Source organism: Eubalaena glacialis, chromosome 19 (assembly GCF_028564815.1).
Source record: "Eubalaena glacialis isolate mEubGla1 chromosome 19, mEubGla1.1.hap2.+ XY, whole genome shotgun sequence".
NCBI lineage: Eukaryota > Metazoa > Chordata > Mammalia > Artiodactyla > Balaenidae > Eubalaena > Eubalaena glacialis.
The window spans coordinates 30,608,497-30,680,585 of record NC_083734.1 but is presented as its reverse complement, the minus strand read 5'-3'; positions in this window follow the sequence as shown (position 1 = coordinate 30,680,585).

Sequence of the window (72,089 nt, the reverse complement as noted above, 5' to 3'; positions counted from 1 at the left end):
AATAAAGAACTATTAATGATTTCTGAGTAGAAAGGAAGGAAATTAATACTTATTATCTGCTAAGTGCCAATCAATGTGTTTTCAGAACTGACACCTTTTGTAATGTTCTTTTGTAACCAACTCTGCTCTTCTGACTTTAAGGTCAAAAGTCTTTCAGGGCTTCCCCTTATGGCTTTAGGGCATCTGAAGTTTCAAAGGCACCAAAGCCCCACTGTTTTATTTTCTTCTATGGCCGCAGCTTGCACTGCCCTAGTGAAAATCAATTATTTCATATTTAGACCTTCTTAACTAATCAGAGGCTGTTACACTCCAATAGGCTGAGACAGTACTTGCTAAAGTGTGACTCCAGACCACTGCCACCAGCAGTGGGTGTTTGAGATAATGATTGATAAGTGTCACTCTAGCCACACTAATGCAAAATCTCTAAAAACCAAGGATCTATATCTTCACAAACACTTAGCTAATCCTCGAGTACTATTAAGTGGAGAATAAATGATTTGGAGGTTCATATAAGCACAATTCATTAAGGACAAGATCTTCAGTGAGATGTCTAAGGAGTCCCTTACTAAATATGCTCTGAAAAGTGGGATGCTCAGACCCATGGCCAACCCTCATGTCATTTACCTTTATAATCACAGTGTTTCAAGTTCATATATATATATATATTCCCAAGTATTCCATTCCCTTAAACTAATCAATTGAATAATAATTGTTTAATTTCTATTCAGCAGTGATTGGTTCAACTCACATCACATAATGGCTATTTGTAACTATAAAGGACAGACCTGTACTCTAATACTTATATCACTTATTTTATTTATTGGATCAACAAACCTATTAGGTTTCTTACCACATTTGTTTACACCTATCACACAACTTTCAATAAATTTAGGAATACTTACATACATATATATATATTCACATATTTGTTGTGACTTGTAGAGAACAAATCCACAATGTCATCTCAAGCCACAAGTTTTTCTTGTAAACAAGACTGGCAATTTTACCTTCTGTTATCACTCTTGAACCCTGATGCTGTTCTATGAAAACAAGTGATAGGTATACATTCCCCAAGACTCGAGCACAGAAGCCTCTGACTATTAGAGTGATGGACAGGGCCTGGGAGTAGTATCCTAGGGAGGCGGACAAAATGCTCTCCCAGTGTAAACAACAGGGCAGAGAGAGGAGAAAATAACCAAAGAGGGAATTCAAGAAATGTGATACCTCATTCCTTGGGAAAAGGAGGAAGTCAGGATGACCTTTGAGTCAGATGAGGCTTTCTTCTGTTTACTACATGCATAGGTTATCTTTTCCCATCCTTCTATTTTCAACTGATGTGTGTCTTTGGATCTAAAGGGAGGCTCTTGTAAGCAGCATATAGTTGGATCATGTTTTTTATTTTTTACTTAATTTTACTAATCTTTGCCTTTAATTGGTAAACTTAATCCCTTCACATTTAAAGTGATTATTGAGAATAAAAGACACATTTTTGCCATTGTGTTTTTACATATATATACATATATGTATATATATACATATATATATATCTTTTACATATATAATATACATATATGTGTGTATATATATATATATCTTTTCGGTTCCTCAATTCCTCCAGTACTGTCTTCTTTTATGTTTGATTTTTTTCTAGTTACCATTTTGATTCCCTTTTCATTTCCCTTTCTGTATATTTTTAATTAGTTTCTTAATGGTTACCAAGGAGATTACATTTAAAATCCTAAATTTATAGCAATCCAGTTTGAATTGATAACAGTTTAGCTTCAATAGCATACAATTAATCCTGCATCTATTTAACTTCATTCTCTTTTATGGAGTAACTGTCACAAATTATATCTTTATACATTGTGTGCCCAGTAACAAAGATTTATAAATATTGTTTTATGCATTTGTCTTTTAAATCATATAGGAAACAAAAGAGGAGTTCCACACCAAAATACAGTAATATGGGACTTTACATTTATCTGTGTAGTTATCTTTACTAATGATCCTTATTTCTGTCTATGGCTTCAAGTTACCATCTACTGAAGAACTCCTTTTAGCATTTTCTTTTCTTTTCCTTTAGCACTTATAGGACAAGTCTACAAGCAGTGAACTTCCTTAGTTTTTGTTGTTATGGTTACTGATAATAAGAGGCTGTTATCTTTTTTAGGATCCTATATATGTAAAAAGTCACTTTGTTCTTGTTGCTTTCAAGATTCTCTGTCTTTTTATAGTTTGATTATAACATGTCTCAGTATAGATCTCTTTTTCAAGTTTATTCTGCTTGGAGTTTGTTGAGATACTTGAATGTGTAGATTCATGTTTTTCATCAAATTTGAGATGTTTTTAGCCATCATTTCTTTGATTTTTTCTTTTTTTCCTAGGACTCCAATAACATGTATGCTGGTCAGCTTGATAGTGCCCTGTAAGTCCCTTAGGTTCTGTTCTCCTTTCTTCATTATTTTCTCTTTCTGTTCATCACAATGCTGATTCATTCTTGTTCCAGTTTGATTCTACTATTACACCCCCTACTGGATTTTTACTTCAGGTATTGCACTTTTCAGCTCCAGAATTTCTACTTAGTTTCTATCTCTTTATTGATATTCCCTACTTATTCATACACCATTTTCCTGATTTCTTTTAGTTCTTTGGTCATGGTTTTCTTCAGCTCTTTGAGCATATTTAAGACAGCTAATTTAAAGTCTTTGTCTATTAAATCCAATATCTGGGCTTCTTCATTGATGGTTTTTGTCAATTTCTTTCTTATTTGCCTGTGAATGAGCCATGCTTTCCTGTTGCTTTGTATACTTTGTAATTTTTTGTTGAGAACTGGACATTTTAAATATTATAATGTGGTAAACCAGGAAATCAAATTCTCCTCCCTCTCCAGTAATTGCTGTTGTTGCTTAATGAAGACCTCAGCCATCCCTTTGTTTATTGATTTCTTCCAAACTATTTTTGCAGGACTATATTCCTTGCCATGTGTGACCATTGAAGTCTCTGTTCTGTTATCTACACAGTCAGCCAGTGACCTGACAGAAACTTCCTTAAATGTCAATAATAAAGTAAGAAAAAAATATTTTATATCTCTAAGTACCCTCAACTGACAGTGTTGGGAAGCTACTTCTGTCTGTGAGAATTCAAACAATCGTCAGGTCCTGTGCTAGCCCCTCAGCAATCTGTTAGGTTGATCAAAACCTTAATTTTTGGAGGGCAAGGGCACTATCACCCACCCTGGCACCAGGAAGCAACTCCACAGTTGTGTACCACCATCCTCAGAGCTATCTGCTATAGTCACTACTTTTATAGTCACTATATAAAATACCAAAATTTACCAGCCTCTTTCTTCACTAGGCACTACCCTGACTGCTGCAAGAATCTGACTCAACTCTGAAATAATTGATTCTGACAGTTTTTGCCAACTCAATAATTGTTTTAGTGGGAAGACCAAATCCTGGAACTTCCTACTCCACCATCTTCCATGACATCACCATGTCTTGAATTTTTGAGCATTAAATGCTTTATCTATTCAAATAGAAGAAAGAAGGAAAGGAAGGAAACCAAAGGAAGGGAGGAAAAAAGGAAGAGAAGGATTTTTCATTGTTCACTATAGCTTTCAATGTGAGTGAGTGCCTTAGCGTAACTTAACCAAGTGTTTATTTCAGCATCCCAGACATTACAAGGTAAGTGCAGAATTCTCGAATCAAATCTCACAAAAATGAGAAAATGCTGACACCTGAGCTACAGAACAAAAGGTGACTGACCTGGGTGCTTGGATTACTTTGTTAGAATTTCTGCCACATGGACATTTGCTGTCCATCAGCGTCACATTGAAAAAATAATGCAATTGCTGGAACAGTTTTATTGTTATAATTATATATTCATTTGCTTTTTTCTGGAATGACTTTGCTTTCTCACACTGTTCACTATGATATAATTTACAGCACTGATTTTCTATCAGCTTCATTAGGTATTCTGGCCCTTTTGCTTAAAGGACATTTTTTCTTAGGCTGTGTGACTATACGGTCCTAATGGACTGATGTTGGTGAGGGGCTTTGCGATTGCATCCTCTTTTTCATATCCCCTGCCTTTGTAGTTGATTTTTTAAAGTCAAAAGAAAAAATAAACTCCCCAAGCCCAAAACAATTAATACAGAGATCTAATTACCTGATACCTTAAAATATGTATGGTATTTGTGGGGGGAAGGAAAAAAACCTTCAAAACTGTTCTAAGGAAAACAGCTTCAAATTGCATTTATTAAGCAATATGCTGAGCCCAGAAGGAGATTTCCTCCTACAGAGGTACAGACACCTGTGAGACATATGGTTAGGCAGGCTGCAGAATGCACAGTTCTTCAAAGGAAGTTCTGACCTACTTTGTTTCTGCCTTGTCTTGTACTGGTTCTTGCTGCTGTGGCTTTCTGAGTCAAGTGGAATCAGTTATTGCCGCATTTTTTGGTGGCCAGTCAGCCCACTCATGAAGCACAAGGCAGAAGCTTGTGATCTCCTGCCAATAATTAGGAGTATTATTATAAGCATTTCATTGGGAGTTGGAGGAGATTTCTGTTTTCATTACTTCAGTGTCTGCCTCCTATAGATAAATGACTTTATTTAAGAATGGTGAGCAGTGTAACATTTCAAAATATCTATCAAGGACATCATTTTAAGTAGTAGATAGTGATTTCTAAATATACACCTGAGAGATCTCATAGGAAGCTACTTATTAATAAGAACCTCAGGGAACATTTTCTGCCATAACCTAATGAAGTTGATCATAAAGAAGCTGCCCCCAAATCAGGAACCTCATTGTTTGTCACATGCAATATACATTGTGCCCCACTATTAGCTAATTCCATGTATAGACTTCCAGTTTACCTAGAATATGAAGCTAAAGGGAGAGTAGAGAAGTCTAAGACTCAACTGCACAATAAGAGAAAATTTAAAAGACCAGCTTGATCCTGAAAAAAATGCAGAAAGGCCATACAAAGCTTAAAAAGGCTTTTCTGCATTCTGTTTCTCTCTGCCTTAGTCTTAGCTCCGTATTCTTTGATTTAATGAGAATATTTGGTTTCATTCATTGGTTCATTCATTCATGCAATCATTCTGTGGAACTATCTACCCAACGTCCAGGGAATTTGTAGCTCTTCTCATCTTCCTCTTGCATGCCCATCCACTAGTCAGTAGGTATGACTTTTAATTAAATGTCCAATATGATTTAAAACATAACCTGAACTGATAATTGAAGCAATTGCTTTAGGCAAATTCAAGCTCTTTTTTGGATGACAATGTTTTATCTCTTAGGAATCCCCCTTCCCTTTGCTTCTTTCCCAAAAGAGTCATCTATTTATATATGTTGTAGAATCCTAGTTGACCCTTTTTGCATCATTGGAGGGAGGGACTTTCTGGTTTAGGCCAGTGTTTGAGTTTGATATCCTCTAGTCTCTGAGGCACTGTCCCTTACTCACATGGTTTCTGCTTGTCCCAATACCTTTGTGAGATAAAGTCTATTTTTTATCTATTCTCTGATGCATCAAAGCATTTTTGCCATGCATCCCTAGCTAACCTCTCCTGACCCTGGCTCTTTGGATACTATGGATCAAAGTCCTACTTTGACTTCCAATTGTTTCTGCCTAGAGAAATCTCTTCTTCAGCTTTCACTACATAGTATTCTTTGCCATGAATACTATACTCTTCTGTCAAGCTCCTTGGCTACTTTGGAGTCCTATATAGGATTTAGGGAAGCAAGGGGCTGCCAGGGAAACAAGCACCTCAGTATTCCTCCTTTCCTGGAAACATTATACTTTCAAGTAAACTTTGCAGTGACAAAGCCATTGCAAGGTACACTTTTACTTCAGTCCTAAATGGGGAGTGGGCTAGAGTTCTTTGCTGCCAGATAAGAGAGGAGATAAGATAAGAGAGGAGAAACTGGAAGAAATTTCTGTGGCTTCCCCTGCTTCCCTCTCTCCAGCTCTTTCTTTCCTTTCCCACACCAATTAGCCAGAAAAGGGCCTGAATTTCTTCTTCCTCCTCCTGTCTGGACCTAACCTGTAAAAATTTTGAACCAGGTCCCCAAATCTGACCCTTGATAAAAAAAGGAAACTAGCAATACTCCAAGCAATCCTTTCTAAACACAGAAACCTGGTTCACAAGATTAGTTGGAAATTTTGTTTTAAATGTCAATGAATAGGAGTTTCATTTCTGATAATGGTAAAATAACTTGTAGCAGACCAAATCTTCCACAAAGAACAACGAGACCATCTGGATTCAAAAAACAAACAAACCAAAACCAAAACCAAAACAAACAAAAAAAAAACCAAGAAAATCTTTTGATGACTTCAAGGAGATAGCCAGGATTTAAGGGAGCAAAATCATGGATAAATGGGAAACTCATTGCAGTAACCTGACATTCTATGGCCTTTTCCCTTAAAACATTCACCAATTCCTGATTTGAGAGAGACTGGAAAGTCATGCAGAAAGAGAATTTGAAGAGGTTGAGATTATGTGCAGAACTTTTGGCAATTCCATGGGACCTAGATAAAAACTGGATTTCAGGGCTAATAATAACAAAAACTTAAGAGCCAACATTCCATGGAGAAGAAAAGTGTAGAGAAGTGAGCCAGGCAGTCTGAACTGATTTTCTTGTCTAAAGTATTAATGATTCATAGGTAATCAATGAGGGCAGAGAGGAGCCAAGGAAAAAATGGCAGTGAAGAGAGTGAAGACCTAAATGAATTTTTAGCAGTCTCACAGTGCTAAAGAGAGAAAAATTGGAACTTATGATTTGCCAAGGAAGAGGGACTATGATAAACACCCCAGGATTTTAGTTTGGAATCTTGTTATTTGCCTTTGCTTTAATTTCCTGGCAGAAACTAACAGCTAATCCAGAGCTCTTAATACATTGTGTACATAAAATGTCCATTCAATCAAAATAAATTCAAGCATATTATGAGAAAGGACAAGAGAAAATAGAAGCAGATTTATGGATAATCCAGAAATCAGAGTTTTCAGAAACAGATATTAAAATAAATGTGATTGATATATTCAGAAACATAGATGTCATGGTAAGGAACTTCACCAAAGAACTGGGATCTATGATTATCAGTCAAATGGACACTGTAGAACTGAAAAATGCATGTAGGGCCTGTAGATTGATATGAGCTTGGTAATTCTCTTTGAATCCCTTCTATATCAAATCTTAATCTTGGTTCAGATTCAGTGGAAGGATACCAAGATCACCATTCAGGAAATCCCCTAGACATTTGATCTCTTAGACCCTTAAACTTAATAATAATACCTATTATCAGAGTTTGAGTAGAGAACTGGACACTCTCTGAAAATTGTGGCGGGGCTATAGTTTGGGATAGTACTTCTAAAGGATATTCTAAACATTAACCATGAAACATAATATGAGACTTAATAATGTAGGAATTCACAGAATGGGTTCTGGAGCAAGACTGCATGGGTTTGAATCATGGCATGTCAGCTTACAAATTGTGTAAACATAGGCAAGTTATGTCTACCCTCACTGGAAAATCTCCTGTAGCCCAGAATTTCTCCAAGGTTTGGCTCTCCTGCCAAATGGTGAGAGTCCAGCATCTCCTGGCTTCACTATCTCCACACTTTTCCTCCACTGTCTTTGTGACATGGAGGGTCAGAAAGATATTCACTGACCAGAATGACACAAACCATTTGCTCACAGCCCATTGGCCATGACTCCATGTACAAGCAAGGAGTCTGGGAAATATCAGCATCTTTGGACTTAGGATGGAAAGGAGAAGCAGATTTGCAGGAGCACTGGGAATCTCTCCCTTACACAGAGGAATCATGCAATAAACTTAGCTATTAATATTATTGCATTCCTTTTAACCCAGGAATTCTACTTTTCAAAATTATCCTAGAGAAATACTTGGAAAAATGTGCAGAGATGCATGTTAGAGGATTTTATTTACAATGTTCTGTATATTATTGAAAATTTCAAACTAGGCTACCATTTTGAAATCTTGATAAAGAGCTATAGTTAAAATAGAGTTGTGTTTATGAGTATTTCTGCATGTGTATGTGAACATACAAAAAACCAAAAGTATGGAGGAAAGACATCATAAAGGTTGTCACACTTACATAAGTAAGTTAAAATCGTAGGGTTTGCCCTTTAGTGAGAAAATAAAAATACACTCTTAAAATTACTTTATCTAGTTTTTAAAAGCAAAAGTATACTTTGGTTTCTGCTTTCATCCTTTCATATATTTCATAAAGGAAAAAATGTATTATATCCGTAAACTCATCATAGAAACATGTGTATCAGAACTAAAGTAAATATAAATCTGAAAATGGAAATGAGAAACATACTTCATTCACTATACACTGAAAACTTTAAAATACTTAGAAATAAAACAAGAAAGAAACATGAATTATATGAGAAAAACAATAAAATCTATTGTAGAAGATAAAATTATATCTGAACAAATGGAAACACATACCATGCTCTTTAAGAGAGAATTTGCTATCACAAACTTATTCTCCTTAAATTAATAGCAGTTTAATGCAATTCCAATTGGAATGCTAACAGATGTTTAAGTTGAATTTCATTAATAGATCCTAAAGGTCACATGGAAAAAAAAAAGAACTATCTAAGATTAAGAAAAAGAAAGACAGTGAAAATAATGAAGAGGGAGTTGCCTTAACAGATGTCAGGATATATCAAAAATGTGAAAGTTGCCAACAGAGTAGATCTTAAAAGTTCTCATCACAAGAAAAAAAAAAATTGTAACTGTGTGTGGTGATGGATGTTAACTAGACTTATCATGGTGATCCTTTCACAATATATATAAATGTTGAATCAATATAATATTAATGTCAATTATACCTCAATAATTTTTTTAAAAAAAGAAACTATTGTTTGTCAAAGAAGAAAAAAAAATTCCTATAAATTAGATCAATATGTCATTGGCATAAAATAGATGCATGGATGAGTGAAATAGGATATAGAAGAAAGAAATGGACACGAGTAAACATGAGAATTTCTTATATACTGATACTGATATTTCAGTATAATGAAAAAATAAATTATTTATAAGATTGTGTCACACTGGCTATTTGAAAAAAAGTGAAATTGTGTCCTAATATTATGTCATATGCAAAATAAAATTACACATGAAAAATAGGTTTAAATGTTAAAGAAATATTTGTGAGACATGTCCAATACCTTGGTGGTGAGGAGAAGCATACCTTCTTAATCAAGATAGGAAAGCAGAATGTACCAATAAAAGATAGCCATTCCTGCCTATAAAATACTTTAAACATTTGTATGGTCAAAGGTGCTAAAAGCCAAGGCAATAGATAAACAGTGGATTGGAAAGAAAATTGTAAAAATGTTCAACAGAAAAAGATTTGCTATCATTAAGTTGGGAAAGAATTTTGCAAAAGTAAAATAATTTCCCATAATCCATACTTAATATATACTTAACTAACAAGTCCTAAACAACAACCACAGAACAGTGTGAATGTACACTGTCTTTAGAGTCTGAGCACAAAGCCCATGACCAGTTAGGTCAATGTAACATTTAATTAATTATGAAACATTCAGTCCTATAACTTGTTTAAAAGCTTAATGTTATTTCTTCTTGTTCTCCATAAAACTTCTTCTACAAAGATTCATGTTGCATAGACTGAGTTACCTCTATGTACATGTTTTTGACATAGAAATTTTTGACATTCATAATTTTTCTTTAACAAAATGAAAAGCACTTAAATATTGACAAGAAAAAAGCAAATAACCCCCAAAATATGGGCAAGAGATATGAGAAAACAAATTCCTCAAAAACAAATCCCAAGGTCAAGAAATATATATTCAAACTCACTGATAGTTGGGGAAATGCAAATTAATTAAAACTGAGATATCACTTTACCACCATTAAATAGCCACGCCTTAAAAAAGAGCAACAGCACATTGTTGGAGGGGATGCTGGTAAAGATGTCCTCACAGGAAGAGACAAAACTGGAATTGTTTACAGCTTTTCTGGAAAGCAATCAGGCAACATCTATTAAAATTAAAAATCAATATACCATTTGAGCTATCAATCCCCCTTCAAGGATTATATCTACAAAAATAAAAACACAAGTATTCAAATATAAATACACTATTAGAGTATTGGTGAGAGTGAGAAATGAAATACTATGCAGCAATAAAAAGACAGAAATGAGGATTGTAACTGTTGACTTGAAGGACTTTCCATGAGTTATTCTTGAGTGATTAAAAAGCAGAGTGCAGAACTTTTACTTACAGTCTCCTATTGAAAGAAAAGAATAACCTCCATGTCTGTGTATGAATAATTTACATTTACATGTTATCATAGGACTATAACCAAAAATTTGTAAGGATAATTATTAAGTTGTTATTATGAGTTTTCTAAGGGTGCAGGTAGGGAGGCCTGAGGGAAGAAGGAAAGAATGGACAGTGGAAGGAAGCAAAAAGAAAAAAGAAAATGACAGATTTTATGGGCTGTGATTTTCCACGTGGCTGTACATGACTGATTAGGAAGATCCAGAAAGAATTGTCTCAGTTCATGCAAAGAGATTTCATAAACCATCACATGGAAATCTGCATAATAGGGCAATACAAGTATCAACTTGGGAATAAAACATCTCATATGTAAGGTGTGGGATCCTAGAAAGTTTCTTAATATATCAGATTTTCACTTTCCCCAATTTGTAATAGGATAATAATACATAGCAACTGAAAAAGTTGTGAAGATATTAAGGTAAAGTATGTAAAATGCTTAGGAGAATATGGGCACACACTAAGTATTCAAAAACGTTAATCCTCTCCTTTTCATTTCAACCAAATTATGTCTCTTGCTAGTCAGTGGCAGTCACATGAAATCAATTCTTAAATGGAGTAAGGCTGTTAATCCAACTTAGTTTTCAAAAACTAAAATTTTATATAATTTTTTAAAATAGGAATATAAATGTTTTGTTAGACACCAAAGAGTACACAACACTTCGCAGGGATTTAACTTATGTCTGCTAATATACTCACTGACAATTTCCAGGCATGGCTTTTTTTAAGGCCCTTACAAACTCTACTTATCCTGCCAGAGCAGATATTGTTTCATTATTCAGTTGGATGCAGATGGTTGGTTTTCATATCTTTTCACAACTCTTGCCACCAGGCTTACAGAGAGTAAATGAACAAAATTGATTGGGGAAACAGGACAAGGGAAGCGCTGAACAAGTCAGGCAGAAATAAACTTTACCCAGGAAATATATACTATCTGCTACCCTTTCCTCATTCTGCCGTGTGCTTAATCTCATTGAACACAGCAATGTTTCCAGACCTGGCATGCACACTATTACAGGAGCTGGACAGACGAAGAGAGGCAACAGGGTCAGTGTGTATCTGTACTCACGCCAATCCTTAGCCACCCCTTCACTAGGGATCCCTTGGCCATCCCTTAGTTAGGGCTTGTAGGAAAAGAGAGTTTGCGTAGATTTCCTATCTTCTTCACTGAAAATATCAATAAACTGAGGGAAATGGAAACAGATTTCAAATTTCACTCCTTGAATTAGTTCACAGTGTAACAGGGGAGAAAACAACACAGAAATTATAACACAAAAAATAAATAAATAAAAAGAATGAAATATGATAAGTGAAATGGTAGAATATGTAGGGCAATATGGGACATAGAGACTGTAATATAAGTCAAAGTGGATTACTTCTGGAAATTTAGACAATTTTATATTCTAGAAAAATTTTATGTTCTAGAAAACTGTACAAATACCCAGAAATTCTGGAAACCTCCATTCAAATGCAAAGCTACACTTATGCAAAGTTAAGGAAAGTTCATGTGGTGTATAGGTAGCACCAGCAGAGCCACAGGCTGCCTTAGGGATGTCTGTTGATTCTCGAAAGCCTCAGTTTTTCATGACCTCATGTTGGGATAAGAAACAAGGCTCTGATTAAAATGAGAAGTTTCAGCTAGGACCCATAAACTTGCAGTTGGTCCTACAAAGGAAAAACTTAAGTTTTATACATCCTAAGTGAAAGGATAGACTAGGAAAAAATCTGTCTACAAACAAAAGAAAGGTACAAGAGAAATTTGGGTTGGGGGACTGAGTAGAGATTTTTTTTCAAGAACACACAAGTATAATCCTGCTGTCATGTGGATTTGGGGTTTGCATTTATAGTACCTGCATGGTTCAAGAAACTTTAACCTGAGAAATTAGTTAGGTGCCTTCATATTCATAGCAGCTCAGAGCTATTAGTGAAGTAAATGCAAATCCTCTCTGCATTAGTATGCATTGGATCCAAGTCCATTAAGATTCCTAACATGAAGACCAGATAAATATGATATCACAATAAATAAATCACTGTGTATACAGGAAACAAGTCACAGAAAGAAAGTTTGCAGAAACAAAACAGAACAGGACCCCCAGGAAGTATAGACAGTAGGATTAAAAAGATAGAATATTAAGCATATGTTAAAATTTATAGAAATAAAATGAGTTAAAATAATGAGTGAAGAAGACAAGATTATAGAAAATGACCAGGCAGATGTGATAGAGAACCAAAATAGAACTTCCTCAAATGAAAACTAGTATTGTTTAAATTAAAACACACACACACGCAAGCATGCATGCATGCATGCACATGCACACATACACAGGATTAATTGAATAACAGAGTTGAAGAGATAAGCAGGAAACTAGGAGAAAGATATAAAGATATTACTCAAAAGCTGTCAAGAGACACAAGAGGTATCATCTTTCACATATGAGAGATTAAAAGCCATGGAAGACTGAGTGAGAAAGTCTCACATGCACCTATATTTTGAGTTCCAGAAGAGAGATGAGAGAGAATGAGAGAGGCAGGATTTGAAGAAACAATGGCTAAGAATTTTCAGCAATTAATAAAAATGTGAACTCTCAGATTCAGAAAATGCAATAAATACCAAACAAGCTACATAAAAATAAATCTACACCTAGGCACATCATATAAAGCCACAGAATACCAAGAACAAAGTGGAGTTCTTAATGCAACTGCAGAAAAGCACATTTTCTCTACAAAAGGGTAGATAGACGATTCATAAAGGCAACAAAGGCATCCAAAGAGCAAAGAGAATGGAATAACATCCCTAAAGTGCTGAGAGAAACATAGCTACCAACCTAGAAGTGTATGCCTAGCTAATAAAACTCTCTCTCAAAAAAAAGAGAAAGATATTTTCATGTTTTTAAACAAATACTGAGACTATACTAACAATAAACTCTCATTAAAGTAATGTAAAAAGGATCAGTTTCAAGATTGAAGAAATGGACTCCAAAACAATATGTGGGAGACAAATAGGTAGAGCAAACAGTTAGTTGAATACAAAGGTAAATATAAGCCAACATCGACATGTTAGAAAACCCAACTACAGTGGTCTTAAGCTCATATTGACCTGTTCTCTCACGTAAAAATCTAGTCTCTTTCTATCTTGCTGATTTGCCATACCATGCTTCTGCCTGCAATATACCTACATTCCAGGCAGCAGGAGAAAAGAAGGCACACAAAGCCTTGCTTTCATAAGAAAACTTCCACAGAATTCTGCATAACACTTCCACTCAATCTTTGGCCATAATTGAGTGATAACTGCCACTCGTAGAAGTAAGGGACACTGAAATGAAGGCATTTAGCTGGAGTTAGTCATTGTCAGGAATTAGGCTCCTTTAAAAAAGGAGAAAATTGGAGTGCAACTGGCAGTCTCTGCCACATATTGATCAGTAACCTCTAACAAACAGTTAAGGAACAGATCTCTCTTACACAAATTATCTCAGAAAATATATTTTTAAAACTGAAATACTCTGTAACTTATTTAATGAAGATAGTATAACCTCAATTACTAAAAACAGACAAGTATAGTATAAGAAATGAAAATTAATGAACAAGTTCACTCATGACTACATAAGCAAAAATCCCAAATAAAATATTAGTAAATTAATCCAGCCATGTATTAAAAAACAAAAACAAAAAAAACTCGTCATGACCAGATATACCTCAGCATGGTGAACTTAGAAGTATGAAGCCCACATTGCCTTTCAAGAAAAAACTTGTTGCTCTCCAGCTGTTTGGAGTATTGTCAGTAGACATCCTTCACCTGGCATCCCCTTCAGGAATTGACCCCGTTTCAGAGAGACATCTTGTAAGGTCATGCCTTTACAGGAATGGCCTATATCTCATGGACAGCCGAAACTATGAGATTTACATGAAAGCTTGAGTTATCCCTTCACCAATCCTGATGATTCTCCATCCCTTCCATAGGTGTTGGTCCCAAGGCTACTCCCTAATAAATATCTTAAACACTATTTCTAAAAGTCTACTCCCATGAGAACTCAACCTGTAATACTCAGGAATACAAAAATGGTTTAAGATAAGAAAATCCATTAATATAATTAGCCACATTGACTGATTAATGAAGAAATAGCATTTGATTACATAATGAAATAGAAATCATTTAATAAAATTAAACATTCAATTTATTATAAGAACTCTTAAACTTGGAATAAAAGGAGAAGTTTTTAACATGATAAATATATTTACTAAAATCTACAGCAAACATCATATTTTATGGTGAAATATAAATATTTCTTAAAAGATCAGAAATAAGATATTGATACCCACTATCACCATTAATGCTCTGATCATGCCAGGGATAGAACTGCAAAAGAGGGTTGTACTGAATCTATAGATCAACTTGGTAAGAATTGGTATCTACAAATGATTAAGCCTTCCAATCCATGACTATGGCATGTCTCTCCATTTATTTAAGATTTCTTTATTTCTTCTCAACAGTGTTTTGTGGTTTTTAGTGTACAGATCTTGCACATACTTTGTTGATATCTACAAAAATACTTTCTAGGATTTTGATAGATATTGCATTAAAGCTGTATATAAATTTGAGGAGAATTAACACTTTTACTATGTTGAATCTTACAATCCTTAAACTGGTATGTCTCCTCTATTATTGAGAGCTTCTTTGATTTCTTTTATGAGCATCATAGAGCTTTCAGCATAAAGCTTATAACGTGCTTTTGTTAGATAAACACATAAATATTTCTCTTTTTTGCAATTGTAAGCAATACTGTATTTTTAAATCTATAGTATACTGTTTATTGTTAGTTTATAGAAATATAGTTGATTTTTGTATATTTATCTTGTAGCCTGCCATCTTGCTGAATTCATTTATTAATTCTTGGTGGTTTTTTTTAGTTGTTGTAGTTGATTCCTTAGAGTTTTCTACATAGACAACCATTATCTGCAAATAAGGATGGTTTTAATTCTTCTTTTCCTTTCAGTATGACTTTCTTTCTATTCCTTACTTTATTGCACTGGCTAGAACTTCCAGCACTACGCTGAATAAGAGTGGTGAGAGTGAACACCCTTGCCTTCTCCACAATCTTTGGAAAAATTGATTGAGTATTCACAATTAAATATGTTAATTGTAAATATTTTTAGATGTTCTTTATCAAACTGAGGAAGTTTCTATTTTTTCAAGAAACTTAATCATGAATGCCTTCAATTTCATCAAGCGCTCTTTCTACATCAATTGCTATAACCATATGATTTTTCTTCTATAGTCTCTTTTATAATGGTAAATTACATTGATTGATTTTTTAAATACTGAGCCAAATTTATGTGCCTGGAATAAATCTCATTTGATCATAATGTATAATTCTTTTTATTTGTTACTGAATTCTATTTGCTAATATTTTGTTATGGACATGCATCTGTGTTCATGAGGGATATTTGTTTTAATATTCTTTCTTTGTATTTTTTTGTCTAAATTTGGAATCATGGTAACACTAGCCTCACAAAATAAATTAAAAATTGTTCCCTCTTCTATTTTCTGGAAAAGATTGGGTAGAACAAATGTTAATTCTTCTTTAACATTTCATAAAATTCAGTGAAACTATCTGGGTTCATCATTTTCTTTTTGTGTGAGTTTTTAAATAAGGAATTCAATTTTCATAATAGTCATAGGGTTATTTAAATATTCTATTACATATTGGGTGAATTGTGATAGTTTGTGATTTTTGAGGAATTAGTCTACATCTAAATTGTCAAATTTCTATGTGTAGATGTGTAGAGCTGTTCATAGTATTCCTTTGTTGTTCTTTTGATATATGCAGAGCCTTTAGTGTTATCTCATATTTCATTCCTGATACTGGAATTTGTGACTTCTTTTTTTTTCCCTTTGTCAGTCCTTCTAGAGGTTTGTCAATTGTATTGAACTTTTCAAAGAACCAGCTCTTTTTTTATCTATTTTCTCTATTTTTTGTTTTCAATTTCATTGTTCCCTGCTCTTATTTTAATATATCCTTCCTTCTGCTTGCTTTAGCTTTATTTTGCTCTTCTTTTTCTAGGTCCATTTTTAGGTCCTTTTTCTAGGTCCTTGAGCTCAGATTATTGATTTGAGCATTTTCTCTTTTCTAATGCATGCATTTAGTGCTCAGGAAAGTTTTAACTGTGCCCCACAATTTTGATATGCTTTATTTTCATTTTCATTTCATTCAAACTATATTTTAATTTCCCTTGAGACATTGTCATAAACTCATGGAATAGAACTGTGGTATTTATTGCAAGTGTTAGCAGATTTTTCTGTTATCTTTCTTTCATTGATTTCTAATTTGATTCCATTGTGTTTAAAGAATATACTTCATACAATTTCAATTCTTTTAAGTCTTCTTAAAAGTTTTATGGCCCAGGATATGGTTGATCTTGACATATTTGTTCTGGGGGAACTTGGAAAGAATGTGTATTTTACTATTACTGGGTGGAATGTTTTATAAATATTGATTAGATCCTACTGGTGGTGGTGTTGAGTCCTTCTACATTTTCAATGATTTTCTGTGTAGTTGTTCTGTCAAATGTTGAGTGTTGCTGAAGTGCTCAGATAAAATTGTGAATTTGTCTATTTCTCCTTTCATTTGTATTACTTTTTGCTTCACTTATTTTGCAACTCTGTTGTTTGGTGCAGGCACATAAAGAATTACTATGTCATTTTGGTGGTTGACAAATCCATTATTATATAATGTCCCTTTCTGTCTATCGTAATTTTCTATACTCTAAAGTCTACTTTATCTGATTGTAATATAGCCAATCCTGCTTTCCTTTGATTAATACTTACAAAGATATACATTTTTTTATCCTTTTACTTTCAATCTGCCTATATCTTTTTATTTGAGGTGAATTTCTTATAGATAGCATATAGTTGTGTAATTAAAAAAATTCACTCTATCTCTATTTAGATCATTTATACTTAATTTAATTTAATTATTAGTATAATAAGGCTGAATTCTGACATTTTATTTTAATTTCCTGCTTATTCACTGTTTTTCATTTCTGTTTTTATCCCTACTTTTCTGTGTGTTATTTGAACATTATTAAAAATTCCATTTTCATTTTTCTATACTATTTTTAATGTATATATCTTTGTATAGCTTTTTAGTGGTTTCTCTAGGTATTATGTTATTGATACATAAATTATCAGAGTATGCTATGATCTTTTTACTACCTTGAGTGAAACACAGAAATCTTAACTTTATTTATGTCCCTTTCACTTTCCATTTATAATATATTTGTTTTAAATATTTCTTCTACATATATTTAGAGGCAAGAAGACAGTGTTATAATTTTGCTTCAACCATCAAACGTAGTTTAGAAAAACTCAAGAGGAGAAGGAAATTCTATTTTATTTACCATGTTTTTGCTTACTATCTTCTTTCTTCCTTCCTGATGTTTTGATGGTCCTTCTTTTATCATTTCTTTTCTGTTTAGAGAGCTTCCCTTATGCGTTCTTTTAGGGTAGGTCTGCTGATAACAAATTCTCTTAGGTTACTTTCATTTAAAGATGTTATAATTTCTCTTTCATTCCTGCAGGATATTTTTGTTTTGTATAAACTCTAGATTGAGAGTTATTTTCTTTTATCACTTGAAAAATATTGTGTCATTTCCTTCTGGCTTCCATGGTTTATGATGAAAAACCCACTGTCATTTTAATTATTTTCTCTTATGGGCAAGATTTTTCTCTGGTTGATTTCAAGATTTTTCTTTCTCTTTAGTTTTCAGAAGTGTAATTATGTTGTGTCTTGGCATGGATTTCTCTGTTGATCCTATTTAGGATGTTCTCGGCTTTTGAATCCTTAAGTTTATGTGTTTTCCCAATTTGGAGAAATTTTCAGCTATTGTTTTTTTTAGAATACTTTTAAAAGCCTGCCCTCTTTTTCCTGAACTGATGACATAAATGTAACATATATTGTTATAGTCTCTCAGGCCCCTAAGGTTCCATTCATTTCTTTTCAGTTTATTTTTTTCTACTGTTCATATTAGGGATTTCTATTGTTTTATCTTCCTGTTCACTGACTCTTTCCTTTGTCTCCTCTATTCTGCTGTGGAGCTTATCCACTGAGCTTTTTATCTGTATTATTGTATTTTTCAATTCTAAAATTTCCATTTGGTTTTTCTTTATATCCTCTTTTTTTTTCCCTAAGGCATTCAATTTTTTTTTTGATTGTCTCAAAAACATTTGCTTATTGTAACATTTTCATGATTACTTCTTTAAGATATTTATCAGATAATTCCAATATCTCTGTCATCCTGGTATTGTCATCCAATGACTGTCAATTTGAGATCTTTCTGGTTCTTGGTAAGAAAAATGATTTCAATAAAACTGGTCATATTTGCATTGTGTTGGATTCTGGATCTTATTTACACCTGCTTTAACTGATTCTCTCTGACACCATTCCAGTAGGGGAAGAGGGGCACCACCTTGTACCTGGTAGAGGTAGAAGTTCAGGTTTACTGTTTGGCTTCTATTGACACCTGAGGCTTGGCCACTACTTGTTACAGCCATGTGGGGATGAGAGTCTTGGCTTTTCATGTTGTCTCCACTGAAACTCTTATGGAGGAGGTCTTATTCCAACCAGACAATGGTAAAGTCCTGACTCTCCCTCCAAGTAGCCTCCTCCAATACCACTCCAGAAGGAAGGTAGAGGGACACCTTGTTACTGCTGAGAGCGGGTGCATGTTCAGGCTCCTCATCTGGTCTTCATTGACACTGTAATCAGGGAGCCTCTTTAAAGGTCAGTAGGGAATGAAAATCCCAGCTTCCTCCTTGGCCTTTTCTGACACAACCCCTACAGGTGTGTTGGTATAGGCACCTCCATACAGTTTTGCATGGGTAGAAGTCTATCTAGGCTACCCATTCTACCTTAGCTGGCATGGATGGGTATTTGACAACAGATTTTTTTCCTATGATATTTGGCTTGAGTAGAGTGGTTATTGTCTAAAGATTTCTGTTTTGTTAGGTTGCTACTTTCTGGTCCTTTGGCTAGAGAGAGCAGTCTCATCTTGCAGATTTTTCCTTCTGTGCTCTTTGATACTTTGATTTTCTGTCTTCTTCAGCATCAACTCTGAGTTATATAAGGCGAAAAGCAACCCAGAGAACTACACCAAGTTGTTATTTGGGTCCCAGATTCCCTAGCTGATCTGCCTTCTCCCCACCTAATAGATTATTCTTATTTTTATTTTATATATAATATCCAGGGATCTTAGGTATTACTAGTAGGAAGAATAGGAAAAAGTAGGTCTACTCTATCTTCCCAGAAGCAGAAGTATACCCATATCATTATATTTTTTTGCCTTTTTTCTTTTCTAGTATAAGCCTTAAAACTATAAATTTCCCTCTTGGCACTACTTAAGCAGCATTCCATAATTTTGATATGTTGTATTATCACTATAATTTAGTTCAAACAATTTTCTAATGTTTTTATGGTGTCTTCCTTGACCTTAAATTCCAAATATTTGGGTTTTTTAAGACCTAATTTTGTTATTGATTACTAATTCAATTCCATTTGGTAAAGGAGCATAATTCTTACATTTTCAATCTTATTAAATACATTGTGACTTTTTAAATCTCTAAATGTGATCTTAGTGAATGATTCATGTACATTTGAAAAGAACGTGTATTCTGTTGTTATTGTCTGTAGTGTTCTATAAATGAGTGTGTTATTGAAATCTTCTACATATGCATTAATTTTCTACTCGTTCTTTCTATTAGGGAGAGAGTTGTATTGAAATCTTGCATCTATTTCTGATTTTTTTTTTTCTTTTCTGAAAGTTCTTGATATATTTGAAACTCTATTTTTAAGTGTGTATACATTTAGGGTTGTCATGTCCTCTTGATACGTTGAATATTTTTATTATTACAAAGTATCTCACTTTTCCCCTAGAAATATTCCTTGTCCTGAATTATATTTTATTTGTTATTAAAATAGTGATACTGTCTTTCTTATATTAGTTTTTGAATGATTTTTTTTTTCATTTTTAACCTACCTTTATCTTTTTGTTTAGAGCTTATTAAATGAAATAAGTTGAGATTTGGTATTTATATCCAGTCTAATAATTCCTGCCTATTAATAGGACTTAAATCTTTAACATTTAAAATAAATTTTTGTGTGGTTGGGTTTACTTCCAACATTATGCTATTTATTTTTGATAATTTCATTTTTTTATCCTCTTGTTCCTCATTTCCTTCCTTTTTATCTATTAATTGAATATGTTTTAAAGATTCTATCTTATCTTCTCCAATGGCTTATTAGATGTGCATCTTCATTTTAATTTTATTTAGTGCTTGTTCTCAGATTTACAATATACATCCCTAACTCATCGTAATCTACTTTTAAATGAATATTATACTACTTCATGTATAATGTAATATACTTTCATATCACCCTCCTTTTATGCTATATCCATCAAACATTTACTTCCACATATGTTATAAACCACAGAATACATTGTTATTATTTATGTTTAAAGAGTCAAATATCTTTAAAATAAAATTTAAAACATAAAGCTTATTTTATATATACCCACACATACCATTTTTGGTATATTTTTTATTCCTTTTTATAGATCTGAGGGCTCATCTGGAAACATTTTCTTCATACTTTATGAGATTACCTTAGAATTTCTTATAGTACTTTAAAACATACCCAGGATTTCATTTTTATTTAGGTTGTGGTGAGGACAACAGAGCAGGAGATGACTGCCACTATAAAGATAGTTTGTTACTCAGTTCCTAAGAGGAAGGGGCACGATACCGTGCAGGGGCATGTAGCACCGGGGTCAGTCAGAAGGTGGAATGAGTGAGGGGAAAGTGTGGGCAAAAGCCTTTTTTGTAGTTTTTGCAGGAAGAAATGGGTGAGGCAGAGTACAAAGCTGAGCAGATTTAGCATTGGATAGTTTGGAAAGTTTTGGTGTGGTCTGGGCTGCAGGAATGGTCACTAGTTGTTCAGTACATGGACCTAGGAAAGGGGGATAGTGTCCTGAACTGCTCGTGCCAGATAAAAAGAAGGTGGGCATAGGAGGGTTTGCACATCAAAGGTGTGCTACAGGTGAGTTATTTTCTATCTATAGAATTAGCTAACCCCTGGGAGGGGTGATCTCTCCCTGGGTCTGCAAGGCTCAAGATATCAAAGCATCATAAAACACAGTAAGTAAGAAAGTGATTTAATATGTCTATCATTGCACCAGTACCATACTGTTTTGATGACTGTAGCTTTGTAGTAGGGGCTGAAGTCAGGGAGCCTCCAGCTCCGTTTTTCCTTCTCAGGATTGCTTTGGCTATTCATGGCCTTTTGTGTTTCCATACAAATTTTTAAATTTTTTGTTCTAGTTCTGTGAAAAGTGCCATTGGTAATTTGTTAGGGATTGCATTGAATCTGTAGATGGTTTGGGTAGTATAGTCATTTTGACAATATTGATTCTTCCAGTCCAAGATAATGGTATACCTTTCTATCTGCTTGTGTCATCTTTGATTTCTCTCATCAGCATCTTATGGTTTTCAGAGTACAGGTCTTTTGTCTCCTTAGGTAGGTTTATTCCTAGGTATTTTATTCTTTTTGATGTGATGGTAAATGGGATTGTTTCCCTAATTTCTATTTCTGATATTTCATTGTTAGTGTAAAGAGATGCAAGAGATTTTTGTGTATTAATTTTGTATCCTGCAACCTTACCGAATTCATTGATGAGCTCTAGTAATTTTCTGGTAGCACCTTTAAGGTTTTCTATGTGTAGTATCATGTCATCTGCAAACAGTGACAGTTTTACTTCTTTTCCAATTTAGATTCCTTTTATTTCTTTTCTTCTCTGATTGCCGTGGCTAGGACTTCCAAATCTATGTTGAATAAAAGTGGTTGCAGTGGGCATCCTCGTCTTGTTCTTAATCTTAGACAGAATGCCTTCAGCATTTCACCATTGAGAATGATGTTAGCTGTGGGTTTGTCATATATGGCCTTTATTATGTTGAGGTAAGTTCCCTCTATTCCCACTTTCTGGAGAGTTTTTATCATAAATGGGTGTTGAATTTTCTCAAAAGCTTTTTCTGCATCTATTGAGATGATCATATGGTTTTTATTCTTCAGTTTGTTAATGTGATGTATCACACTGATTGATTTGTGTATATTGAAGAATCCTTGCCTCCCTGGGATAAATCCCACTTGATCATGGTGTATGATCCTTTTAATGTATTGTTGGATTCTATTTGCTAACATTTTGTTGAGGATTTTTGTGTCTATGTTCATTGATGATATTGGCCTGTATTTTTTGTGTATGTGTGTGGTATCTTTGTCTGGTTTTGGTATCAGGGTGATTGTGGCCTCATAGAATGAGCTTGGGAGTGTTCCTTCCTCTGTAAATTTTTGGAAGAGATTCAGAAGTATAGGTGTTAACTTTTCTCTAAATGTTTGCTAGAATTCACCTGTGAAGCCATCTGGTCCTGGGCTTTTGTTAGTTGGAAGCTTTTAAATCACTGTTTCAATTTTCGAAACAGTATGGTACTGGTGCAAGGATAGAAATATATATCAATGAAACAGGATAGAAAGCCCAGAAATAAACTCATATGCCTATGGTCAGTTAATATATGACAAAGGAGACAAGAATATACAATGGAGAAAAAAACAGTCTCTTCAATGAGTGGTGCTGGAAAAACTGGACAGCTACAAGTAAAAAAAAAAAAAAAGAAAAGAAATTAGAACATTTCCTAACACCACAGACAAAAATAAACTCATAATGGACCTAAGACCAAAATGTAGGGCAGACACTATAAAACTCTTAGAGGAAAACATAGGGAGACCTCCTTTTGACATAAATCGCAGCAATATCTTCTTGGATCCACCCCCTAGAGTAATAAAAATAAAAACAAAAATAAACAAATGGGACCTAATTTAACTTAAAAGCTTCTACATAGCAAAGGAAACCATAAACAAAATGAAAAGACAACCCACAGAATGGGAGAAAATATTTGCAAATGAAGCAACCACCAAGGCATTTATCTCCAAGATATACAAACAGCTCATGCAGCCCTATATCAAAAAAACAAACAACCTAATCAAAAAATGGGCAGAAGATATAAATAGACTTTTCTCCAAAGAAGACATACAGATGGACAAAAAGCACATGAAAAGATGCTCCACATCACTAATTATCAGAGAAATGCAAATCAAAACTAAAATGAGGTATCACCTCACACCAATCAGAATGGCCATCATCAAAAAGTCTACAAACAGGAGGAGAAGATGGTGGAAGAGTAAGACGTGGAGATCACCTTCCTCCCCACAGATACATCAGAAATACATCTACACGTGGAACTGCTCCTATAGAACACCCACTGAACGCTGGCAGAAGACCTCAGACCCCCCAAAAGGCAGGAAACTCCCCACATACCTGGGTAGGGCAAAAGAAAAAGGAAAAAAACAGAGACAAAAGACTAGGGATGGGACCTGCACCCGTGGGAGGGAGCTGTGAAGGAGGAAAGGTTTCCACACACTAGGAAGCCCCTTCGCGGGTGGAGACTGCGGGTCGCAGAGGGGGGAAGCTTTGGAGCCACGGAGGAGAGCGCAGCCACAGGGGTGCGGAGGGCAAAGCGGAGAGATTCCCGCACAGAGGATCAGCGCCAAGCAGCACTCACCAGCCTGAGAGGCTTGTCTGCTCACCCGCCGGGGCGGGCGGGGGCTGGGAGCTGAGGCTCGGGCTTTGGAGGTCAGACCCCAGGGAGAGGACTGGGGTTGGCTGCATGAACACAGCCTGAAAGGGGGCTAGTGTGCCACAGCTAGCCGGGAGGGAGTCCGGGAAAAAGTCTGGACCTGCCGAAGAGGCAAGAGACTCTTTCTTCCCTCTTTGTTTCCTGGTGCGCGAGGAGAGGGGATTGAGAGCGCTGCTTAAAGGAGATCCAGAGACGGGCACGAGCTGCGCCTATAAGCGCGGACCCCAGAGACAGGCATGAGACGCTAAGGCTGCTGTTGCCGCCACCAAAAATCCTGTGTGCGAGCACAGGTCACTATCCACACCCTTCTTCCTGGGAGCCCGTGCAGCCCGCCACTTCCAAGGTCCCGTGATCCAGGGACAACTTCCCCGGGAGAACGCACAGTGCCACAGGGTGGTGCAACATCAAGCCAGCCTCTGCCGCCGCAGAGCCGCCCCACATCCGTACCCCTCCCTCCCCGTGGCCTGAGTGAGCCAGAGCGGCCGAGTCAGCTGCTCCTTTAACCCCGTCCTGTCTGAGGGAAGAACAGACACCCTCAGGCGACCTACACGCAGAGGTGGGTCCAAATCCAAAGCTGAATCCCGGGATCTGTGTGAACAAAGAAGAGAAAGGGAAATTTCTCCCAGCAGCCTCAGAAGCAGCGGATTAAAGCTCCACAATCAACTTGATGTACCCTGCATCTGCGGAATACCTGAATAGACAATGAATCATCCCAAATTGAGGAGGTGGACTTTGGGAGCAAGATATATTATTTTTTCCCCTTTTCCTCTTTTTGTGACTGTGTATGTGTATGCTTCTGTGTGAGATTTTGTGTGTATAGCTTTGCTTTCACCATTTGTCCTAGGGTTCTGTCCATCCGTTTTTTGTTTTTTTGTTTTTTTACTTTAAAAAAATTTTTTTCCTAATAATTATTTTTTATTTAGTAACTTTGACTTTATCTTATTTTATTTTATTTTATCCTCTTTCTTTCTTTCTTTCTTTCTTTCTTTCTTTCTTTCTTTCTTTCTATTTTTTCTCCCTTTTATTCTGAGCCGTGTGGATGAAAGGCTCTTGGTGCTCCAGCCGGGCATCAGGGCTGTGCCTCTGAGGTGGGAGAGCCAACTTCAGGACACTGGTCCACAAGAGACCTCCCAGCTCCATGTAATACCAAATGGTGAAAATCTCCCAGAGATCTCCATCTCAACACCAAGACCCAGCTTCACTCAATGACCAGCAAGCTACAGTGCTGGACACCCTATGCCAAACAACTAGCAAGACAGGAACACAGCCCTATCCATTAGCAGAGAGGCTGCCTAAAATCATAATAAGGCCACAGACACCCCAAAACACACCACCAGACGTGGACGTGCCCACCAGAAAGACAAGATCCAGCCTCATCCACCAGAACACAGGCACTAGTCCCCTCCACCAGGAAGCCTACAAAACCCACTGAACCAACCTTAGCCACTGGGGGCAGACACCAAAAACAACGGGAACTACGAACCTGAAGCCTGCAAAAAGGAGACCCCAAACACAGTAAGTTAAGCAAAATGAGAAGACAGAGAAACACACAGCAGATGAAGGAGCAAGGCAAAAACCCACCAGACCTAACAAATGAAGAGGAAATAGGCAGTCTACCTGAAAAAGAATTCAGAATAATGATAGTAAAGATGATCCAAAATCTTGGAAACAGAATGGAGAAAATACAAGAAACGTTTAACAAGGACCTCGAGGAACTAAAGAGCAAACAAACAATAGTGAACAACACAATAAATGAAATTAAAAATTCTCTAGAAGGAATCAATACCAGAATAACTGAGGCAGAAGAAAGGATAAGTGACCTGGAAGATAAAATAGTGGAAATAACTAGTGCAGAGTAGAATAAAGAAAAAAGAATGAAAAGAACTGAGGACAGTCACAGAGACCTCTGGGACAACATTAAATGCACCAACATTCTAATTGTAGGGGTCCCAGAAGAAGAAGAGAAAAAGAAAGGGACTGAGAAAATATTTGAAGAGATTGTAGTTGAAAACTTCCCTAATATGGGAAAAGAAATAGTTAATCAAGTCCTGGAAGCACAGAGAGTCCCATTAGGATAAATCCAAGGAGAAACACGCCAAGACACATATTAATCAAACTATCAAAAATTAAATATAAAGAAAACATATTAAAAGCAGCAAGGGAAAAACAACAAATAACACACAAGGGAATCCCCATAAGGTTAACAGCTGACCTTTCAGCAGAAACCCTGCAAGCCAGAAGGGAGTGGCAGGACATATTTAAAGTGATGAAGGAGAAAAACTTACAACCAAGATTACTCTACTTAGCAAGGATCTCATTCAGATTTGATGGAGAAATTAAAACCTCTACAGACAAGCAAAAGCTGAGAGAGTTCAGCACCACCAAACCAGCTTTACAACAAATGCTAAAGGAACTTCTCTAGGCAAGAAACACAAGAGATGGAAAACACCTACAGTAACAAACCCAAAACATTTAAGAAAATGGGAATAGGAACATACATATTGATAATTACCTTAAATGTAAATGGATTAAATGCTCCCACCAAAAGACACAGACTGGCTGAATGAATAAAAAAACAAGACCCATATATATGCTGTCTACAAGAGACCCACTTCAGACCTAGGGACACATACAGACTGAAAGTGAGGGGATGGAAAAAGATATTCCATGCAAATGGAAATCAAAAGAAAGCTGGAGTAGCAATACTCATATAAGACAAAGTAGACTTTAAAATAAAGACTATTACAAGAGACAAAGAAGGATACTACATAATGATCAAGGGATCGATCCAAGAAGAAGATATAACAATTGTAAATATATATGCACCCAACATAGGAGCACCCCAATATATAAGGCAAATACTAACAGCCATAAGAGGTGAAATTGACAGTAACACAATCATAGCAGGGGACTTTAACACCCCACTTTCACCAATGGACAGATCATCCAAAATGAAAATAAATAAGGAAACACAAGCTTTAAATGATACATTAAACAAGATGGACTTAATTGATATTTATAGGACATTCCACCCAAAAACAACAGAATACACATTTTTTCAAGTGTTCATGGAACATTCTCCAGGATAGATCATATCTTGGGTCACAAATCAAGCCTTGGTAAATTTAAGAACATTGAAATCATATCAAGTATCTTTTCCGACCACAATGCTATGAAACTAGATATCAATTACAGGAAAAGATCTGTAAAAAATACAAACACATGGAGGATAATCAATACACTACTTAATAACCAAGTGATCACTGAAGAAATCAAAGGGGAAATCAAAATATACCTAGAAACAAATGACAGAGGAGACACGACGACCCAAAACCTATGGGATGTAGCAAAAGCAGTTCTAACAGGGAAGTTTATAGCAATACAAGCCTACATCCAGAAACAGGAAACATCTTGAATAAACCACCTAACCTTGCACCAAAAGCAATTAGAGAAAGAAGAACAAAAACACCCCAAAGTTAGCAGAAGGAAAGAAATCATAAAGATCAGATCAGAAATAAATGAAAAAGAAATGAAGGAAACGATAGCAAAGATCAATAAAACTAAAAGCTGGTTCTTTGAGAAGATAAACAAAATTGATAAACCATTAGCCAGACTCATGAAGAGAAAAAGGGAGAAGACTCAAATCAATAGAATTAGAAAAAAAAAAAGGAGAAGTAACCACTGACACTGCAGAAATACAAACGATCATGAGAGATTACTACAAGCAACTCTATGCCAATAAAATGGACAACCTGGAAGAAATGGACAAATTCTTAGAAATGCACAATCTGCCGAGACTGAACCAGGAAGAAATAGAAAATATGAACAGACCAATCACAAGCACTGAAATTGAAACTGTGATTAAAAATCTTCCAACAAACAAAAGCCCAGGACCAGATGGCTTCACAGGCGAACTCTATCAAACATTTAGAGAAGAGCTAACACCTATCCTTCTCAAACTCTTCCAAAATATTGCAGAGGGAGGAACACTCCCCAACTCATTCTACGAGGCCACCATCACCCTGATACCAAAACCAGACAAAGATGTCACAAAGAAAGAAAACTACAGGCCAATATCACTGATGAACATAGATGCAAAAATCCTCAACAAAATACTAGCAAACAGAATCCAACAGCACATTAAAATGATCATACAACATGATCAAGTGGGGTTTATTCCAGGAATTCAAGGATTCTTCAATATAAGCAAATCAATCAACGTGATACACCATATTAACAAATTGAAGGAGAAAAACCAGATGATCATCTCAATAGATGCAGAAAAAGCTTTTTTTGAGAAAATTCAACACCCATATATGATAAAAGCCCTGCAGAAAGTAGGCATAGAGGAACTTTCCTCAACATAATAAAGGCCATATATGACAAACCCACAGCCAACATCGTCCTCAATGGTGAAAAACTGAAACCATTTCCTCTAAGATCAGGAACAAGACAAGGTTGCCCACTCTCACCACTATTATTAAACATAGTTTTGGAAGTTTTAGCCACAGCAATCAGAGAAGAAAAAGAAAAAAAAGGAATCCAAATTGGAAAAGAAGTAAAGCTGTCACTGTTTGCAGATGACACGATACTATACATAGAGAATCCTAAAGATGCTACCAGAAAACTACTAGAGCTAATCTATGAATTTGGTAACGTAGCAGGATACAAAATTAATGCACAGAAATCTCTTACATTCTTATACACTAATGATGAAAAATCTGAAAGTGAAATTAAGAAAACACTCCCATTTACCATTGCAAGAAAAAGAATAAAATATCTAGGAATAAACTTACCTAAGGAGACAAAAGACCTGTATGCAGAAAATTATGACACTGATGAAAGAAATTAAAGATGATACAAATAGATGGAGAGACATACCATGTCCTTGGATTGGAAGAATCAACATTGTGAAAATGACTATACTACCCAAAGCAATCTACAGATTCACTGCAATCCCTATCAAACTACCACTGGCATTTTTCACAGAAGTAGAACAAAAAATTTCACAATTTGTATGGAAACACAAAAGACCCCGAATAGCCAAAGCAATATTGAGAACAAAAAATGGAGCTGGAGGAATCAGGCTCCCTGACTTCAGACTATACTACAAAGCTACAGTAATGAAGACAGTATGGTACTGGCACAAAAACAGAAATATAGATCAATGGAACAGGATAGAAAGCCCAGAGATAAACCCACGCACATATGGTCACCTTATCTTTGCTAAAGGAGGCAAGCATATACAGTGGAGAAAAGACAGCCTCTTCAATAAGTGGTGCTGGGAAAACTGGACAGGTACATGTAAAAGTATGAAATTAGAACACTCCCTAACACCATACACAAAAATCAACTCAAAATGGATTAAAGACCTAAATGTAAGGCCAGACACTATCAAACTCTTAGAGGAAAACATAGGCAGAACACTCTATGACATAAATCACAGCAAGATCCTTTTTGACCCAGCTCCTAGAGAAATGGAAATAAAAACACAAATAAACAAATGGGACCTAATGAAACTTAAAAGCTTTTGCACAGCAAAGGAAACCATAAACAAGACCAAAAGACAACCCTCAGAATGGGAGAAAATATTTGCAAATGAAGCAACTGACAAAGGATTAATCTCTAAGATTTACAAGTAGCTCATGCAGCTCAATAACAAAAAAAAAAAAAAAAACCCAATCCAAAAATGGGCAGAAGACCTAAATAGACCTTTCTCCAAAGAAGATATAGATTGCCAACAAACACATGAAAGAATGGTCAACATCACTAATCATTAGAGAAATGCAAATCAAAGCTACATTGAGGTATCACCTCACACCGGTCAGAATGGCCATCATCAGAAAATCTGCAAACAATAAATGCTGGAGAGGGTGTGGAGAAAAGGGAACACTCTTGCACTGTTGGTGGGAATGTAAATTGATACAGCCACTATGGAGAACAGTATGGAGGTTCCTTAAAAAACTAAAAATAGAACTACCATACGACCCAGCAATCCCACTACTGGGCATATACCCTAAGAAAACCATAATTCAAAAAGAGTCATGTACCAAAATGTTCATTGCAACTCTATTTACAATAGCCAGGACATGGAAGCAACCTAAGTGTCCATCATCAGATGAATGGATAAAGAAGATGTGGCACATATATACAATGGAATATTACTCAACCATAAAAGGAAACGAAATGGAGTTATTTGTAGTGAGGTGGATGGAGTTAAACTGTGTCATACAGAGTGAAGTAAGTCAGAAAGAGAAAAACAAATACAGTATGCTAACACATATATATGGAATCTAAGGGTAAAAAATAAAATAAAATAAAGGTCATGAAGAACCTAGTGGTAAGATGGGAATAAAGACACAGACCTACTAGAGAATGGACTTGAGGATATGGGGAGGGGGAAGGGTAAGCTGTGACAAAATGAGAGAGTGTCATGGACATATATACACTACCAAACGTAGACTAGATAGCTAGTGGGAAGCAACCGCATAGCACAGGGAGATCAGCTCGGTGTATTGTGACCACCTAGAGGGGTGGGATAGGGAGGGTGGGGGGGAGGGAGATGCAAGAGGGAAGAGATATGGGAACATATGTATATGTATAACTGATTCACTTTGTTATGAAGCAGAAACTAACACACCATTGTAAAGCAATTATACTCCAATAAAGATGTTATAAAAAAAAAAGCCTACAAACAATAAATGCTTGCGAGAGTGTGGAGAAAAGGGAACCCTGTTACACTGTTGATGGGAATGTAAGTTGATACAACCACTATGGGAACAGTATGGAGGTTCTTTAAAAAACTAAAAATAGAAATACCATATGATCCAGCAATCCCACTCCTGTGCATATATCCAGAGAAAACTGTAATTCAAAAACATACCTGCACCCCAATATTCATTGCAGCACTGTTTACAATAGCCAAGACATGGGAGCAACCTAAATGTCCATTGACAGATGAATGGATAAAGAGATGTGGTACATAAATAAAATGGAATATTACTCAACAATAAAAAAAAGCATGAAATAATGCCATTTGCAGCAACATGGATGGACCTAGAGATTATCATACTAAGTGAAGTAAGTCAGACAAGAGAAAGAAGAATATATCGTATCACTCATATATGAAATCTAATTGTAAAAAATGATACAAATGAACTTATTTACAAAAGAGAAACAGACTTACACATATTGAAAACAAACTTATGGTTACCAAAGGGGAAACATGGTGGGGAAGGATAAATCAAGAGCTTGGGATTAACATACACACACTACTATATATAAGGTAGATAACCAACAAGGACCTACTGTATAGCACAGGGAACTCTACTCAATATTCTGTGATAACCTATGTGACAAAAGAATCTGAAAAAGTATGAATATATGTATATAGCTGAATCACTTTGCTATACACCTGAAACTAACACAACGTCGTAAATCAACTATACTCCAATAAAATTTTAAAAAAGAAATGTGGTTAATATATGTAGATCTTCTGCAAAAGAATTATCTCAACTTATGTTTGTCTGACAATGTATTTTGCTTTAATTGGATATAGAATTCCGGGCTTTTTTTTTTCTTTTGGCACTTAAAGATGTCAATTCATTGTCTTTTTTTAGATACTCAGTGATAATTCTGATCATTGCAATGTGATCAGAATTTCCAATCACTTATAAGATTTTACTTCTGTCATTGGTTGTTAGCAAGTTGATTAGATTGTATATTGGTATGGTTTTCATTTTATTTCCATTCTTGGGTTTGGTTGAGTTTATTGGATCTGTGGGTTTATACTTTTTGTCAAATTAAGAAAAATTTTAGTCATTATACATTCAAACATATTTTGTGCCATAGTTTGCCTCCTTATGTAGCTCTAATTATACATATGTTAAACCAGTTGCTGAAGTCCCAGGTCACTGAAGCTCTGTTTATTTATTTTAAATTTTTTGTTCTCTGTTCTTCAGTTTGGATTTCTATTGATATTTTGCTCTGCAATATCTAATCTACTAAATTCCCTAACTGTTCGATAAAGTCTTTCTGACTGGTGAGTACTTCACTATCTCCCAGCCCTGTATAATCTCTGGGAACTTTTCAGTTTATAATCTACCAGAAGTTATTCTTTCCCAGCACTTTTGCTTTGTCTGACCTCGTGTGGCCTCCCAGAGTCTTACTCTATTCATATTCAGCTTAGTATTCAGCCAAAGACAGGTGCTGTTTCTCTGCTCAGTTGCCCACTGTGTTAGTCTTCCCTCCAGGTTACAGCCACAGCAGACTCCCTGAACTCTGATATTTGTGTCCTCAACTCAGTAGAACCGTAATGTTGCACTGGTATTCCCCTTCCTAGTGCTTCAATCTAGAAAGTGCTTCTATAGGCACACCTCATTTTGTTGCACTTCACTTTACTGCACTTTGCAGCTATTGCATTTTTTACAAATTGAAGGTTTGTGGCAACTTTGCATCAAGCAAGTCCACCAGTGCCACTTTTCCAAAAGCATTTTCTCACTTTATTTCACTGTGTCACATTTTGGTAAGTCTCACAATATTTCAAACTTTTCTCATTATCATTATATTTATTATGGTGATCTGTGAACAGTGAATTTTGATGTTACTATCGTAATTATTTTAGGGCACCACAATTCATGTGAAAGTGAACTTAATCAATAAATGTTGTGTGTGTTCTGACTGCTCCATCGACCAACCATTCCCCTGTCTCCCTCCCTATTTTATGAGACACAATAATGAAATTTAGCCGATTAATAACCCCACAAGGGCCTCTGAGTGTTCAAGTGAGAGTCACACATATCTCACTTTAAATCAAAAGCTAGAAAGCATTATGTTTAGTGAGGAAGACATTTCGAAAGCCCAGATAGGCTGAAAACTAAGCACCAGTTAGCCAAGTTGTGAATGAAAAGGAAAAGTTCTTGAAAGAAATTGATAGTGTGACTCTAGTAAACACAGGAACGATAAGAAAGCAAAACAGCCTTATTGCCGATAATGGAGAAAGTTTGAGTGGTCTGGACAGAAAATAAAACCAGTGACAACATCCCCTTAAGCCAAAGCCTAATCCAGAGGAAGGCCCTAACTCTCTTCAATTCTCTGAAGACTGAGAGAGGTGAGGAAGCTACAAAAGAAAAGTTTGAAACCAATCAAAGCTTGGTTCATGAGGTTTAAGGAAAGAGAATCCTATCAATATCATAAAGGTGTAAGGTGAAGCAGCCATTGCTGATGTAGAAGCTCCAACAAGTTATCCAGAAGACCTAACTAAGATAATTAATGAAGGCAGCTACACTAAACAATAGATTTTCAATGTAGATGAAACAGCGTTCTATTGGAAGAAGATGTCATCTAGGACATTCATAGCTAGAGAGAAGTCAAGGCCTGGCTTCACAGCTACAAAGAGGAGGCTGACTCTCTTGTTAGGGGCTAATGCAGCTGGTGACTTTAAGTTGAGGCCAATGCTGATTTACCATTCTGAAAATACTAGGGCCCTAAAGAATTATGCTAAATCTGCTCTGCCTGTTCTCTATAAATGGAAAAACAAAGCCTGGATAATAACACATCTGTTTACAAAATGGTTTACTGGACATTTTAAGCCAATTGTTGAGACCTACTGCTCAGAGGGAAAAAAAAGAAAGATTCCTCTCAAAATATTACTGCTCATTGACAAGGCACCTGGTTACCCAAGAGCTCTGATGGAGATGTACAACGAGACTAATGTTATTTTCATGCCTGCTAACACAACGTCCATTCTGTAGCTCATGGATCAAGGAGTCATTTTGACTTTCAATTCTTATGATTTAAGAAAAACATTTCTTAAGACTAACGTTGCCACAGACAGTGATTCCTCTGAGAGATCTGGAAAAGTAAATTGAAAGCTTTCTGGACAGTATTCACCATTCTAGATTCCATTAAAAACATTTGTGATTTATGGGAAGAAGTCAAAATATTAACAGAAGTTTTGGGGAAATTGATTCCAACCCTCATGGATGAGTTTGAGGGGTTCAAGACTTCATTGAGAGTGTAACTGCAGATGTGGTGGAAACAGCAAGAGAACTAGAATTAGAAGTGGAGCCTGAAGATGTGAATGAATTGCTGCAATCTCATGATAAAACTTTAAAGAAGGAGGAGTTGCTTCTTACAGATGAACAAAGAATGTGGTTTCTTGAGGTGAGATCTACTCCAGGTAAAGATGCTTGAAAATTGTTGAAATAACAAAAAAGGATTTAGAATATTACATAAACTTAGTTGACAAAACAGCAGCAGGGTTTTAAAAAATTGACTCCAAATTTGAAAGAAGTTCTACTGTGGGTAAAATGTTATCAAACTGCATTGCATGCTACAGAGAACTTGTTTGTGAAAGGAAGAGTCAATCAATGCAGAAAATTTCATTGTCATCTTATTTTAAGAAAGTGCCACGGCCACCCCAACCTTCAGCAGCCACCACCCTGATCAGTCAGCAGCCATCAACATTGAGGCAAGACCTTCCACCAGCAAAAAGATTATGACTCACTGAAGGCTCAGATGATGGTTAGAATTTTTTAGCAATAAAGTACCTTTTAATTAAGATATATATATAGATATAGATATATTTAGACATAACACTATTGCACACTTAATAAACATATAGTTTCTACATATGTAGTGTGAACATAACTTTTCTATGCACTGGGAAGTCAAAAAAAATTGCTTTATTATCGCATTTGGTTTATTGAGATTGTCTGGTACTGAACCTACAATATCTCCAAGGTGTGCCTGTTTTAGGAATGCTGGGCTGATCTTACAGGTTTCTTCATTTGTTTCCTTTCTGTCAGGAATTACAGTCCTGTGCTGCCTCGTGTCCAGTTTTCTCTTTTGTTACAATGTGAAGGCATTTCCAATATCTATTACTCAGGAACAGAAGGCCCTCCCATTTTCTTTGATGGCCTTGGTTTTGAATCTATTTATTCTGGAACATAAAATCCTTAGAAGATATAAACTTATTCCTCTTCCCCCACTCACACACACACACATCTTCTATTTCCATTTTATTTTTCTCCCATGCATTACATTACTATTCCACTTACATTCAAAAATGTTAAGTGGTAGCAACAGACAAAGTGATGAAGGTGAGGTAAGCCATTCTGTAATTTTTCCCAGCCTTAAAATTTGAAGAAGATGCTTAGCAATTTTCAATAATTTATGGAACTGCACTAATAAATTGTCATAGAACTTCATAAGGAAATAATCGAACATGGAAAGAATGCAGAGTTGGAGGATTGCCTTTGGATGATGGCACTGCCTGAATAATCCTAGGAAATTCAACTCTATGAAGACTTAGTTTCTTCATTTAGAAAATGGAAAAAAAAAAGTTGTGTCCCATCTCACAGATTATGAATTCTTCAATGTTCCATCATGTAAAGTATCAACTAAACCATAGTTTAGTATGTATAATAACAGGATAATAAAATTTCACATAATACATACTTAGCAATTGGATGCTTAGTATGTTATAAAAGAGAGAGATCCAACTTCTCATTTTTCCTCTATGAATGGCCAATTAAAAAATTTCTCAAATTTATTTTTAAAAATCAAGGGCAGAATATCAACATAGTTTTGTAAGGGCATAATAATAAAAGTAAAACAATGAAATGTATTAATTTTAAGTATCTCCAAGGTATTCTATGATTTATCATAATCACCTAGTAATCACTTAATTTTCTTGTTTGCAGAAGTTATAAATAATACAGTCAAGAAGTTCAGTGTCTTTGAATGAAAATTTCTACAATGCTCCAAACAGGGCTAATAATAAAACTCTGATTTAGGGAGAACAAATTTGAGTAAATAGTCCAATTAGGTCATAAAAAGAAAATAGCTGCAGAAAACATGAAGTTGCTTGTTAAACTAGAGAAGACCATTTATTGAAATCAAATGTATGGCCGTGTGCCTTCAGGGTTCGTTTCTGATTTTAATTGGGCAATTACTTTAAAACTGTTTCTTAACAGACCATATACTAAGAAACAAATGAAACAAACCTTTCTTTACTACAAAAGGCATGAGAGAACCTTTCTAAGGCTGAGTTTTAAAACAGTTCTAATGAATATAATTATGTGAATAAAGCATTCAGGTATTGTATTCTGCTAGTATACACCTCTCCTCCTCTCCATCTCTCCCTCTTCACAGGAAATTAATGAATAGAGCAAAAGTTCTTGAACCAAACATATGAGAAACCACTGTCATCTTTAATGTTTCTTTCTTAGCAAACTGATGCACCATTCATATTAACCCATTTAAGAAGAAAAGCATGCCATTGGTATTCAGGAATCTTAATGTCTAGTCATGGCTGTGCATGTTTTTGTGTGATCCTCGAGGACTGTCAAAGAAGATTGCATTGGACAAGTTAAACAGGCAAGGAAGACTTTTATTTAATACTATTGCAGTGCGTGGCAAGACTATTGCAATAGGGAAGAGAAATTTAACTCAAATCCATTGAAGCGAAAAGTGGAAGAATTTTAACCACGGTGGTGAGCTAGTGGGAAGAGTAAGGGAGAACAGTATGGGGGAGGTTGGTCCATGTGGTTAGGGCATCTGTGTTTGCTCTTTGACTCATGTCAAATGTAGGTTCCTACCCTTTTCAGAGACTGGAGGATAGGGTTGCTATCTTTCTTAATGATTAAATTTCAAGGAGATGGCTCCAAGGTCCCTGATAAAGACATTTCTGTGTTGTAAAACTGGCAAGAGAATATTTACATCTTAAAGGGGCAGAGAAAGAAATTACAACTGCAAGTTTTCTAAAGTAACGCACTAAGAAGAGGGAGGTCAGAGGCCTATGATCTGGAGGAAACTTGTCTGAAATATGGTCAACTGAGAAGACATTAGATGTTATTTATTATCTCTGCACATTGACCATGTTATCTAGAAAGTTTTGGAGATTCAAATTGAAAATGACAAAATCTCAAAAAAAAAAGAAAAAGAAAAAAGTACAAGGAGAATTTAGACTTAATTAACAAGCAAACTAGTGTTCTGTGGGTGGAAAATTTAACAGGACCTATGAGATGTTTCATAAAAGATTTATCCATCTTCAACTAATGAAGTATTTACTCTGTTAATTCACAATGCTTGTGAGAAACTTACAGATGCTAAGGAGTCCCACAGCTTAAACAAAACAAAATGAAACAAAACAAAAACACTTTTTTTAGCTTTTTCTTAAGCCAATATTTTTCAAATTGAATAGCAAACCCTGCAGAATTTGTGTTCCAAGGACCAGAATTAAGGGTCAGATAATCTTTAAGTTCCCTTTCAGTTCTAAAATTCTAATATGATATTTATTTAATAATATAGTTATTCTCTTTGAATATAGGAATTCATTTCTGGGTTTTGTGCATTCCTCAGTTTAATGATGACTTTGCTATTTTTTTCCACAAACTGACTCCTTAATACTTGTTATTCTAAATTTCTGTGTGCCTTATTTTTGTATTTTAAATACATTTGTCAAAGGTTGTTTTTACTCTTACATAAATACCCAGGACTCTAGTACATATTGAATGTAGGCTCATCACAGATTTTTAAAATCCTCTAACAGGCCATTAGTATTCAAGGTTTCCTGAAAATAATACCTACTGGCTTAATCATTACTTGTATCCTAAAACATAGAAAGATTCCAGGGAAGTTCAGAAAAAAAAAAAAAATCCATTCTTTTAAAAAAATCCTGAAGACATTTATTAAGCAACAGCTTTTTAATGTGTGATCCTTTGATGGTTTTTTGAGAAATTTACAAAAGAAAGATTGAAAGGAAGGGAGAAGGGAAGGGAAAAAGTAAAAGAAAGTTGTGCATGTGTATTTATCTACAGGGTCCTTATTTTACTAGTTAGGTAAACAAAATTCTATGTTCCTATTTATCTTACACTTTGAAGAATCCTGAGAGTTTAGCCCTTCAAAGTTCTCAGGCAGCAATTCTGCTTGGAACTTATTAACCATTGCATATGGAGGGGTTATATACTGGGAGAAGTTCCTTTGCCTGGTAAAAATTAGGAGAAGGGCCAAATGGCTGATGTTATTTGGTAAATTTCTCTCATTTCAGGAACAAACAGATGTAAGGTAGCTCCTTTGAGTTGCATAATTCCATTTTGACCAATTAGTAAAACAGACTAACTTCTTAAGAAGTAAACTGGTAATGGGTTTCTATAAATAACACAACTACATTATCCTATGACAGAACAGAAGATATTAATGCAGTGTTCTTCAAAGAAGGTAATAAATTAAGGTCACCAACATAGATAAAATAAATTTCATATAATTATCATCTCAGAAAATTAGATTGAAATATTTTTATACTCTCCTAATTATTGAAGTATAATAACAGCGCTGTTGAACAAATCTGTTTGTATGTTATTATGTGCATTTAAGTTGGTGTATCTAGAACTAATAGTAAGCAAAATAACTAAAATAATTTTCTACTACTGTTTACCTCTGAACAGTGAGGGCACAAGAGAACGCGAAAATAAATTTTTCCACTAAAAATTATTCAAATTTTATCTCTAAGCAAGAGTTTTATGTTATAATTACAAGTGTCAGTATGACTTAATTCACTCAAAAGTGAATTTTGAGTTCCAAATATGCATTTTAGAAATACAAACACATGTTAATACTGTAGTAAATATAGATGCCTTGGAGAGTAGTAGTATATTTTAGATGAAACAAATAGATGTTTAAATAATATTATGCTTAATAAATGTGTTCATTTTCTTCTAGGCTCATATATTTGATCATTTTATATCATTAGTCTTATCATGTACACAAATCAACAAGTACTGTTGGGAAAAATGATGGATAATAATATAGTATGCCTAAGGTTAGAGAATTGACCATATCTTTTGACAATCAGAATGTGTTTTCTAAAACAATCAAGTAAGATGAAAGTTATTTTCTGTAAATCATTTTGTTTATAATCCATTATTCACTCTAAATCACATTTTATTTAATGTATTACTCTCATCTAAGGAAAAAGCTGATTAATAATGTTATGTTACATAAGACAGGATATGCATATTCATGAGCCCTCATGAATTATTTGTGAAGATGAAACGAGTAAACCTTTATCTTATAGGAGAGCAATTAAAAGTACTTGACTCACAAGATAATAAATCAAACTGAAATTTTAGTCCCCTACTCACACACAATTTGAAACACTGCAATAAGAAGTAACACACCACACTAGATTAGACTTCCCAGAGTAAAAGTAACATTTTAAATATTAAAGTTGCTGTCTTAGATCATAAAATATCCTGATGTGTGAATGTATAGTACATTTTTAAAAGTTAAGCTGATGGGTGATTTAAGGTACTTTTGGGCAGCATATTATCTTCTGACACACCTGCTTTCTGAAAACCTGGAAGGTTTTATATTTTTATGAAAGTGCCTGTGTAACACAGAACCAAGAAGATTCCTCAGGTTAGAAGGATTTAAATTACCCAAGCTGCACAGTAGAAATTAACAAATGATAGAGAACACAATATCTTTCTACTGTATGCTCTATGCTAGTTTAATAATCAAGTAATATATAAAGTTGTCAAAGGCAGTGAATTTAAAAAGAAAACAAATATATAATTGAAGTGAATGACCTGAAGAAAAGATCTAACATACAATATTCTGTGTGGAAAAGCTCAAAGCTGTGCCCTAAGGTTAATAATTCATATGAAGTAGTTTAGCAAGTGGTATCCTAATGACTTCCCAACCTGAAAATGTATTTTTCTTTCTTTTTTCTACTCTCAAGTATGTATAGAGCTTTTTTACCTGGAAAAGGTAGCTTTCATGGGAGTGTATACTACTTTGGGGAAAACTCTTTGTTCTGTCCTATTGTTAAATACACCTTAGTAGTACTGTTCTATAGTATTAATTGACACTGTTTAATATTTGGTTTGAAATATTCTCAGGTCTTCTTTCCATATGTTTGTACATAAGTCTCAATCTCAATTTTAAAACTTATTCATCTCAAAATTATTTTGCCTGTTTTTACCTATTTTGCCTATTTTATGCTGCTCCCTCTTCTTTTTCTGGCAAACCCTTTCCCCCTCAAAGCTCCCACCATTTTAAAAGCAAAACAAAACAAAGCTGCCTTGTTCAGAGCTCTTCATGTAATGACAGCTTATTTGTTTTCACTGGCTTCATCAGGTGGGACTCCACTAAATATCTGTATTTTGTATGAACAATACAGCCTAAGAATGCCTTACTTAAGATTTTTTCATTTCATAAAAATGGAACAAGAGGAATCAACTGAAATTAGTTGAACTCAAAAATACTTTTGTATGTTGAGGGGGATAAAAGTCTATAATTAGATTCAGAAGTTGAGTCTTACCAACTACTAGGTCTTAGAGAAGTTGAGTCACTAGATTCTCATAGCCTCAGTTCCAATATCTATTAAGTGATGTATTGAGGCTTAGATGAGATCATGTATACAGAGCAACTTATACTGTAGAGCACTAGGAAATGTAAGGGGAAAGTAAGGAGACATTATTATGAGACAAAATGCATAATTGCTAAGTGACAGCTGGGATATTGGAAATATCTTATCTCAACACTAGTTGCTGCAGTTGCCAACACTGCCTATTGCTAGGAATTCATACCTAGGTAATGGAAGAACATTAGATTCACAGTATGAAAAATCTGTGAGGAAGAATGAGGCATCCAAGAAAGTTTAAAGTTTACCTAACTCTGGAACACTTTTGTGCTACTAAATATCTCTAACCACACAAGAGTATGTCAATCACGTTCTTTATCATTCCGATCACACCCTTATGCATGGCTCTAAATCAATCGTAAGGGAAGTAATAGCTGTACATCTGACCTCTGTTAACTTCCTCAGTGATCAAGATTCTCAATTTTGAGATGGAGACCAGATGGCAGAGTAGAAGGACGTGAGCTCGTCTCTTCTTATGGAAACACCAAACTTACAACTAACTGCTGAACTACCATTGACAAAAAAAATGCTGGAACCTACCAAAAAAATACCCTACATGCAAAGACAAAGAAGAAGCCACAACAATATGGTAGGAGGGGTGCAATCATGATAAAATCAAATCCCATACGTGCCAGTGGGCAACCCACAAACTGGAAAATAATTATACCCCAGAATTTCTCCCACAGCAGTGAAAGTTCTGAGCCCCACACAGGCTCCCCAGACTGGGGGTCTGGCAGCAGAAGGAGGAGCTCCCAGAGAATCTGGCTTTGAAGTCCAGTGGGGTTTGATCACAGGAATTCCACAGGACTGGAGGAAACAGAAACTCCACCTTGGAAGGCACACACAAGGTCTCATGTGCACCAAGATGTAGGGAAAATAGCAGTGACCTCATAAGAGACTGAGCCAGACTTACCTGCTAGTATTGGAGAGTCTCCTGTGGAGGCAGGTTGGAGCTGTGCCTCACTGCAGGGACAAAGACAATGGGGGCAGCAGCTCTGGGGAGTACTCATTGGTGTGAGCCCTGCAATTTTCTTACCAAGACCTGGCCCCACCCAACAGCCTGTGGGCTCCAGTGCTGGGACACCTCAGGCCAAACAACCAACAGGGCAGGAACACAGCACCAACCATCAGCAGACAGACTGCATAAAGTCTTCCTGAGCCCAGAGCCCTGTAAACATGCCCCTTGGCTCAGCCCTGCCCACCAGAGGGACAAGAACCAGCTCCACTGACCAGGGTGCAGGAACAATTCCATCCCACGAGGAAGCCTGCAAAAGCCTCTTAGACAATGTCATCCACCAGGGGGCAGACAGCAGAAGCAAGAACTGAAATCCTGTAGCCTGCAGAATGGAAACCACAAGCACAGAAAGTTAGACAAAATGAGATGGCAGAGGAATATATCTCAGATGAAGGAATAAGGTAAAACCCCCAAAAAACAACTAAGTGAAGTGGAGAAAGGCAATCTACCTGAAAAATAATTCAGAATAATGATAGTAAAGATGATCCAAGATCTCAGAAAAGGAATGGAGGCACAGATTGAGAAGATAAAAGAAATGTTTAACAACAACCTAGAAGAACTAAAGAACAAACAAACAGAGATTAACGATACAATAACTGAAATGAAAAATATACTAGAAGGAATCAATAGCAGAATAACTAAGGCAGAAGAATGAATAAGTGAGCTGGAAGATAGAATGATGGAAATAACTGCCATGAAACAGAATAAAGAAAAAGAGAATGAAAAGAAATGAGGACAGTCTAAGAGACCTCTGGGACAACATTAAATACCAACATTTACATTATAGGGGTCCCAGAAGGAGAATAGAGAGAGAAAGGACCTGAGAAAATATTTGAAGAGATAATAGCTGAAAACTTCCCTAACATGGGAAAGGAAATAGTCACCCAAGTCCAGTAAGTGAAGAGAGTCCCAAGCAGGATAAATCCAAGGAGGAACACACTGAAACACATAGTAATCAAATTGACAAAAATTAAAGACAAAGAAAAATATTAAAAGCAGCAAGGGAAAAGCAACAAATAACATACAAGGGAACTCCCAGAAGGTTATCAGCTGATTTCTCAGCAGAAACTCTGTAGACCAGAAAGGAGTGGCACAATATATTTAAAATGATGAAAGAGAAGAACCTAAAACAAAGAATACTCTACCCAGCAAGGCTCTCATCAAGATTAAGTGGAGAAATCAGACAAGCAAAAGCTAAGCGAATTCAGCCCTACCACACCAGCTTCACAACAAATGCTAAAGCAACTTCTCTAGGTGGAAAAGAAAAGGCCACAACTAGAAACAAAAAAATTACAAATGGAAAAGCCCTCTGGTAAAGGCAAGCATACAATAAAGGTAGGAAATCATCCACACACAAATATGATATCAAAACCAGCAATTGTGAGGAGAGCACCAATGCAGGATATTGGAAATGCATTTGAAATTAAAGACCAGCAACTTAAAACAATCTAGTTTATATATAGACTGCTATATCAAACCTCATGGTAACTGCAAACCAAGAAACTACAATAGATACACACACACAAAAAGAAAAAGGAATTCCAACACAACACTAAAGTTAGTCATCATCAAATCATAAGAGAAGAGAACAAAAGAGTAAGGGAAGAAAAAAGACCTTCAAAAGCAAATCCAAAACAATTAACAAAATGTCATTAAGAACATACATACTGATAATTACCTTAACCATAAAGGGATTAAGTGCTCCAACCAAAAGACATAGACTGGCTGAATGGATACAAAAACAGGACCCATACATATGCTGTCTACAAGAGACCCACTTCAGATCTAAGGGCACATACAGACTGACAGTGAAGGGATGGAAAAAAGGTATTTCATGGAAATGGAAATCAAAAGAAAGCTAGAGTAGTAATACAGGTATCAGACAAAATAGACTTTAAAATAAAGATTGTTACAAGAGAAAAGAAGGACACTATATAATGATCAAGAGATTAATCCAAGAAAAAGATATAACAACTGTTAATATATATGTACCTGACATTAGAGCACCTCAATACATAAGGCAAATACTATCAACCATAAAAGGAGAAATTGACAGTAATACAATAATAGTAGGGGACTTTAACACTCCACTTTCATCAATGGGCAGATCATCCAGACAGAAAATCAATAAGGAAACACAGGCCTTAAATGCACATTAGACCAGATGGACTTAATTGTTATTTATAGACCATTCCATCTGAAAGCGGCAGAATACACATTCTTCTCAAGTGTACATGGAACATTCTCCAGGACTGATCACATGTTAGGCCACAAAGCGAGCCTCCATAAATTTAAGAAAATTGAAATCATATCAAACATCTTTTCTGACCATAACACTATGAGATTAGAAATCAACTACAAGAAAAAGAAACTGTAAAAAACACAAATACATGGATGCTAAGCAGTATGCTACTAAACAACCAGTGGATCACTGAAGAAATCAAAAAGGAAATCAAAATAATACCTAGAGACAAATGAAAATGAGAGCACAACAATCAAAACCTATGGGACACAGCAAAAGCAGTTCTAACAGGGAAGCTTATAGCAATACAATCTTACCTCAGGATACAAGAAAAATCACAAAAACAACCTAAACTTATACATAAAGTAACTAGAGAAAGAAGAACAAACAAAATCCAAAGTTAGTAGAAGGAAAAAATTATAAAAATCAGAGCAGAAATAAATGAAATAGAAACAAAGAAAACAATAGCAAAGATCAATGAAACTAAAGACTGTTTCTTTGAGAAGATAAACAAAATTGAAAAAACTTTAGCCAGACTCATCAAGAAAAAAAGGGCAAGGGCCCAACTCAATAAAATTAGAAATTAAAAAGGAGAAGTTATAATGGACACCACAGAAATACAAAGGATCATAAGAGACTACTACAAGCAACAATATACAAATAAGATGGACAACCTAGAAGAAATGGACGAATTCTTAGAAAGGTACCATCTCCCTAGACTGAATCAGGAAGAAACAGAAAATATGAACAGACCAATCACAAGTACTGAAATTAAAACTGTGATTAAAAAAATCCCAACTAACAAAAGTCCAGGACCAGATGGCTTCAAAGGCAAATTCTATCAAATATTTAGAGAAGAGTTGACACTTATCCTTTTGAATCTCTTCCAAAAAATTACAGAGGAAGGAACACTCCCAAGCTCATTCTATGATGCCACAATCACCCTGATACCAAAACCAGACAAAGATACCATACACACAAAAAAACTTACAGGCAAATATCATTGATGAACATGGACACAAAAATGCTCAACAAAATACTAACAAACAGAATTTAACAATACGTTAAAAGGATCATACACCATGATCAAGTGGGATTTATCCCAGGGATGCAAGGACTTTTCAATATCCTCAAATCAACCAGTGAAGTATATCACATCAACAAATTGAAGTATAAAAACCATATGATCATCTCAATAGATGCAGAAAAAGCTTTTGAGAAAATTCAACACCCATTTATGATAAAAACTCTCCAGAAAGTGGGCATAGAGGGAACTTACCTCAACATAATAAAGCCCATATATGACAAAACTACAGCTAACAACATACTCAATGGTGAAAAGCTGAAAGCATTTTCTCTAAGATCAGGAACAAGACAAGGAAGTCCACACATGCCACTTTTATTCCACATAGATTTGGGAGTCCTACCCACAGCAATCTGAGAAGAAAAAGAAATAAAAGGAATCCAAATTGGAAAAGAAGAAGTAAAACTGTCACTGTTCGCAGATGACATGACACTATACACAGAAAATCATAAAGATGCTGTCAGAAAACTACTAGAGCTAATCAATGAATTTGGTAAAGTTGCAGGATACAAAATTAATACACAGAAAACTGTTGCATTTCTATATAATAAGAACAAAAGATAAGAAAGAGAAATTAAAGAAACTATCCCATTTACCATTGCATCAAAAACAATAAAGTACCTAGAAATAAACCTACCTAAGGAGGCAAAAGACCTGTACACTGAAATCTATAAGACATTGATGAAAGATATCAGAGATAACACAAACCGATGGAAAGATATACCATGATCTTGGATTTGAAAAATCAATATTGTCAAAATGACTATACTGCCCAAGGCAATCTACAGATTCAATGCAATCTCTATCAAAGTACCAATGGCATTTTTCACAGAACTAGAACAAAAAATCTTAAAATTTGTATGGAGACACAAAAGATCCCAAATAGCTAAAACAATCTTGAGCAAGAAAAATGGAGCTAGAGGCTCCCTGACTTCAGACTATACTACAAAGCTACAGTCATCAAAACAGTATGGTACTGGTGCAAAAACAGAAATACAGATCAATGAAACAGGATAGAAAGCCCCAAATAAACCCACACACCTATAGTCACCAAATCTATGAAAAGGAGGCAAGAATATACAGTGGAGAAAAGACAGTGTCTTCAATAAATGGTCCTGGGAAAACTGTACAGCTACATGTAAAAGAATGAAATTAGAACACTTCCTAACACCATACACAAAAATAAACTCAAAATGGATTAAAGACCTAAATGTATGGCCGGACACTCTAAAACTCTTAGAGGAAAACCTAGGCAGAACACTCTTTGACATAAATCGCAGCAATATCTTTTCTCGATCCATCTCCCAGAATAATGGAAATAAAAACACAAATAAACAAATGGGACCTAATTAAACTCAAAAGCTTTTGCACAGCAAAGTAAACCATAAACAAAACAAAAAGACAACCCACATAATGGAAGAAAATATTTATAAATGATGAGACCAACAAGGGATTAATCTCCAAAATTTACAAACAGCTCATGCCACTCAGTATTAGAAAACAACCTAATCGGAAAATATGTAGAAGACCTAAATAGACATTTCTCCAAGGAAGACGTACAGATGGCCAAGAGGCACATGGAAAGATGCTCAACATCCCTAATTATTAGAGGAATGCAAATCAAAACTACAATGAGATATCACCTCACACCAGTCAGAATGGCCTTCATCAAAAAGTCTACAAATGATACATGCTTGAGAGGGTGTGGGCAAAAGGGAACCCTCCTACACTGTTGGTGGGAATGTAAATTGGTACAGCCACTATGGAGAACAGTATGGAGGTTCCATAAAAAAACTAAAAATAGAGCTACTGTATGATCCAGCAATCCCACTCCTGGATATATATCTGGAGAAAACCATACATGCACCCCAATGTTCATTACAGCACTATTTACAATAGCCAAGACATGGAAGCAACCTAAATGTCCATCAACAGAGGAATGCATAAAGAAGATGTGGTACATATATATGATGGAATATTATTCAGCCATTAAAAAGAATGAAATAATGCCATTTGCAGCAACATGGGTCAACCTGGAGATTATCATACTGAATAAAGTAAGTCAGAGAAAGACAAATATCATATGATATCACTTATATGAGGAATCTAAAGAGATGGTACAAATGAACTTGTTTACAAAACAGAAACAGACTCACAGACTTAGAGAATGAACTATGGTTACCAGGGGAGAAGAGAGGGGGAGCAATAGATTGGGAGTTTGGGATTAACATTTACACACTGTTATATTTAAAATAGATAACCAAAAAAGACCTACTATATAGCACAGAGAACACTGCTCAATATTCTGTGTCACTTTCCTGTACACCTGAAAAATAACACAATATTGTTAATCAACTGTAATATAAAATAAAAAATTTTTTAAATAAAAAAATAAAAAATAAATATAAAAATACAAATAATATGAAAAGATTCTCATTTTGAATGTACATAAGAATCACCTGGAGAATTTGTTAAATCACAGAGATTCTGATTCAGTAGGTTTGAGGTGGGCCTTAGATTCTGCATTACTAAAAAGCTCCTGCGTGATGTTGAGCTGCTACTCTGGGGACCACATTTTGAGTAGCATGGTTCAAAGGCCATAGTTCTCAAGTCTGTCTGAATGTTAGAATCACCCAGAACACTTTTAATATCTTTATTTTCTGGTCTCCATTTGCCAGATATATTGACTTAATTAATCTGGGTCTGGCAATAGCATTTTTTTCCCCAAAGCTCCCTGGGTGATTCTAATGTGCAATAATTTTTGAGAATTACTGCTGTATGGCAAATTGTCTACATCACTGGAACTGGTGAGCAAATTCATATCTGTCTCATGCTGTATTTTTAAAGGATACTATTTTAACCTATTACTCTTTATATTTCTCTCCTTTTTTTGCCACATTTCCTTTCTCTCATTCAGGAAGATAGAATGCTCTGGGTTCATTACCTCAGGGGAGTGATGTGCAGAGAAGAAAGGAGAAAAAGCCTGCGAGTCATTAGGATTCTAAGTTCCCCATGCCTGAGCTTGTAGGAGAATGTGAGAAATGCTCAGGAGGAGGTAACAAGGCTATTCAGGCAATAGGGAGAGTGGCTAAATAGAATGAGAATCTGCAGTTTTTCGACAAGACAGAAAGAGAAGTCTGTGGATCCAGGGGACTGAGAGGAACTTCTTCCTTTCCTGGAAGTTTTGCTGCCACGATATTTTCTGACTCAAGACAGGTATGTCTGCTTTATGTATCCAGCTTGACCAAACCATAGGCAATATGGCAAATGATTCCTGTACCTCCAGCTTAGCACAGAGAGCAGAAGCTCCTGGGAGCTGAAAGACGATGGGTAAAGATGACCGGATATCTCAGCCACAACTGGTATATTAAGAGCTATTTTGCGTATTTCTCCCCCTATCCTCCTAGGACAAATGGTTAAAATGTTAGAACTCTGGCACGATTATAAGGTGGAGGAAGAAACCCCAGAAAGAACTGACATCCCCAGAGACAATTTTCTGAAGGTCTAGCTTAATAGAGACTTTTAGTCAAAAAAGAAGTTGAGTTAATGAAAATTTTTTAAAGTTTTGTGTCTTGCACACCTGTGATTCTTACCACCTACATTACTATGCCATTCTAACAACCAGGAAATATCTCCTCTGCATTTTGTATGCACCTTATAGTCAAATGAATATATCACTGCCAGGGAAGATGATTCTGAATTGTCAGATCATTTGAAGGGAGCAGACCCAAGATGTCTCTGGCTTTGGTCTTGGAATCCCCACACATCTGGAAGACGAAGGTCACTTCTCCACAAGTCTGTCTCATTCTGGAAAAAATTCACTCAAAAGTTGGTAATCCATTAATGGGATATAAGCTACTTTATACTGTTGGAAGAGAAAAATACTTTTATCCCAAGTTCATCAAGTGTTCTTTCCAGGAGAGAACATTTTTAATTGATGTTATAATTAATGTATCTTGTCTGCTATAGCTATTCAAATGTTATTTCATTTTATTTATTTCCCTGTGGCAATTCTGACTAGCCTCTTAGTACATTAGTGGTAGAACACATTGTGTTAAAACACATACTCATATAAGATATGGAATTTTTTAATTATACTTTTAGCCTTACTTCATGCTTCATGTTCTGTATCTAATCTTGCTAAATTTAAGATATAACTATAATTTTCCTCCAAAGCATTTGACGTTATTTGCAAAAAAAAATTCAAGTTAGATTTACTGTTGAAAAAACTCAAAAACTGAATAATTTGAGCAAAACCCAATCATTTCAGGGCTTTTTAATCATAATGCATTTGCTGCATGTATGTAACTGTTTTGAGGGCTGGGAACACAGAGAGAATTTGACTGTCTCTGCCCCCAATAACTTTACAGTGCAGTGGTTTCTGCATTATTTTGAGTCAGAGGGAAAATGTGGAAGGTTTCTAAGGAGGAAAGAACAGTTTCAGGAAGATGGATCTGGCTCTGGTGTTTGGAATTGTTTGGAGAGAAGTGAGATTGGAAGCAGGGGGTCTGATAATGACACAGAGGGGTTTTCAAAGGTGACTACATCCTCTCCCCATTAGATTGTTTTACTCCCACATATTTCCTTATATTTTCTCCACATAATTATGTGTTCCTAAACAAAATATAGCTTTCTTTTCGTTTAATGTTTGTGAGAGTTGTCCTTGTTAGTACACATGGGTCTCATTCACCCATTTCTACTTCCATGTGGTGATCCATTGTAGGTTGTTGAATGCATGTACATTTTTTAAAATGTATTAAATATTGCTAAATTGTTCTCCAAAGTGACTATAACAATGTTTATCCCAACTAGAATGTATAAAGAGTTCTTGTTATGTCATATTCTTACCAAGGATTTATGTAGCTAAGCATTTAATTTTGTCAGTATCATGAGAATCAGACGTGAATATTTTCTTTGAGATTTTCTTTTTCGTGGAGGAGGATAGGAAATCACATGTTCTCTTCATATCTTTTGCCCAGTTTTCTATTGTGTTTTTCTTAATAAGTTTTAGGAATTATTAGTATATTCTCCATATACAAGTATTTTTTCTAGTCGTTGACATATTTTCACATTGTTTATGGTAATTTGTATTGAAATTTTGTTTTAATTTTTCAAAACTTGCAGTGTTTTCATATCTGATTTATTCTCTTTACATTAAGAAATGTTTTCTTAATCTGTACTAATAAAAAATTTTGCTGTATTATCCCAGAATATATAAAATTTTGTTTTTTATATTTACAACTGTATTGTGATATGCAGTATCAATCTGATTTTGAAATATTTTTCCAGATGAATAACAAACTGTCCTAGGGCCATTTTTTGAGTAACCCATATTTTCCAACTATGTAAAATACTATTGTTGCCATATATCACGTTCCACATATGTCTGGGTCTTTTTCTGGGCTTTCTACTCTGTTCTATTTGTCTAATTATCCATTTCTGTGTCACTTATAATACTTTCTTAATTACTATGGATTTATAATAATCTTGATATTGGTCACAACGATTTCCTATACATTTTCTTTTTTCAAAATTTTCATGACTCTGTCAAGTTCCACAAAAATTGTTTTGGGATTTTTATCAGAATAGCAGTAAATTATGGATTAAGTTTGGGATAATTAATATCATTGTGATATTGAGGATTCCCATATATGAACATAGTATGTCTTAATTTATTTAGTTCTTTCTTGTCTCTTTTAGCACTATTTTGTGATTTTCCTTCCATATAAATCATTTGCGAGGTGTATTCCTAGGTTTGTTTTTTAAGTTTTTATTATTATTGTGAATGAGAATGTTTTTAACTATTACACTTTACTGGAATTAGGAATACTTTTAGTTTTTGTATGTAGATCTAGTATATGAAGATCTTGATATTATTTGTAATAATTTGCCTACAAATTCTCTTGAATTTTTATGTATACAACTTCATTATTTGAAAATAAGAAGATTTTTACAACTTTCCATTATTTCCATTCTTTTTCTTTTGTATCTTCCTTGTCTTTTTCATTGTCTAAAACCTTTAGTACAATATTAATATTAGAAATAATGGTGGATATATTTGTCTTTTTACTTGAGGTACTTCAAAGTTTTACCATTTAGTTTATATTTGCTATCATTTTTCCTGCACAGAAACGCTTTATAAGGTTAAAAACAAAAATGGCTTTTTTTTCTATTCCCAGTTTGTTAAGAATTTTTATTAAATAATTTTTCTACATGTATTTAGGCAAGCAAATTTTCCTGTTTACTTTTAGCTGTTAATGTGATGTTAATATGAAAATATATTTTCAAAAATTCAATGATCATATTCTTTTTATAAATCTTGCTTGTCAGGATATTTTTTTAGTTTATGCATAAATTTAATTCACTCATTTTGCATTTAGGAATTTTACATCTATACATTTCATAAATATAATTGGTTTATACTTTCCTTGCACTGCTTTTGATCAATTATGCTATCAAGTTTCTATTAGCTTCATAAAGTAAGTTGGGTAGTATTCCTTCTTTCTTTGTTCTCTGAAGCAGTTATGATAAAGGATTTTTTGTTACTTAAATGTTTGTAAAACTTTCTTATCCCTTTGAGAAAGGCTTGGATTACTAATTCAATGATAATTGACTTATTCAGTATTTCTACTTCTGAAGTTGATTTTGCCATTTTGATTCATGTGTTCTAAATTCTTGTATGTATTGTGCTAAAGTTGTTTGCGGCATTCCCAAGATTTAACTTAAACAATTAAAAAAACAGTTTGTTTATTGTTTACTCTAATTTCTAATTTTTGAAACACCATCTGCTTTTTTCTCGCTTCATATTCCTAGAGTTTTTCTAATTGATTAATTATTTCAAGTCACCAGCTTGGGTTCTGTTGGCCATCTCCATGAATTCTGTAGACCACTTCTTCATGCTTACATTTTCCTTAACTGGTTTATAATTATTATGGTTTTTTTTCCTTAAAAATCTTACTTTTACTCATTTTTTTCTCCTACCCCTCACCTCCTTTCTCATTCCCATTTCATCATCTTCCTTGTCCTCTGAATTCAGAGCTAAAAACTTATAGACAGAGAAAAACTGAAATGAAAGGAAAAAGTCCTTCCTGTGTCTCACACTCTAATACTGTCTTCATTTTGCCTTTGGCTAGAAAGATGTGGTCATTGACCTCCATTTCTGGTACTTTTACTATTTCCATTAACATTAAGCCAGTTAGTGCCATTGAGAGTAGAACCCCAGGAAACAGAAACATAGTAAGATCTGATCACTAAGAAAGCAGATTTTTGGTTTGTTTTTGCTTTGTTTTTGTTTTTACCTTTTGACCCCCTTCAAAAAAGCACTTTTGATGGTTGCAAGAATTCATTGTATGGGTAGATACATAGGGATAAGAGAATTTTTCTTTTTTTCTTTTTTTCATTATTTCTTTGTGTGTACATAAATATTTACTAGTATTATATTTTCAGTATCTCACCAGTAACTACAATAAAAGCTGGAAACAAAAAGCCTATAAAGCAAAGAATGAATAGGACATTTGAGTTTGCCTTCAAAGACATTTAATCTAGTGAGAGAGACACACATACCAATAAACAGGAGACTGTAATACTTTGTGGTAAGTGTTATAATGGCATAAATTAAGGGTATTTGAGGATGCGTATGATGGATACTCCTCTCAATCTTGTGTGTCTGGAAAGTGGAATTTTTTATTAATTCGTTTTTTACAGATTCTTATCTAAATTAAAAATTAACCCATTTGGTTATTATTGATTTAGTGTCTGCTTGAACTGCTGGAATTCAAACTCCAAGAAGTTAGGAATCTATTTCTATCTCCTGTAGCACTTTAATCCCAGAACTTAGTATATAATCTGTCATTTCATAGGTGCTCAACAAATGCATGTTAAATTGAAATCTGATTAATTTAATTCAAGATCTCTAGAATACCAAGTATTAAGTTGAAAATATTTAGCAAATTGTTAAGAGATGTGCAAATACCAGGATGCTCTATATCATGAATTCACACTATCTAGATGATTAGTTTCTTTCTGTTTTTATAAAAAAATGGAAGGTTATACATCAGATGTCATTTAGTTGAATCATCCTGGCTCTATCTTTAGTACACAAAACAAGTTATATGAAAATGACTTGACTCCAACTCCAATCACTGTTAGACATTATATCCTTCCTAAAACAGAGCTCGTGTCCTTGCAAGACTAAAACCTTTCTACACTGAGAACAATCTTTTATACACACACACACACATACACACACACACACACACACACACACACTACACTGACCTCCAAACCAGTTCTCAAGATTCATTCATAGAAGAATATAAATGAGAAAATTGAGGCCTTATGTTGTCCCAAATCATGGAGCTAGTTATGTTGTTCAAATTATAATTATCACTAGTTTCCCAGGGTCTCAGGGTTTTTTTTTTTTTTAATTTGTAATCTATTCTTAATAAGAGATTTTACTCTAATATAGCATATAGTTAAATAATATGGCCAAAATGATATATCATATGGGCAGTTTATTTATTTGAATTAAACTATACACACTCAGTTTAAAATGGAAAAGAGAGAAAAATAATAATTTCAATTGTGTTAGAAATTCTTCCCACTAGGAAAGAATTTATTCAATCAATAAATATATTCCCTGAAACAAGCATGATGGAAATGCCAATATCTTAGTTTCTTTGTTAGCATCAATTTTCTTATACTCTTATAATCTAAGCATCTAGCTGTGTTAAATTGCATTAAATATGTTTATTTTTCATACAACATGGCTTCCAGCCAAATGTGTCAGCCAGTGTCCAAACAAAATTTTTCATTAATGATGGAGGAAAAACTGGCTGTGCTGGGAATATTCTGAGATGGACTGTTGAACTCCATTGCTGTACTTTCATAAAAGATATTTAAGCATAAGTTTTACATCTGAGTTTTCAATTTACAAGATGATTTTAGAAACTTATACAGTGTTTTAAAACCAAATTCCTATGTAGATTCAACACTAAGAATGGATAGAAAACATGACAATTTCCCTTGCTTGGATGAAAGTCTCTGTAAAGCAAGTACTAAAGGTATTTGGAACCACTAAAAATGGGACACCGTATAAATGAAATGGGTTAACTTAAATGAGCTCTTTCCTATTGTTCATGTCTAAGAGTCTATAAATTCTATGAAAAATTTACTCAAAGGTAGTGTTCAATTATCCAATCAATGTAGTTAATTATTGATCAATTATAACTTTTTTAGGCCATGGAAATGAATATTCTGAGAGCTGCAAAGATCACTGACTGAGACAGAGTCTCAGTTGGAAATGCTGAATTGTGTTCCCCCTTTATATTTTTGCTCATTCTCAAGTTCCCTAGATGGTAGTTTTCAAATTCTAGCATAACCCTGAATCACCTGGGGGTGATTTCTGGATCCCACCCCATGTGTTCTGATTGTAAAACTCTGGTGTGCAGCCTGAGTTCCCAGGAGATTCTGGGAACTTCTGACAAGTTCCCAGATGATATTACTGCTAATGGTCCAAGGACCACACTTTAGGATAACCACTGACTTAGAAAAGGATTCAAGTACTCTTTGGATTCAGGCAAGCTCAGTTTACACTGAATGTTAACAATGCTTATTCTTATGTGTGGAGAGGTGAGAGGAAAGAGAAAGAATTGGGCATGATTTATTGTGTCATGTGTTAGGCATTTTTAGAGTAAACTGGGGTCTGAAAAAACTCTGATTCACCTACAGAAAATATCCTTCAGTGCCCCTACAAAATTATAATAAATTTCCTAGCCATCAACTGCTAAAACTCTTATCTCTTTTGTAGCTTATAATTAATAGTTTAAGATAATGTTATCTACCAGTAGTTGTCAATGCACCTGCTTTCCCCGTGGTTCAAATACATAGAGCAAAACCATTCTTTTGACAATTTAACATTTCGGCTCAGCATTTTTTGACATTTGTTTTGTGTTTGGAAGTTGTGATATAACCTCTTTCCTGTGGCACGTCAGTTTTTCTGAGTTATCCTTGCCACAACGCATTTCCAGGTTTGATGAAAGATGTGCTTTTCAAATCAATTATCTTCCTTCTTCTTTATTTTTCTCAGGATGGAAATGTTACCTTATAAAAAAATATAAACCATCAGAATTTATCACAATCTGAAAAGGTCAGAGATGAAACTGAAGAAAGTGCTTAAGGACTCATCACACCATGAAGGTATCTCCAGTGCAGCATCTTGTGGATTCCATTAAGAAGAACTCTTACATCTGGCCCATAATCCATTTTTCTTATCCTAAAATTGTGGAAACACAGAAGTTTACACAAAAGAGCAAAGATTGTGTTTCTTTGATAAAGTAATAAAGAACTGAAAAAATATCATCTGGCTGGTATGATTGCTTGAAATCTCATTAAACATTAAACAGATAAAGCATTTCAAATAAATTAATAAAAAGCTCTAGTCACTAATGTAGTATCAGTATGAAATTTTTAATGATGAACTGATTAAGACAATATTAAGCAGATTTATCTGACATTTGTAGCTATAGTCTAAATATTGCAAAAAGGAATTCTCTTTCTTTCCCCTGGCCTCAATTTTCTCTGAATGTGCATATGTCATGCCTGATACAGAGTAGGTGCTCAGTAAATATTTGCAGAGTAGATGAGGACATTGGACATTGGTGAATATTGATAAAAATTGAGTTTGATAGGTTATGAACACTGTATTTTTATTCAAACCAAGTTTCACTAAATATTCCCTTCTGGAAGGCTTTTAGACTCAGCCTGCTGAAAATTTTTGAACTGAAAGCGGATTTTATTTGTGTATTTTGCATTTTTCTAGTGAAAAAAAAAGTATTTATTTACTTAAGAAAGTTGATCATTTGTTTGGGGGAAAAGAAAACAGGTGGATCTACCCAAAGCTAAATCTGTGTACTTACTGCCTGTCATTCAATGCAGAGTAGTTACCATAACAACTGCTGTGTCACCTGGACCAAAGAATCCTGAGTATTTCTTCTAGAGCATGGAAGCAACTTCCTAAAGGAGAACCCACATTAAGATGGGCTTCTCACTATATTAACCTATCAAACTATTTGGAGAAAATCAGCCTGCTTCCATAAATTAAAATTGATGCTGTGTGTATCAGCTCTCAGAATACAGATTTTCACCTCATTCTTTTGTTTAAGTACAGTGGCACCAACTCACCTTCTGCTGGGTCTGACCTCCCTCTGGAAAACCTCTGGTGAGGAAAGAAAAGTCACTTGGCAGCCTGGGTCCCGCAAGGGAACTTTATCTGCAGTCTTCCTGTTTTTAACCCCAGCCCCATCTATATCCAAGTCTTCAATTACAAGGTACCTCCAATTCCTAAGTTTGTCCTCGGATGCTACAATGTGAATTTCTCATCATTATAAGCATTATATTTTAACCTTTTTTCCCTCTTAAATCATTTATCATTCATCTAAGTACTTTCCATCTTCATACACTGTCTTTCAGATTTACCAATATCTCCAAGTTTTGATCTCAGGATGACAGCAGTGAAGAGCGGCTTGAAGCGAGATCTCAGTTCCCTGCTTGGGAATCGAACCTTGGCCACCTGGGTGAAAACCTGGAATCCTAACCACTAGTCCACCAGTGGTGAATGGCTAGAAGCAGAGCCCTGGCTCTTATCTTCTTTGAAAAAACAATTCTTTACAAAGAGACCAAAGCTGTAAAACATGTACAGAATTTATTATTAGAAGCACAGCACCTGTGGGAGAGCACACAGAGAAGTAGTTTATTTTAAACAGAAGCAAAGCAGAAATACACACCCACAGAAGAGTGTGGGCACCCTTGCTAATGAGGAGTATGCTAGAGAGGTGGTTAAATCATTTGTATAAGAGCAGTTTTTCCGGGTCTTTGTTTTCCTCTGGCCAATCATCTTGTTTCATTTCCCATATCTGATTGGACCCAGGGCCCTTCCCGATATGCACATGCAAAGATGGATTCCAGCATGAGGGTCTCTGGGAGATTAACAGCACATATTATGGGATAATGCCCCCTCCGTTTTTAAACCTGAGAATCTTTTCTGTGCATGTGCAATCAGGGAGGTTCCCTTTACCTCAAGAATGATAGATGTGGTCATCTTATCTTTTTACTCCAGCAGAGCTTAGTTCCTCTCTCCTCCTGCCATTTAACTTTTCCTTGAAATGTCGGGGAGAGACAAGTTCCAATTTGCTCAGCTTGACAAACTCCAGCTGCTCAGCCCAGGGACCCATCTACATCTTACCTCAGTTTCACTGAAGATTAGGCTGTTCTTGTTTATCATTCTCTGTTGGATTTGGGTAATTTTTGAGAGAAATTTGTAGAAATAGTAAAAATGTCTTTCTTTACTTAATCATCTTCAAATCATAAGTTCTGAAAATTTAAGTGAAATAAATATGGGAATTTTGCCCTCTATCTTAAGAAAATATTCAATGTCATAAAAAGTTCTTATGATGCATTTAAAATGTTATTTCTTTTGCTTTTTCTGGTTAAAAACAACTAGTAGTAATTCTATACATTAATTTACACTTATGCTTGCCCTCTAAGAAGGTTCTTATTTGGATACACCTACTATTCCTTACCATCTTCATATTAACTTTCAAATCTAGCTTCAGTGCAAACTAGATGTATTGGCCCATTAGACAGACAAACCCAAATCTTAAATCAGCTGTGCTTGGAAAGTGAGGGAACAAAATTAGAAATTACAAAAAATGAAAAAGAGAGACAACAGCAACTCTCTGCACATTATCAAAATTGTGTATTCTCAGGCAATGTGAAATTCCAATTTCTAAAGCTTAGAAAATTTAATGGTTAGGAAACAAAAACTGAGTTATGTTCCATAGTCAGAATAAAAAAACAGTCATGCAAAATTTCCCTCTGTGAGAAATAGGTTTTGTTCCATTTTGAGCTATTCAAGAGCTCTGGTGATTGGTGAGCAAAGCCAACTTGTGACTAGCAATAGTCAAATAAGAATAGTCCTCTCTTCGTGATACTGTTGTTCTGAATTTGTTTATGCCTAACTTTAATTACGATGATATGAGAACCTGGAACTGATGAACAAAAGGCCAAGCCCCTAGGAAAAGCATAATTCCGTGTACCTGGGATGCCTTCTTATCCAAGGAAAGAGAAGGATCTGAAAGAAATAGTTGATATTCTGATTGCTTGTAGTAGATGCCTTGATAAATGAGATTTCTGCCAAGAGTAGGATGTCTTGTATGTGCCTATCAGTTCTAAAATAGAGTGGAAAGAAAGTTCTCTGTGAGTCCTCTTGACTTCTCTATCTAAAGATGATTTAGTAGAGAATGAAAAACTTCCATTCAGACGACCACCTTCATATTAAAGGAAATTTTTTTAAAAGTTTGAAACTTCAGGAGCCATTATCATTATTTTCTGTTGTAAGAAGCAGTGAGCCTCCAATTCACCACTTACTCAGTTTAGAGTTTCCTTCTCTACCATTAAATGCTGAAGTCAATAAACATTTTTATTTTTTTTGATTGTGGGATCAGAATTTCAGTTAGTGGAGAAAAAGATGACATACCTCATAAAAGATGATGAAGTTGGAGGAAATTGGAGGAAAGCAAAAACATCTGTAAATTTTTAGATGTTTTCATTCAAAAAACTATATTTTATTCAAATTACTATCCATTTTTCACATGGTATCTATTTATTTTTGGTTCTTTTCATCACTCTTTTATTGTATGTGTGTCCTAATGAGTCTTCACTAATCTATGGTAATAGGGAAAATGACATATGTTAAAATACCAATGTTGAGGTCTTCAAACAAGCATTACTGAGTCTTCTGTAATATAATAATAAACTGCAGGTATTAGGAAAAAGGACTAATATATTTTATTTATTTCATGTTAATTATGAAGACAGCATACTTCAAAGAATAGTATTTGACCCACTGTGTGTACTAATGTCTGTAATTAGCCAAAATTCAATGGGACCTTACTGCATAACTCATATCAGTACCTCACTTAGGGCAACCATCAATGTCTTATATGTTTTTCTTTCATATACATATCTCAACCTCTTTACCAGAGTACACCCTCTCAGAAAGAATCCTCACTTGTTTTTTCTCGGTGACTATTACTTTCCTAGCATGGTGTCCAGCACCCAGTATTCACTCAGTAGTGTTTCTGGAATGTACAAATGATTTTCATCTAAGTTCTCTTATTTGCAAAGTACTTTTCTAAAAATGTACTTTTTCAAATCCATTCCAGAAGAAACACAAATGTAAAGTGTTTTTGGTTACCTTGGCTGGTTCATCCAGATGATTTGCATCAATGTTACCTTTTTAAAAATTAATTTTTATTGGAGTATAGTTGATTTACAATGTTGTGTTAGTTTCTGCTGTACAGCAAAGCAAATCAGTTATAAATATACATATATCCATTTGTTTTTAGATTCTTTTCCCATATAGGTCATTACAGAGTACTGAGTAGAGTTCCCTGTGCTATACAATAGGTTCTTATTAGTTATCTATTTTATATATAGTAGTGTGTATATGTCAATGCCAATCTCCCAATTTATCTCTCCCCCACTTTTCCCCTTGGTAACCATAAATTTGTTTTCTACATCTGTGACTCTAGTTCTGTTTTGTAAATAAGTTCATTTTTTTTAGATTTCACGTGTAAGTGATATCATATGATATTTGTCTTTCTCTGACTTACTTTACTCAGTATGACAATCTTTAGATCCATCCACTCCACTGCAAATGGCATTTTTTTGTTCTTTTATATGGCTGAGTAATATTCCACTGTATATATGTACCACATCTTTTTTATCCATTCATTGTCAATGGACATTTAGGTTGCTTCCATGTCCTGGCTATTGTAAATGGTGCTGCAATGAACATTGGGGTGCATGTATCTTTTTGAATTATGATTTTCTCCAGATATATGTCCAGGAGTGGGATTGCTGGATCATATATCAGCTCTATTTTTAGTTTTTTAAGGAACTTCCATTCTGTTTCCCATAGTGGCTGTACCAATTTACATTCCCACCAGCAGTGCAGGAGTTTCCTTTTCTCCACACCTTCTCCAGCATTTATTGTTTGTAGATTTTTTGATAATGGCCATTCTGACCGGTGTGAGGTGATACCTCATTGTAGTTTTGAATTTTTAATTTTCATACTCATTAAGATGATTAATCCTAGAATTAATTATAATGATGGAGGTGATAATATTGACAGGCAGCAATTTTTTATTTTTTTTTTACAATAGAGAAAGCTTTCAGTCACGTGATCCCATTGATCTTTACAAAATTCCATGTACTTGCATGGTGGTTACTATAATTCTTATTTTACAGTTGAGTGAGTAAAGAAAAAAGAAGTCAAGTGACTTGTTCAAAATTACATAGGTAGTAAGTGCAGGTGATGGGGGAACATGTATTCTGGTCTTTCTGACTCCAGTACCTCATGTTAAATGGTCAGTCCTCAAGTTTCAAGTGCCTAAATTATAAAGCCTTCCTCAATCTAAAAACAAAACACACAAACAAAAGTAACAAACACCCACTTATTAAAGAAATCACCTGTCCACATGACCACGTGACTGTAGGAAATTCTCCTCCCATTGCACCTCTCATTCCATGTTTCTGGTACTTTGTTGAGAACAGAAAGTATGTGCTTTCTCAAATTGCTTTCTAATTTACAAATATATTCTTTTCTGCAGAGAGTACTTTCATTGCCTCCTATTGATTTGTGTTTGTTTATTCATCCTTAATGAGGTGAAGAATATTATGCTGCTGTGCTGCCTGATTTTGAATGGTCACAGATGAATTTATGCCTGAACCATCTGGAAGTTGTGGATCAAGAGAGGCTTAGGGCAGGCCTTGTCCTGCTTCTCTCAGAGAAGAGTACACAGAGGGACCAAGTGGAAGTCTCCTCCTGCCTTCCTCCTCTGGGGCCCCTCAAGTTTTCAATTCAATCCCTTCCCTGCCTCGGTTAATGGAAACTTCTTCCACAGTCTTCTCTCTCCACGTTTCTGCTTCTGTCCCATCCCTTACAGTATATTTACCACACTGCAACCAAGGTTGTCTTTTAAAAACAAATCTATCAATCACTTGTCCAAAAGCCTTCAAGAGCTTCTGATACATTTCTCACTTTCCCACTCTCACCCTTTTAATGTGTGTTTTGAAAATAGACCACCATTACCATTTTCCTTACCATGAAAAAAAATCTCAAAAAAAGATAAAAGTATAATGTAGCTTTAGCTTAAATTTAACATTTTCTATTATTTAATGACTTTCAAAGCATACCATGGTCTATCAACTATTTTATTTTTATAGACCTGTAAAATTGAGCATCCATGCTCTTTAGGACTTGCCAATCTAGATGGCTGATAAAAGACTAAATGTGAGTTCCTTCTATGGTTTATGATAGTGCTGTATTTCTACACCATCCATTGCCTTTTTTTGTGGGAAAACAGAACTTCTGTGTCCTTATTCTTCAAGGAGAGAATTCTTAAACTCCAGTGGGTAGTCTATATCCCTAAACTCCACTTCTATGTGATTATATTCCCAGAGCCAATCATTTCAATGGAAAAAGAACCTTCATGGCTATAGGAAATCCATTTAGTATCCCACCTGAGATGAAAATTAAATCCTATAAGTCCTTTTTTGTTTATTTTGTTTTGTTTAGCTTCAAATTTGACATCTTTGAAAAGAGATAAATTAATCCACTGTGTGAAACTAGTCCTTATTTGGCTATCCACTAAAATAAAATAAAAAGTTTATTAGTTTGAAGGAATTTCTCTTGGAATATTTCTTGGAACAGTTCACTATCTAATAAACGTTAGTTTTTCAAAATTCAGTTAGCAGCCAAATGTTTATTAATACTCTTATTTTCATCATAGTGGTCTTTTGAAATAAGCATGCACAATATCCTGTAAGCAGGCTTGAGCATAATAAGTTTGTTAAGAACAGACAGAAATTGATTTATTAAGTAAATATTTACTAAAGCTCAATTCCATAGTAATTCACAAGATATTAAGCACGAAACAACAGTCCGTAGAGAATGCTAGTATAGCTGCCAAAAGCATACTAAAAAAGCATACATAGAGTTTTCAGCAGTGTACAGCCACTCCAGAAGTTATATGCAAAACAGAAAAACAGTATTTACACACTCGCTTATAGGAAAGCAAAGTCTCTGGTAGAGATTAATTGTTGAGAGATAATTCTTTCCAAGTCTCTAAATTTCTGTGTGTCTAATGAGTGGGGGCATTAATGCCCTTTTGCTCTAAAATATCTTTCCAAGGATGTGTGTATAGAAAAATAGCCTTGTAAATCAGAGATGATATCTCTCCCTGGAACAAGGGACATGTTTGCTTAGTGTTCAACATAATAATTTCTCCTTCTAGAAAAATCATCAGGCAGGTCTGCTTACTATTCATTATAAAAGATTCAAGTTACTGAAGTTTAGATTCTTCAGCTGTGAAGCAAAATTTTCTGCATGCTGCATGTCCTCCATGGGACTTGGGGGACCAGGAGGAATGATACAAACATGAAGCTCATGCTGCCTTCTCTGCTGTGTGTGATAATCTCCTTTGTCTCTGACCAAGATATCTCATGTCTTCTGTTAACATCCACAAGACTATGGAAAGTTTACTACTTTGTAAATAAGGTGAAAATATTATATTCTTAGCAGTTCTCAACATTAATTGTTAGATATCTAATATTTACAGTTTTAACAAGTACCACTAGAAAAGAGGGTATCACGTTATGGTCCTGTTTTACACAGAAAACAGCCCCTATCTGTCCTGATTGTTGAAAGGGGACTTAGGAATCACAATCAATTGTCCTTGGAAGCTCTAAGAATGCAGTGCACCATGCCCCATTGTGCAGTCTGAATTTATACTACTTGCTATTTATGCTATTTATACTACTCAGTGTGAAATTCTAATAAAAGACTGATTAGAATTCTTGAAGGAGATAATGGAGAGAAGGGGCAAGATACAATAAATGATAAGATAATAGCTGAACATTTTCTGGAATTCAAGAAAAACCAGAAACTTAAGGTGAGGGAAGCATGCCTAGCCTCAGCTTCATTTGAGGTCCCTCTCTCTCCTGCAGTCACACTGGTCATTTTTCAGCTTCTTAAACATGCCAAATTCTTTGCACTCTCAGGGACACAACCATGCTATTCTCTTTCTGGAATGCTATTTCCAGGAAGTGGTGGGCTTTTACTCATCCTTTAACTTCAGCGACACGTCTCTGAAAATTCTTCTCTAACCGTTTTATCTAAAATAGTCTCATTTCCCTTATTTTTCTCAAAGCATCTTTTTTTATTTCCATGGAGTATGGTTACTTTATTGATATATGCATGTACTTGTTTATTATTGTCTCTCATGGTGAGGGCTGAGACCATATACCTTCATGTTCTTCATTGTATCCCATCTTTGGACAGCTTTAACAAAGTACCATAGACTTGGTGGCTTGTAAACAACAGAAATTTATATCTCACCATTCTGGAGCTGGAATTCCGAGATCAGGGTGCCAGCATGGTGAAGTTCTGGCGAGGGCCCTCTCCTGGGTTGCAGAATTCTTGTTGTATCCTCACATGGCAGAAAGAGGGTAAGAGAATTCTCTGGGGGTACTAATTCCCATTCATGAGAGCCCCACTTCCATGCCCTAAATACCTCCCAAAGGCTCCAACTCCTAATACTAGCAGTTTGGAGGTTAGGACTTCAACATATGAATTTGAAGGGGACACACATTCAGTCCACTGCATATCCTCACTGCTAAGCACAAAGCCTAGCAAATGGCAAGACCTCAATAAATGTTTGTTGATTGAATAAATATATCACCAGATGTAAGCACTTAATCCAATGAACATAAATATCAGATTAAATAAATATGTATAGTTATAAAACTATTATGTATTTTTATATAAAACTGTAAAATGATTGAAAAGAAAATCCCTTTATGATGGGCTGTGACAAAAAAAAAAAAAAGTAACTAGTAACTCCAACAAAGCCCATGGGTAACTGCAAGCTGTTGTGAGTGATAGTTTAAGTGGTATAATTTCAACAGAAAGTTTCATTTCTGAGTTGATAACTTGAGAAATATAAGTGTGAGTATATTAGTGAAAATTAGAAAGGTAAATCCTAACTGGAACTTAGAACAGACTATGTCCTTTCCAAATTACTACAATGAGACAAAGAATTAAGAAAGATGACCACTGCCCCAAAACAAGTACAGCTACTTCTTTAAAGACTATCAGACCAAGACAGATTCAAGACTGAATTTTTAAACATCTTTATCGAATATAAAGATGTTTAAACTTTTCCAAAGCATTTTTGTGGTGTTTAAACTCTTCCAAAGCATTAAGAAAGACAAAATGCTCTTATGAATGTTGATGATAAGATCCTATGTAAGTTATTATAACTTAGACACAAGCAGTGTGCTAAAATAATAATGCACCATGACCTAGAGTGTTTTATCCTGATTTAACTAAGGAGATCATACAATTTATTGTCCAAACAAAACCTTTTTGCAAGTAAAAGAGTGTTCCATTAATAATTACTTTCCATACCCAATATTCAATCTATATGGAATTGTATTGGCTCCACATTCAAAACATGTACAGAAGTCAAACACTTCTCCCTATATATTCAATTTCAGCTCTGTCTGAACCGTATTAATGTCTCTCCTGGTTTTCTGCAATCATTCCTAACTGCTCTCCCTGCTTCCACTACTGCCCTTTACAGTTTTTGTTCTTGTTGTTGTAGAAGAATCCTTTAAAAATGTACATTAGATTATAGCCCTTTCTGCTCAGAACTTTCTGATGTCTTCCCCTATCCCTCAGAGTAAAAGTCACAGTCCTTTTGGTCAATAAGGTTCAATACAATTTAACCCCACCTCCCTACCCCCTACCCCCAGTGCTCTCCCTCTAGCTTGCTCCCCTCTATCTATACTAACATCCCTGCTCTTCCTTGAATTTACCAGTTAATTTCCTTGTTTAGGACCTTACAACTGGCTCTTCTCTCTGCCTGAAATGTTTTCCCCAAAGATATCAGTCTGGTTTATCTCCCTCAAGGCTTTGTTACAATGTCACCTTCTAAATGAAGCCTGCCTATCAACTGTATTTAAATTGTACCCACTCACCCCATCCATTACTTCCCTACCTGAAATGTCATATCTATTTATTTTCTCTATTGTACTTACAACATTATAATATAGTATTTATTCACTTACATTTATTGCTTATTTTCTCTTCTTATATACCAGAATATAAGTGCCATAAGGACAGAATTTCTTTCTCTTTTGTTCTCTTTTCTTCTCTTTGTCTTTTTCCACTTATATTAAGTGGCTAATAAATATTATTCAATTAATGAATGAGTTAAACATTTTCTCCTGAAATTTTTCTAGAATTTCAACTTGACTTTTCTTATATATTCTAGTTCTCTTGAACATGTTATTCAGTTTTCCCAAGGCCATGTCTGATAACTCTGGCTCTTCTGTGGGTATGTTTCTATCATGTTGTTTCAGACCTTCCTCTTCTTTCTCCATATGCCTTGTTATTTTTTGGTTGACTACCTGACATTGTAGAGGTAATCTGAAGCACTGGATGATGTTACCTTTCTCCAGAAAGGATTTACTCTGCCTTTGACAGGCAGTTAGGTGAGAGGCAGATCACTTTAAGTCATTCAGAGATTGAACTGATTCACAGTTGAGTCTTTATGAGGGCTGGTCTATTCTAGATTGTTATTACTCAGTGGTATAACCCTTCAGAGGTCCCAGCTGAAAGATGGGCATTTTAGTCCCCATCCACTTTGACAGGTCCTTAACTCCAATATTTTGCCTCCCAAGCACTACAAAGTTGCTAAAAGTTCTATTCAGTGATTCAGCCTCTCAACCACCTTGCTTGGAAGAAGTTTGGATGATATAAACTAGGGCTGTACTGGAAGTAGATGTCCCAATATTTACAGACTATCTGCCATAAATCCTTGTGTATAGACACATTACATAAGCTTTAAATAATGCATGATTAAATGTGGATTCAGCTATTTCCAAAAACTTTGTTTCTTTCTTTTATGAAGCCACAAAATTAAATATTTCTTGAAACACTTAATCAAGATACATGTATCCTCCACGTTTCAAAATTTCTCTTTACACCACTTTGCTTTTACAAGAGACCCACATTAGTACCTGTTTTCACTAACCAAAAGAAATCCAAAGAGGACTTTCACTTTTACAAAAAAAGCCAAAAAGTGAAAATAGTGTTCAGTGTTTGTTTTGCAGGGAGCCATTATAGAGGCAGCTGCGCCCGGAGCAGCCAGAGTGGCACCGCCAAGCTCTTTCACCAGGAACCACACACAGCATCTCAGCTTCAAGCCACCACAGCTTTGAACTGTGTGCGAGCATCTATGCCTTATCTCCATTTATTTTGTGTATTCATTAGCAAGATGTGTCCTAAGGTAATTGCTTCTTTGTTTTATGCCATTTTGGCTTACAAAAGTCTTCATAGGAACACTCTACTTTCAGATAGCTGGCGAAACCTGTACCTGTTTATATAAGATAATTTACTTAACTATAATGCTAAAATTATTTTTCCCAGATTGGAAAAATAAGTAAATATCACCCCTCATGAAAGAATTTTGTTAAAACCAATAAAAGAATCTCTATGTCTGGATATGACATAAACCACGTTCATAATACTAGACTATGTAATGTAGAACAGAATTTCTCAATGTGTGTTTCTTTTTAGAGGTATTTTATCCCTTTAAAACACGCCCCCCCCCAAAAAATGAAAAGTTTATGTTCAAATATATTTGGGATTTCCTACATACATGTCCCCAGCTTGGGGACATGGGATGTGTTAGGATTTTAAACGTTTTGAATGTTATACGCGAAAGACTTGCTTTCCCTTTTCTAAGCCAAGATTTTCCTATCTTATTTAGAAGATAACGTTTTTTTCATTTTATACCTATTGACATCCAAAGGAAGTTGTTTTCCATAGGACATATATTAAGTAATTGTGCTCTGGAAGAAACTCAATAATATAATAGAGTATCTATCTTCCAGGGACTTTTTAAAAATAAGTTAAAGAGAAAAATATATTCACATTAAGTTAAAATGGAATATACAGTTAAACTCACTTTAAGACTCTAACACAAAAGAAGTCATGATTAAAGGGTAAAACTAATGACCCAGTCCTTTGTGATCAAGTGTACCATGGCATCAGAAGACCAAAACCAATGCCAGGGTTTAATTTAATTAGCATTATAATTTGCAACAATGAATACAAAGTCTTCAAGGTTAAAACTACAGAAGAACAAGCTTTGAAAATCCCAATGCTGAAACAATGTTATTTGCCAACCAAGTAAAGGTCACAGTATTTTTTATTTATTAACTTAGAAGGTTTAGGGTGCTCCCAGCAAATATAGTGCAATAAAAATGGAAGCCATTAAAATAGCCTTGCTTTCTTGTGTAACAAAACCTGGACATTACAGGGTATTCCAAAATAACACACAACAGGTTTTTTCTTATATATTTCTCATTAACTTTTTAAAGCCTCCTGACTTTGTGGAATCACTGCAGTAAGTTCTAAATGATGTATGAAATGGAAAACAAAATATAGCCTGTCTTTACCTCCTCCTAAGCAATAGGCAATAGCATGCCTGATTTCTTTGGTTTTGTTTTTCATTTTTGGAGAGTTTTTTAGCCAAATTACTGTCAGGATTGTCATCCTCTTCTATATAAAGCTTTTAAAGAAACCCAACACAGTCACACAAACATGCACTGAGGGGACACATAAAAATCAAGACTTCAGAATTCATTCAGATCATAGCATATTTCACCTACTCTGACCTGCTATTTTAGCTTTTATTATCTGTGGTGTTGTGGTATTCTCTCTCTGTGTGTCTCTCTGGCCTGTTTTCTTAACTGATCTTAAAAAGAGTTTTCATATTGGAATCAACACAATGGCATCAGAGACTATCTCTTGCACTACTTAAAGTCAAGATAAGAACCCCCACCATGGTATTTGTGATTTTAGAAATATCATTGTTTTTCACTGTCTCCCATAACATAAAAATGTATCTTGCCTCTCACTGTGTTCAGCAGTGAGAAAACTTTGGGAGATAGGAAGTTCATTAGAGTACTTATGCACTCAGGTAACAGTATATCTGACTAAAAGTGGGTATATAAACAATATGGGTTAATTTTTTCCCTAATAATAATGAGTCTGTAGATATGCAGATCAGGGTTGGTTAAGTGACTCAGCAGTTGTTAGGACTCTATGTCAGCTTCTCTGGCCTTAAACTCATGGTCACAAAATGGCTACAGTAGCTCAATAACACCTTCATAGGACAATATACAAAAGTAAGAAGGAAGGGGCAGTGGTTTCTTTTCCATGAACATTCTTTATTCAATAAGAAATAAATATTTCCTGCAAGTCTGCAGTAAACTGCTTTCTTGTCTCACTGGCCATCATTGTATCACTTGCCTGTGCCTCGGCTGCAAGGAAGATTAGGACAACAAGCATCCAGCATTTTTAGCCTCCATAATGCTAAATGGACTCTGCCGGCAAGGAAAAAGGCTGTCAAATATCTAACTGTAGCTACCTCAGGAAGAGGTAAAGGAAGTGGGTTTTTCCTTATATAGACCACTAGTCCTGTTTGGGCAACCATGCATTGTGCAATCTTACTTTTCTTTGACATTGAATCCATTCTTGTCTTGTTTCCACTAGACTAAGAAAATTTTTCTTAATTTAAAAGGACACATTTTGTTTATCCATCTTATATAAATATGAACCTTTAATACTGTTCTTCTTGAATAAGTTTTCAGTTGGTTTTCAACCCCACCATAGCATTAATGAGGAAAAGTTAAAATCCAAATTACTCCTAAGGTTAAACCAACAAATTGCTTGAAATTTAAGGATGAGCCAATATCTGACTTTAAAATCAGAAGTCTATGTAGCTTCAGACAGTCTAATAAATCTTGCTGAAACTGTGCACAAAATTTCTAAATCTTTATGTATGGATACTTTGTTTTGTATAAGAAGCCCAAAGCTTTGGCAAATTCTTAAAGTGTCCACACCTTCTAAAAGTTTAGAAACACTAATAACAATGATAATTATATAATTATCAGGGTGTTTATATGAGCTTATAAGTTGTTTTAGAAAAAAACTCTCATCTACATTTTAGAAATAGCTTTGATGAATAGTGTCATTATATTTAGAGCCATAGTTTCACAAAAGCATTTTCATAAAGTCCATAATATTTGTTGCTTATCCATATTATTGAACAGAGGAATTATTGACCTTCTTTATGCCTAACTCCAGAAAAGGTCAATTGACTACAGAAAAAGTAGATAGGAACCTCATCTTTTATTTTCTTTCTGTGTACTTCTTCTTCCAGCTGTTCAGTAAGTTGTGTTTTTGAAGTGTGCCATTGGTTTATCACAACTGAAACTTAGCAGACAAACGTAAAGCTCAGGTGAAATTTGCCCAAGGTCATATAGATAATAACTGTTGGAGACTCAAAGCTAGGACACATGATGCTGAGTCTAATACTCTTTACTCTATCACAACTGGCTTTCTTTATGAGGGCTATTTGCAGTATAATCTATATGCCCATACTGGGAGAAAAAAAATACTATTCTGATTATTCTACATGTTTAGTTGGTCTACAGAGGCAGTTCACAGAATTCAAGGTAAATTTTCAAATGTATGTGTTTTCAGTAACAACATCGCAATTCCATTGACTACATTAACAATCCCCACATTATATATGTTTAGTAATACATTCCTTGAAGACCATACACATAAATTCAGAAAATAGGGTAAATCCTCTTTGATTTGTGATTCTAGTTATTTGAGTAAATGTCATGTATACACAGAAAAATAATTAAAATATTAAAATTTCCATTTGATCTTTAAGAATGAAATTAGTTGCCAATAATTTTTAAGTTTCTATTTTAATCATTGTGAACAATACATTTAATTAAATGTAATAGTTTTCCTCAATTTTATGCTATAGATGGTTTAAATCTTCATTTAAATGTTAATTGCCAGTAACATCAGGGAAAATGCTTTATAATTCAATTTTATTCTGCCTTAATTTTATAAAATCCAGGATATTTATTTCATTATAAAGTATGATGGGACATAATGATTATGAGAAGGTGAAAATGAATATAAAATTCTGCAGTAGTCTCCAAACAATTTTGCATGATGATTCCAAAAGAGTAAAATATACTGTTTTCATGTTAGTTTCAGCAAATGGAGCTTAAAATTCACAGTTACAGTCAAGCTGCAAAACTCTTCTTCATTCAAAAGAGGAAATGATTACCTTCTGGTCCTTTCATTAGTTATCAGCAAGTTGCTACAATTAGATTAGGGATGGATGAAGACCTTATTTTCCATTTCATTCTGTGTTACATTATCTGTGCAGTGCATATTGTGTATTTAATAGAAGTTTAGAGAAAAAAAGGTTAAATAGATTTATAATTTTGATGGGCTCAGTAAGGAACAGTGCCATAGTTGCCTGGTCAGACTGAAAATCAATTTATGAGTTTAAAATGCAAACCGTGTTCAGTTTTAAGCAGAACTATTGCTAGACCTTCCTTAGGGAGGCGCTGGCCTATTCTTTTCACAGGTGGCTCCAGGATGCCTAAGAAGAAGATGTTATTCTTAGAATATAACAGCTATGATAATCTCATGTTGAGCCAGCAGATTTATTCAGCATTAGTAGAGACACCTCACTAATTTTATACTGTGCCAAAGAACTGTTCAAGTATTTAGTAAAGGCTAATAATCATTATTTACTTTAATTATTATCACATGAATTTTGTGATATATTGATTGTTTTAATGACACCTTCAATCTTTCACATACCTATGCCCTTTGTCATGTGAATTTATACATTCTCCCACCAAAGGATGGATTATGTTTCCCTGTCCCTTGATTTTAGTTGGACATATGACTAGTATGGATAAAAAGATGTTATCAAATGATACACGAACCAAGACTTAAAAAAAAGGCTCACATATTTCCACTTGTGCTCTTACATCTTTGTCTCTGCCCAAGTTGGCCTGCTGGAAGATGAAGAATGCAAGACCCAGTGACCTCTGTTGCCCCAGTCAGTCATGTTACAGACATGTCAATGATCCCAGCTGAAAACAGAAGAACTGCCCAGGCAAGCTCGGCCTTAAAAACTCACCTGCACGCACTCAGGGGACCTACACACAAAGACGGAGCTAATTCCAAAGCTGAACCCAAGGAGCTGTGTGAACAAAGAAAAGAACAGGATATTTCTCCCAGCAGCCTCAGGAGCAGCAGATTAAATCTCCACAATCAACTTGATGTACGCTGCATCTCTGGAATGCCTGAATAGACAACAAATCATCCCAAAATTGAGGTGGTGGACTTCGGGAACAACTGTAGACTTGGGGTTTTCTTTCTGCATCTAATTTGTTTCTAGTTTCATGTTTATCTTAGTTTAGTAATTAGAATTTATTATCATAGGTAGATTTGTTTATTGATTTTCTTCCTCTCTTCCTTTTTCTTTATATATATATATATATATTTTTTTTTCTTTCCTTTTTCTCTTTTTGGGACTGTGTATGTGTATGCATTTTTGTGTGATTTTGTCTGTATAGATTTGCTTTTACTATTTGTCTTACTGTTCTGTCTGTCCATTTTTTTTTTTTTGGTATACATTTTAGCACTTGTTATCATTGGTGGATTTGTGTTTGGTTTGGTAACTCTCTTCTTTTTTTTCTTATTACTTTTAAATAATTTTTTTATTTTAATAAATTTATTTTATTTTATTTTTTTTGTTCTTTCTTTCATTGTTACTCCCTTTCCCTCTGAGCCATGTAGCTGACAGGGTCTCGGTGCTCTGACTGGGTGTCAGGCCTGTGGCTCTGAAGTAGGAGAGCCGAGTTCAGGACATTGGTCCACCAGAGAGCCTGGCTCCCTGTAATATCAAATGGTGAAAGCTCTCCCAGAGTTCTCCATCTCAATGCTAAGACCCAGCTCCACTCAACGACAAGCAAGCTACAGTGCTGAACATCTTATGCCAAACAACTATCAAGACAGGAACAAAACCACACCTATTAGCAGCGAGGCTGCCCAAAATCCTAATAAGGTCACAGACACCCTGAAACACACCACCGGACATGGTTCTGCCCAACAGAAAGACAAGATCCAGCCTCATCCACCAGAATACAGACACCAGTCTTCTCCACCAGGAAGCCTACACAACCTACTGAACCAACCTTAGTCACTGGGGACAGACACCA